At 53.6% G+C, this 67,030-nt stretch overlaps 5 protein-coding genes and 1 non-coding gene across 12 annotated transcripts; 1 reads left to right on the top strand and 5 right to left on the bottom strand.

Moving 5' to 3' along the window:
* Nucleotides 1–2,645: 2,645 nt before the first annotated feature.
* On the bottom strand, nt 2,646–2,752 carry LOC118590462. The gene has a single exon (XR_004945764.1). It is a non-coding gene; the product is annotated as a U6 spliceosomal RNA (small nuclear RNA).
* Nucleotides 2,753–9,334: 6,582 nt separating this feature from the next.
* Nucleotides 9,335–20,548, top strand: Pgap3 (post-GPI attachment to proteins phospholipase 3). 4 transcript variants are annotated; one of them, XM_036194526.1, is made up of 9 exons: nt 9,535–9,586; nt 9,941–10,059; nt 10,401–10,822; nt 11,690–11,842; nt 18,007–18,069; nt 18,610–18,671; nt 18,935–19,071; nt 19,246–19,450; nt 19,627–20,548. In XM_036194526.1, exons 3-9 carry the CDS (start codon nt 10,574–10,576, stop codon nt 19,688–19,690), a joined length of 933 nt encoding a protein of 310 aa, XP_036050419.1. In that variant the 5' UTR covers nt 9,535–9,586; nt 9,941–10,059; nt 10,401–10,573; the 3' UTR covers nt 19,691–20,548. The 4 variants fall into 4 exon arrangements, with proteins under 4 accessions (XP_036050416.1, XP_036050420.1, XP_036050417.1 ...); XM_036194523.1 differs by lacking the exon at nt 9,941–10,059 and having other exon boundaries at nt 9,335–9,586; nt 10,725–10,822; XM_036194524.1 differs by lacking the exon at nt 9,941–10,059 and having other exon boundaries at nt 9,525–9,586.
* Nucleotides 20,549–22,713: 2,165 nt separating this feature from the next.
* Nucleotides 22,714–24,343, bottom strand: Pnmt (phenylethanolamine N-methyltransferase). The gene is made up of 3 exons (XM_036194579.1): nt 24,139–24,343; nt 23,327–23,534; nt 22,714–23,235 (listed from the first exon to the last, which is right to left on the bottom strand). The coding sequence occupies exons 1-3, from the start codon at nt 24,341–24,343 to the stop codon at nt 22,791–22,793; spliced, it is 858 nt and encodes a 285-aa protein (XP_036050472.1). The 3' UTR covers nt 22,714–22,790.
* Nucleotides 24,344–26,044: 1,701 nt separating this feature from the next.
* On the bottom strand, nt 26,045–28,947 carry LOC118589418 (titin-cap). The gene is made up of 2 exons (XM_036196693.1): nt 27,023–28,947; nt 26,045–26,853 (listed from the first exon to the last, which is right to left on the bottom strand). Exons 1-2 carry the CDS (start codon nt 27,130–27,132, stop codon nt 26,460–26,462), a joined length of 504 nt encoding a protein of 167 aa, XP_036052586.1. The 5' UTR covers nt 27,133–28,947; the 3' UTR covers nt 26,045–26,459.
* Nucleotides 28,948–29,020: 73 nt separating this feature from the next.
* On the bottom strand, nt 29,021–52,154 carry Stard3 (StAR related lipid transfer domain containing 3). 3 transcript variants are annotated; one of them, XM_036196690.1, is made up of 15 exons: nt 52,028–52,154; nt 38,351–38,623; nt 35,431–35,508; nt 35,016–35,093; nt 34,841–34,894; nt 33,793–33,910; nt 33,499–33,597; nt 33,188–33,243; nt 32,731–32,823; nt 31,999–32,061; nt 31,791–31,886; nt 31,396–31,475; nt 31,202–31,306; nt 30,063–30,156; nt 29,021–29,651 (listed from the first exon to the last, which is right to left on the bottom strand). In XM_036196690.1, exons 2-15 carry the CDS (start codon nt 38,570–38,572, stop codon nt 29,547–29,549), a joined length of 1,341 nt encoding a protein of 446 aa, XP_036052583.1. In that variant the 5' UTR covers nt 38,573–38,623; nt 52,028–52,154; the 3' UTR covers nt 29,021–29,546. The 3 variants fall into 3 exon arrangements, with proteins under 3 accessions (XP_036052583.1, XP_036052584.1, XP_036052585.1); XM_036196691.1 differs by lacking the exon at nt 52,028–52,154 and adding an exon at nt 38,847–38,915; XM_036196692.1 differs by lacking the exon at nt 52,028–52,154 and adding an exon at nt 38,697–38,822.
* Nucleotides 52,155–52,751: 597 nt separating this feature from the next.
* Ppp1r1b (protein phosphatase 1 regulatory inhibitor subunit 1B) lies at nt 52,752–62,187 on the bottom strand. 2 transcript variants are annotated; one of them, XM_036197758.1, is made up of 7 exons: nt 61,685–62,187; nt 60,333–60,393; nt 60,071–60,093; nt 59,657–59,732; nt 55,334–55,537; nt 53,582–53,704; nt 52,752–53,496 (listed from the first exon to the last, which is right to left on the bottom strand). In XM_036197758.1, exons 1-7 carry the CDS (start codon nt 61,763–61,765, stop codon nt 53,459–53,461), a joined length of 606 nt encoding a protein of 201 aa, XP_036053651.1. In that variant the 5' UTR covers nt 61,766–62,187; the 3' UTR covers nt 52,752–53,458. The 2 variants fall into 2 exon arrangements, with proteins under 2 accessions (XP_036053651.1, XP_036053652.1); XM_036197759.1 differs by lacking the exon at nt 61,685–62,187 and adding an exon at nt 60,742–60,882.
* Nucleotides 62,188–67,030: the final 4,843 nt, after the last annotated feature.

The following is a 67,030-nucleotide window of genomic DNA, read 5'->3' as shown; positions in this document are numbered from 1 at the left end:
CAGCCAGGAGTACATGGAAACACCCTGTCTAGGAAGAACAAAGGAAAAAGAAAAGAGATGGCTCTTTTGTTTGTTTGTTTGTTTGTTTTTTCAAGACAAGAGTCGCACTATGTAGCTCTGGTTGTCCTGGAACTCTCTATGTAGACCAAGCTGGTCTTGAACTCAGAGATATCTGTCTGTTGAGTGCTGGGATCAAAGGCATGTGTGACACTATGCCCAACAAGATGGTCTTTTTTGAATAGGGGTAGTCTAACCAAAACTGATCCTTAGCCTAGACTTAGCCCCAGTCTCAAGGACAGTGCCTACTTTCCGGCTGAACTGACCCCAGGTCGGCAAGTACCTCCTTAGCCTCTCTCAGCTACATTCAGGAATGCAGACCCAAGGTCCAGGAATTCCTCTGATCTTTCAAAGCTGCTTCAGAACAAAAATGAACCCCTGACAGTGAGGCCGTGTCTAAAATAAAACACCAAATCTCTGTGTGAGGGCTCACCAGAGTTTTATGCATATATTAGGTAGCATGTGGAACAGCCATCCTGACCCATGTATGCAAGGCTGTGTGGGCACTGGTCTCCTCTGGGGGAAGGGCTATTGTACATGCATCCTTAACTCATCTAGAGTCCTTCCTCAGCCATTTAGCTTGTGATCTTGAATGAGGTTTTACTTCACATCTGAAGTATGAGGGACTTGCACAGAATCTTCCAGAACCTTCCTGTTTCTGTGGCTGTGGAGATAAGATTTTGATATGTCACCCAATCTGGTCTTGAACCCCCAGCAGACTCAGGCCACACTACTATCTCCAGGTAGCTGGCAACTGCAGCCATGCCTGGTTCTCAACGGTATTTTAGGATTTGGTATGAAGATGCCCATGTTTGGAGGATTTAGCTCAGTGGTAGAGCGCTTGCCTAGCAAGTGCAAGGCCCTGGGTTTGGTCCTCAGCTCCAGAAAAAAAAAAAAAAAGTTTCTTTGCCTGGTGGTGGTGGCGGCGGCAGGGGCGGCGCATGCTTGTAATCCCAGCACTCGGGAGGCAGTCAGGTGGATCTCTGTGAGTTCGAGGCCAGCCTGGGCTACAGAGTGAGTTCCAAGAAAGAAGCAAAACTACACAGAGAAACCCTGTCTCGAAAAAACAACAACAACAACAAAAAAAAAAAACAACAAAAAAAGCCCGTGTCTGTCTGCAGGGAGCTCCACTGAGGCATCTCTCTCGGGTCCAGGAGTCCTTGTTTCAGGAGCTGGGGTGTGTGTGTCCCCTACTCCACCTACCACTTAGTCCTTTGAGGCCCTAACTTCACCTCCCCAGCCACTAGAGTACAGAACACGGGGTGTCAATGAGGACTCTGCCTCTGGCTTTGGAAATCGAGAGCTGGGAAGTTTCCAGAGCATATGGCAATCGTGAAGTCCTGCTTTGGTGTTCTAGTTTCAGATTGCTGTCTGAACCCACCTCGATTGGGTTCTTTATCTTTACCCTTTACATTCATTCATTCTTCCCATTCCTTCAGTTCTGAGGATCAAACCCAGGGCCTCACACATGGTAGTCAAAGACTCTACCATTGAGCTATATCCCCACTCTCTTTCTACTTGTATTTTGAGACAGAATCTCACAAATTCACCTAGGACAGCCTTGAATGCACTCTATAATCCAGGCATGCCTTGAATGTGTGATCGCCCTGCCACAGGCTCCAGAGTCACTGGGCTCAGTCTTAAGTTAAAACAGAAAAAACAAAATGTAAATCACATTTTCCTGTATGGGTGAATGTTGGGTAGAAAATAATTAGATAATGTAATAGAGACCTAGCTGGGAGGGTAGGGGCTGGGCAGGTAGAGATGCCTACTTTGGAATCTGGTAGAGAACACCTTGTTGGGGGGGGTGGGTGAAAACCTGTCTAACCAACTCCTAGGGGGCAGATAGTTCTAGACTGAGGAGCAGTGAGTACAAAGGCCTCAAGGCAAGAGAGCAAGTTTAGCATCTCAGCAAAGCAATCAGGCTGCCTAGGAGACAGGCAGCTGGGGGGATTGAGGCAAAGACAACCAGAGGTCGGCCTTTGGGGTCTTGTGGGTCTGGTGAGGGCTTTAGGCAACGGGTGAACCCATGATCTGATTTCTGCTTAAGAACAACTATTTGGTTTTGTAGCAAAAGAAAAAGGATTGTAGGAGGCAGGAGGCTGGTAAAAACAGCCCAGAGGAGCAAGGATAAGGGTTCAGGCCAGCTGATGATAGACAAGGAAAAGGTGCCAAGGTAAAGAGAAATTGAAAGTTGTTCAGTCCTGGTTGGGGTGGGGGAGGAGAAAAGGAAGTAAGAGTTTAATCCAATTCAGATCTCTTAGACAATCTTCTATCTGATACAGGGATGAATTAAATATCCTCATTTTTTTTAAGTAGTTGGTGCCTTATTATAAAGAAGGGAGCAGCAGGGGCTGGAGAGGTGGCTTAGCAGTTAAGAGCACTGACTGCTCTTCCAGAGGACCCGGGTTCAATTCCCAGCACCCACATGGCAGCTCACAACCATCTGTAACTCTAAGATCTGACACCCTCACATAGACATGCAGGCAAAACACCAATGCACGTAAAATAAATAATTTTCAAAAAGAAGGGAGCAGTAAATCCAGATCCAAAGCACACAGCCGTCATAGCCGGCATCTGCCCCCTGTGGAAACATGGAATGCGTCACGAATCTGTGTGTCATCCCTGAGCAGGGGCCGAGCTAGTCTTCTCTGTATCCTTCCAATTTTAGTATATGTGCTGCCAAAGACAGAACTGTTTTTGTTTTGAGACAGGGTTCCTTTTTTTCTTTTTTTCTTTTTTTGGTTTTGTTTTCTGTTTTGTTTTGTTTTGATTTTTCGAAACAGGGTTTCTCTGTGTAGTTTTGGTGCCTATCCTGGATCTCTCTCTGTAGACTAGGCTGGCCTCAAACTCACAGAGATCCGCCTGGCTCTGCCTCCCGAATGCTGGGATTAAAAGTGTGCATCACCCCATCACCCCCAGCTGAGACAGTTCTTTATGTAGCCCTGGCTGTCCCGGAACTTGCTCTGTAGACCAGGCTGGCCCCAAGCTCACAGAGATCCAGCTGCCTCTGCTTCCTGAGTGCTGGAATTAAAGGCGTGTGTCACCACCACCCAGCTCAATTAATTTAGTTTTTTGAGATAGTTTCACTATGTAGCTATGGCTGTATGTAAACCAGGTTTAATCTGAATATACTTCTACCCTCCTCCTTGAACCCCCACCACACCTGGCCAGATAGACTTGTTAAAATAACAACCATAATAGGTGCTCTTCTTCTATACACAGGTGTGTGTGTGTGTGTGTGTGTGTGTGTGTGTGTGTGTGCATTTTGCATTTTTCACTTAACGAAACTTCTGTGGAGATTTTTTGTATGTCAGTACACAACACCTATTGTCCATTGCTATGAATCTCTAGTTCACATTCCATTTTAGAGATCACTTCAATTGACGGAATTCATTGTCTATTGACAGATATTCGGTTCTTCCTTTTTTTTTTTTTTTTTTTTCTTTCCTTTTGAGACAAGATCTCACTATGTAGCTCTGGCCAGATGGTCTGGAACCTGCTAATGTAGACCAGGCTGGTCTTGAACTTACAGAGGTCTGCCTGCCTCTGCCTCCCTCCGGAGTCCTGGGATTAAAGGTGTGCACCAGCACGCCTAACCTTATACCACGTTACACTTGGACGGGTATACATGAATGGAAAGGCTTGGTTAGAGGGTATGTGTGCACTCCAGTCAAATTATTCTACAGAGCAGTTGCACAGCATACCATTAACCCAGCAGCAAAGTTACCTTAGTGTTTAGTTTGACGTTTGTTTACTTGTCCCCCTTCTCTGACCGCAAACACCGTGCCTTGCTCAACCCGCTGTTCCTTGTGCACCATAAAGCGCCCGTACTGTGGACTGTCTCCCAGTGTTTGCTCTAAGAATCCAGCCTGGAGCCCTCTCTACACTGTACAGCTGTCTTTCTTCTCCCTGGACTCAGAACAGTTCTTTCTGAGGGCAAAGGGAAGTGCTGGGGATTGAACATAAGACCTTGAGTGAGTGCTGGAAACCTGACTAGGGTGATGAGGGATGAAGAAAGGACAGACACACAGACACACTTACAGAAAAGCTGGGATCAGGTGAGCTGTGCTTGCTCTGGTGGTGGGCATGAACTACACAAACCCCAAGAAGCTCCATGTGTCTATTATGCACTGGAGAAGGAGGACTTAGTCTCCCCAGAGGGCCTAGGTAGGGAGCAGTCTCAGGTCACAGGCTTCTCTGAGGAGGGAAGCCACAGTTGCTAGCTTTTGCACACACTGCTCAATCATTTGCAGACACCAGAGGAAAGCTTGGCCATTCTTCTGAGCCTCCTGGGGAGGAAGGCTTTGCCAATTTCCACGGGTCTGAGGCATTGTTGTGCCTTGCCAACACTGCAGGTTCACTCTGAACTTCCTTGGCTCCGTCCACTCCTTACACGTTGACTCGGGGCTTACTCTGCTCCCCACAATGAACCGCTTCCACCCATCACCTCCCCTCCTCTCGCTGATGCAATGGCTGCCACACGGTAGGGCTCAGTAAGCTCAAGCTGAAGGAACGAGTCCGTGAGTTCCCAGCCGGTGGCTCACCCAGCAAACCAAATGTGAGTTCGAAAACAGGGTAAGCTAATGGTGGGGATTTAGCTCAGTGGTAGAGTGCTTGCCTAGCAAGTGCAAGGCCCTGGGGTAGATCCTCAGCTCCGGGGGAGGCGGGGGGAGAAAGAAAGAAAAAGAAAAGGGGCTCCAGACTGAAAACCTGAGAAAGGGGGCAACAGGTAAGACTTACCGGGGAAAATGTTCCAATGGACAACACCCTGCCAACAGACAAAAAATCCCAGGGAGAGATGTCTCAGTGGGTAAAGGGACCTACTGCCAAGACTGACCAACTGAGTTTGACCCCTGGCACCCACCTGGTTGAAGGAGGGAAGTCCCACACATTGTCCTTTGATCTCAACATACCATAGCATGTGCACCTCCAAGACAAAATAACAACAAAGCCACTCAGATCTAACGTGCTTTCCTTCGTGATTCATAGACTGCCCCCATTCCATAACTAGAATGCAGCCTCATACCTGTAGTAGCAGAACACAGTGGAAACAGAGAAATAGAACAAAGCGGGAAACACTGACCAGAAAGTGGGCACCAGGAAATACAACAAGAGAAAATACGTATTAAGTCACTTCTCCTTAGACCTAGTCCTAGGGTTGACCCCAGCGCCTGGGGCACGCCAAGCAAGAGCCCTTTGACTCACCTACACTCCCTGCCCACTTCTGCTTCCTTTACATGAGGCTCAAAGCAGACAGAGAATTCTTTAGTACGATGACTCAAACAGACCAGGACCCTCTGTTGTAGTAGCAGCTGGTCCACCTCTGTCTGCTTCTCTAAATACTCGGTTTGGTGTTATGCAGCATTTAGCACAAGAGACTCCATGTTGCCCTGCTCTGGTTTCTCAGAGCCTTATGAGGTACTCAGTCCAAACAACAGCCTGCCAAGTGGATAAAGATCAGAAGTCCCCACTGGAATTGTTTTTTCCCACCAGGCACATAGGCATAGGTGTTTAGGGTCCTGCAAAAATGTTCACTGAGCTCCAAAATATGAACGTAAATTTTATTTGTTTTGGTTTTTTTCTCTTTAATTTTTTTTTACAAGTATTTATTTATTTGGCTGTAGTGTTTTGTTTTGTTTTTTCCTCTTTGGGGCCCTGCCATCCAGCTCCCAAATAAATACATGGAGACTTATTCTTACTCATGAATGCCCAGCCTTAGCTTGGCTTGTTTCTATCCAGCTTTTCTTACTTAATTTATCCCATTTCTCTTTAACTATGTTTTGCCTCTGGGCTTTTTACCTTTCTTTATTCTGTATATCTTTCTTTCCTCGTTTCCATGGCTGGCTATGTGGCTGGGTAGCCCGCCCCTTGGCGTCCTCCTCTCCTTCTTTTCTCGCTCCTCCCTCTTCCCTAGATTTCTCTTCCTATTTATTCTCTCTGCCTGCCAGCCCTGCCTATCCTTTCTTGGCCTAGCTATTGGCCGTTCAGTTCTTTATTAGACCATCAGATGTTTTAGACAGGCAGAGTAACACAGCTTCACAGAGTTAAACAAATGCAACATAAAAGAATGCAACACATCTTTCCATCATTAAACAAATATTCCACAGCATAAACGAATGTAACACATCTTAAGCTAACATTCCACAGCATTCTGCGTGTGTGGTGAGGGCACCTGTGTAGAGGCCAGAGGACAACTTGTGGAGTTGATTCTTACTTTCCTCCAAGTAGACTCCAGGGATGGAACTCAAGCCATCCATCAGGTTTGGTGGCAAGAACCCTCACCCACTCAATCATCTTGCTGGCCCTGTTTTTGTTTTTTGTTTTTTAAATCTTCATTTCTAGCTTTACTTGCAGGTTCTGGGAATCAACTGTGAGTCCTCATAACCTCTGAGCTATCTCTCCAGCCCCTTGTCTTTGTTTTTTGAGACGGGGTCTTATATAACCCAGGCTTGCCCTCAACTTATGATCCTCCTGTCTCCACCTCCCAAGTGCTAGAATTATAGGCATGGACCACTGCAGGTACTAAATGATAATATTTTATTAAATGAATATAAATATAGCAATATTTCAGTTATTAAGAGCAACTCAACTATATTATTTATAAATTATATACTTAATGTGGAATTTCCCACATTTTAATGTCTTGTATAGAACAGGAACCTAGGAAGCAAGAAATGTAGTTCATTAGTACAATGACTGCCTAGTAGACTTTAAGTTCATTAAAAACAAAAGTCTCATTTAGCCCAGGCTAGCCCTGACCTATGTAGTTAAGGCAGGCATTGAACTTCTTACAAAACCTCCTATATCCCCATTCCCTGGTGCTGGAACTGTAGGTGTGTGCTACCACATGAGCTGCAAACTCTATATTCTAATCCCAGAACAGGAAAAAATAAATAAATGGAAACTAAAAAGTTGTTTGTTTTGAGACAAGGTCTCCCCAACTAACCCTGGCTGGCCTGCAACTCAAAGAGATCCACCTGCCTCTGCTCTTTGAGTGCTGGGATTTCAGGTGTGTGTGACCAACCCTGGCTTCCTTTCTATTTCAGTTCCCAGAGTGAACTGAGGTGGCACAAGCCTATACTCCCAGCATTTAGGAGTCAGAGGCAGGAAGATTCCAATTTGGAGGCCACCCTGAGCTATACATAAAAGACCTCATCTCCACAAAAGTAATAATTTCCTTATCCCTACCAAACTGGATGGTCAACTTCAAGGACACTATGTTATATTTAAATGGAAGAAATGTTATTCATAGAAAATATGGGGTGAATGATGCACTCCTGAGCTGCTTGCTGGATGAATGAAGGTAATCCCATGATACTTCTTGTGAATTTCACATTTCACTTTCATAACCTTTAAATCCTACCCTCCAACCCCAGTCCCTTTCCAGGGTACAGAGGGAAAAAGACCATGAATGAAAAGGATGGGGATGGGGGTCTTCAGTCACATGACTTCAACACTGCAGTGAGATCTGGATGCTGTTGGTTGGGCAGAGCGACGGGGGTCACAAAAGCAAGCCTCCAACTCCCAAGTGTCTGATTCAGAGTATGTGCATATAAGTGCAGTGCCGAGGCCAGAAAAGGTCATCAGATCCTCTGGAGCTAGAGTTACAAGTGGTGTGAGCTGCCACATGTGGATGCTGGGAACTGAGCCCTGGTCCTCGGCAAGAGTAATACTCATTGTTAACTTTTGAGCCATCTCTCCAGTCCCTGAGAAATTTTTTATTATTGTTGTGCATGTGTGTGCATAGTGTGTGTGTGTGTGTGTGTGTGTGTGTGTGTGTGAGGACAACTTTGTGGAGCTGGTTCTCTACTCCCACCTTTATGTAAGTTCTGAGGATCCAACCCAGGTTACCAAGATTGTGAATCAAATTCCTTTACTCACTGAGCCAGCCACTTGGCTGGCCCATCCAGACAGATTTTTGTTTTGTTTTTGTTTTTTGGCCAGACAGTTTTAAGTTGTTCATTCACTTAAAAAAAGGAAAAGGGGGCCTGGCAGTGGAGGTGCATGCCTTTAACCCCAGCACTCAGGAGGCAGAGGCAGGTAGATCTCTATGAGTTCGAGGCCAGCCTGGGCTACAGAGTGAGTTCCAGGAAAGGCTCCAAAGCTATACAGAGAAACCCTGTCTCATACAAAACAAAACAAAACAAAACAAAAAAAACAAGGAAAATGTTCTTGAAGTGTCTCACATTGAAGCCAACGTTCACTTTAGTATCAAAGGTGAACAGGACAGGAAAGGTCTCCATGCCTTACAGGAAAAACATATTATCTTGCCCATGTCAACAATCATCCTCAAAAGGTGGCCTTTAATTGATAACAGAAAAACAAGCAAGCAAAAGGACCAATGACATGATATAAACCAGACAAGAGCAGGAGGCTCTGGAGACACAGACCTTTGGAGTTGATTGGAGCAATGGGGTAGAGACCAGCAGGTCAGGTCATGCAGGGTTGAGAAGTTAGTAGAGCATTTTAAGAAAGTGATAGAGGTCAAATTTGAATTTTAGAAAATGGAGCTGTGATTAGTTTTTTTGAGTTGTCTGTTTGTTTTGTCTTGGTCAGCTTGACACAAGTAGGGTCATCTGGGAAAAGGGAACCCCAGTTGAGAAAATAAATGCCTCCATCAGATTGGCCTGTAGGCAGCCTTTGGGGGACACTCTCTTGATTAATAATTGATATGGAAGGGCCCATGCCACTGTGGGCGGTGCCAACCCTGGGCAAGTGGTACTGAGTGCTACAAGGGACTATGCAAGCTAGAAAACAGCACTCCTTCGTGGCCTCCACTTCAGTTCTTACCTCCAGGTTCCTGCCCTGGCTTCCCTCAATGATGGGCTGTGAGACAAATAATCCCTTTCCTTCCCAAGTTGCTTTTGGTCATGGTCTTTATCGCAGTAACAGGAAATTAACTAGGACAGAAATGTCTACTGGAGAGGACCAAAGTAGGGACAAGGACACCTATTAAGAAGTTCTGCAGCTACTTTAACAGCAGTGCCTTTAATCAGGGTGATGGCACAAGAAACAGAAGTGGAGAGCCCAGAACTTTTGGAAACTGGGATCCAAGAGGGCTAGTGACAGAAGGGGCCCGCTTGAAACAAAGAGACGGTGGAGATAGAAGACAGAAAAATACACTAGTTTGCTCCCGAATACACCCTTTCCCGTGAATGCTGTGTTAAAAGTAGATAGCAGATTAGAGGCGTGGCTCCCCGCCCACTAAAATCCGGGAACTTTTATTTAAAGTGGGCGGTCGTCAGCGGAGGGTGCAACGATGAACACAGGTACTTCCGGTTGTTACGGAAGTAGGACTTTGCACTCTCCCAAGCTCCTCCCTCGGCGGCCGGGCAGAGTGACAGGATGGCCGAGCAGACGGCGCGGCTGCTGCTGCTAACCGTGGCAGTGGGGCTTGCGTGGGGCTCCCAGGGCGACCGCGAGCCGGTGTATCGGGACTGCGTGCTCCGGTGCGAGGAACGGAACTGTTCGGGGGACGCACTGAAGCACTTCCGCTCCCTCCAGCCAATCTACATGAGCCTAGCTGGTAAGCCCCGCCCATTGGTTTTAGCCCCGCCCATTGTGCCCTTCTGCTTTGGAATCTCAGAACCTCAGTTTCCCCATGAGTTCTCTCAGGAGTGTTTACTCTCTCTTGAGTGTGTGTGTGTGTGTGTGTGTGTGTGTGTGTGTGGTGTCTTATCAGCCTGTCCCAGCTTTCCAGAGGCTTCATTATGTTTTATTCAAGCCACTACTTGTTAAACAGGGTGTACAAGACCTGAAATAACACAGGAGGCCTTGGGTTTATATTCCCCCCAAGCTGGTGAATAGTATCCTTCACAAAGACAGAATGGTTTGAGCCCCAATAGACCCATACATTAAGCACTATATGCATTTGGAACAGGAAAGAATGACGTCTGCTTCAAGGGGTGGAGGCAGGAGTCACCATGGAACAATTTAAAGAGGAGGGAGTTAATATGAACCAACATATTGAGCCCCCACACTGGACAGGCCTCACGGCAGGTCAGTTGATTTCCACCACAACCCTTTCGGATAGTGTCCCTAATCTATTTTACAGATGGGAACACTCGAGAGAGATTAAATACCTTGGCCAAGGTCACACAGTCTATAAAGTGGTGAAGCAGAATTTCTAGTTCTGACTGACCAACAGCTCATCCTCATTACTACCCTTTCTGTTCCAGGAAGAGGGAATAGGGAGCATGATGCCCTGGGAAGATCTGGGTACACCAAGCAGCTTGGTGTACCCACAGAGCAGGGAGCATGAGGAGTAGTGGTAATGAGGGAATAAAGACAACTTGGAACCTGAGGAGTCGGGGTCAAGGGTCTGCGCTTTATTTTCACAGGAGGAGGGAAGACACCACAGACACCTCCCTAGATTCAGAATGGAGAAGTATAAACCCAGTCCATAGAGGGGCCTCTCCGATGCCAAGAGCTCTATTGTTCGTAAAAGGAAAAGAAACTATTTGCTCTGCTCCCACTGCTAAAATCCCCTCCTCCCTCCTTCCCCTTTGTGTGTATGCCCGTCCTCTCTTCTCTGTCAAATGGGAAGGAAGATTTTGAGATTTCCTCTGGTTCCCTCCAGCCTTCAGGTCCTCATGCCTGGCCTGCACCAGGCTGCGTATGCCTCCCTGAGCTAAGACATCTGCAGTCCTGTCTGTCTGTTGCAGGCTGGACTTGTCGGGATGACTGCAAGTATGAATGCATGTGGTTCACTGTTGGCCTCTACCTTCAGGAGGGTCACAGAGTGCCTCAGTTCCACGGCAAGGTGAGTCAGAGAGTCAGAGCCAGCCCCCAATGGGCCCAGCAGTCTGAGGTGGGGAGTCACAGGGAGGGATGGAGGGGGGGAGGGAGGGGGGAGGGAACAGGCGCTTGTGCTCAGAATTGCTTCTCCAATGGTGCCAGTGTATCCTGCTTCTGAATTTGGAGTAACGATGCCTGAGTCTCAAGCCAAGTGTGATGGTGCACACCTTTGATACCAGCACTTAGGAGACAGAGGCAGATGGATCTTTAGAATTTGAGGCCCGCCTAGTCTATGTAGCCTTGGCTATGGGACCCTCTCTCCAAAACAAAAAACCAAACACAAAAAAAAAGGTCTGTGTCGCCTCATAGTAGTGCTGAGCTTCTCAGGGCTGCCTGAGACATCCATTGATCCTGAACAAGGTGTTTTTCCCATAGCTTCTCCAGTAGGAGTCTAGATCATCAGAAATCCCCTTAGATGGGCCAGCTTCTCTGTGCCCTTTGACCCAATGTTATCTCATTTGACCTGTTGGCAGGAGTTACTCTTCCCAGTTTAGCACAAAGTAATCCGGCATTCAGAGGACTGTAGGAAGTAGTTGAGGAGAGATGGCACCCAGATCTGGATGGCAGGTCTGTGTGGTTTCACCTGGCCTGTCTGCTGTCTCCAAGAGTCAGGCTCCCCTTGCAATGCCTGCTGACCGGGGAGAGACTGTCATCTTAGCCAGGGACTTCTGGAGCGATTCTCATTGACTTGAGAGAATGTAAGGCTTTGGCCAAAATCCCGAGCTGAGGAACCAGCTGGAGACTTGTTGGTGCAGCTGTCAAGGAAAGGTTGACCAGGCAGGTAGGGCTGCCTCCCCTCAGGCCTCCCTATGCTCCTATGCTCCTTTTTCAGTGGCCCTTCTCCCGGTTCCTGTTCATCCAAGAGCCAGCTTCTGCCGTGGCCTCGCTCCTCAATGGCCTAGCCAGCCTGGTGATGCTCTGCCGCTACCGCGCCTCTGTGCCAGCCTCCTCCCCCATGTACCATACCTGCATGGCCTTCGCTTGGGTAGGTAGCCTGGCAGAACACTCTACACACACTGTTCCAAACAGAGGAGCTCTTCCATCCCCAACAATGGGCTTCTAGCGACAAGCTGCTCTCTTTCCCAGGGCTAACGTGTGTGGTAGTCAGGCACAGTGGAGATGGAAGGTGTGACACCTTCCTTCTTACCAGGCCAGTCTTCTTGGGAAGAAAGGAGGACACACACTCTTGTCCTAAGTGAGGAGACTACAAAAGACTCACTCAGTCAGTTTACTGACATGGATGGGAAGTGGGTTGTAGGGAACGTGCTGGAACTGCTGCTCTTTCCAAGACCTCTCTGGAGCATTGATGTGTCTTTTGTTCTGACCCAGAGGTCTTATTAGAACTCAGCCTAGTACTGGTCTGTCCCCGGAAACTCAGGTGGATCCATCTGAGTAGTATGGATATGGCTGGTCTGAGGAACTAGGATCGGAGCCTGGGATCATTGGAGAATTGCAGACCTGGGTACAGAGGGCACTGGGTACAGTAAGAAGGTGCAATGGATGTCTGTGGGGCACAGCTTCTCTGACAGATCTTAAGGGGAAAATCCCACTCAACTCACCTCCATGCTGTGACAGCCTCACTTTGTGTCCATTGCACACCCGCTGCATGCCAAGTACTTGACTGGGTGCTGGAGGCCCCACAACATTGAAAACACACAGGTCTTGCCCTCCTGTGCTGGTCTCAAGTCACACAAAGGGTGTCAACGCACAGCCTTGAAGAAACACAGAACGGAGAGGAGCTGGGGGGCATGTGATGGGGCTGCGCCCCACAGGGCAGCAAGGAAGGCGTCCCAGGATATGAGACAGACAGGAGGTTGGAGGTTGGGGAAACATGAGGAGGCCAGGCGACTCTTCTAGACAGAAGACAGACAGTGTAAAGACAGCAAAGGGCGAGGGCCATCTGTAGGCCAGAAGAGCCGGGAGTCACAAGGCAGGGCGAGCAGAGGGTAGCTCCGGGATCTAGTGGCTGGGGGACTCTGACCATAGCTGAAAGCACAGGTGTGCTGAGATGCACAGGCCGAGCCTGCCATGGTGGGGAGACGGGCGTGGAGGGGGGAGGTAGGCCCAGTATCTCCCTTCAGTGGCGATATCAATTGTTAAGGGCTGTGGAACAGCAGTGAGTGAGTCAGAGACAGAGACAGAGACACACAGAGAGAGACAGAGAGGCAGAGACAGAGAGACACGGAGACAGAGAGACACAGAGAGAGACAGACACACACACACACACACACACACACACACACACAGAGAGAGAGAGAGAGAGAGAGAGAGAGAGAGAGAGAGAGAGAGAGAGAGAGTTAGTTAAGAGTTTGGGACAGTTGGGCAGAGTGACCACGCCTGTAATCCCAGTACTCAGGAGTCTGAATCAGGACTTTGAGTTTGATGTCATCATACACTGCATATTTGAGATCCTATCTTATTATTATTTTTTTTTTTGCAGGATATGGTGACCCCTAGTCCTAGCCTTTAACCCCAACACTCAGGAGGCAGAGGCAGGCAGATCTCTTGAGTTCCAGGCCAGCCTGGTCTACAGAGCGAGTTCCAGGACAGCCAGAGCTACACAGAGAAACCCTGTCTTGAAAAACAAAAAGAAAGCAAAGTAATTTTTTAAAATTGAAAACAGTAGTTGTAGCTGTATGCAACGTGACTCCAGGGCTATCCTGAACTACACAGTGAGCTCTAGAACAGCAAGGACTGTGGAGGAAGACCGCGTGCATGTGGTCCTGGTCTTGTCCCCAGCATTTGACCAATGTTTCCTCCTGGGGTCCTTGTCATGTGCCTGTGTTCTCTGAGTAAGATCAGGCACACAGGGCATTGGCCTCAGATAACAGCTAACAAGTCAGCAAATAGAGAAGACAAGGCTAGCCTTTGGCACCGCACCAATGGGCTCCAGGGTCTGAGTGCTCGCTGGAATCAACGCTGGCTAAGCAAGGGCCAGGTTTTGCATTTGTGTGGCCAGGACTCCAGAGCCAAGCCTGGGCCTAGGCCCAGTCAGCCTGGAAAGCAGGACTAGATGTACTCAAGAGAGCTCAGCAGGACCTAAGAGCTGGACAGCAGGGCGCAGGTCCTCTGGTAGGGGACAGATGCCAAGGTTGTTGGAACCCCGTCTTGCCTTTACGAGATCTTTCAGGGACACAGGGTCTATTCTGGTTGGATGATTTAGTTTTTGCTTTGCTGAGACAGGGTCTCACTGTGTAGCCCAGGTTGGCCTTCAGCACTCATTCTTCGGGCCTCGAACGTCTGGTGTCACTGTGGTAGGCAGGCACCACCACACTTTGTCTCGTTTGGAGTTCACACTTGCCTCTGAGTCTGTGCTTCTGCCTGGAGGGTGTGGCAGCAGACTTTGTCCTGGGCCAGGTCTTCTGGAACAAGTGTGGCCCTCATTTGTGCTGGGGTGAGGATGGGAGGGCCCTTTGCCAGCTCCAGGTCCTGACATGGGCCGGGGGTGTCTTTTCTCTGGTAACCCTGTCCCTCAGTGGAACCCGAGAAACGTCAGCACAAGAAGGTGGCCCCTACCTTGCCATTTAGACCCAGGTGCAGCCTGGGCAGGAACTGGGGAGGGCTGGGGAACCTGCCAGCGCTCTGTATGCTCTAGCCCTTTGACTCCATGGAGTGGGGGGCCTGGCCCTCTGCCAAAGCTAGGAGGCCAAACCAATTCCCCACCTTTATCTAGCAGGGAAAGGTCCTCAGGTGTAGCTGTGAGATGAAATGGCGGGAACTGATTGTAGCGTCTCTATTGAGGAAACAGCAAGAGAAGAGACAGGCTGAAACTAGCGGAATGGTGGTTCCAGTTCAGAAAGCACTTTCCAACTGACAAAAGCCAGTGAAACAGACAATGTTGAGAAATGCAAAAAAACCACGCCGGGAGGGGGTGGCACACGCCTTTAACCCCAGCACTCGGGAGGCAGAGCCAGGCAGATCTCTGTGAGTTCGAGGCCAGCCTGGTCTACAGAGTGAGATCCAGGACAGGCACCAAAACTACAGAGAAACCCTGTCTCGAAAAGCAAAAAAAAGAAAGAAAGAAAGAAAAAAAACCTTTTAAAAGTACTTATTTATTTGTGTGCCTGGGCATGCAAATACACAAGCTATGGCTTGATGTGGAGGTCAGGCAGCAACTCAGGGGAATTGATGCTTTGCCACTCTGTGGGTCCTGGGATTTGAACTCTGGTCATGAGGCTTAGCACAGGTGCCTTCATCCAAACCATCTCACCAGCTCAGGAATCCTTCTCTGATGATGGAAAAAAGCCCCACCTCCCTCAAGAGTGAACCTGAGGCAGTCTTGCCCTGCTGGACTGTGGCCCCAGGGAGGGGGCAGGAGACATCATATTTAACATTCTGCCTCCCCCACTTCTGAGACACCAAGCTATTTAAAGATCCACTTGTCCCCACCATGATGGTGTCAATGACAGCCCCGAGCACTGGGGCTTAACACCGGGGTCAAATTCCTGACAGATCTGGCTCTCTTGGCATCCAACCAGTTTCATGGCTGATATTTTTGTCTGTTTTAGTATTTGTCAGCAGACTGAAACAGCCTCCCGCCTCCCTCCACCCTTCCTGTCCTGCCATCCCTGCCACTACTGCCCCCCCCCCAGCCCGGAGTCCCCCAGGCTCAGTGTTTACACAAAATTCTCACCTATCCCGCTGGCCCCTCCCACCACGCTGAGTGTAACCAAGGAGTGCAGAACAGTTGTGGGGGGAGGGTGGGGAGGGTGTCTGTGTCTTCCCCTCCCTGCCTGCCCATCTGTCCTCTGCTTGTGTCTCACTCCAAGCTCTGAAGAGAAACAGCACCTGCTGGGACCCTCCTGATGGGACAGTGGGACCATACTCCTGGGTCAGTGCCTTGGGAACACAAAGAGGGGCTTTTCCCATAGCCGAACTGTCTGCACCCTGGGAGCCAGGGCCCCTGGAGCCCCGTGTTTGATGTTGAACTTGGTGTCCCTTGAGGAGAGAGAAGTTAGAGGTCAACAAAGGGAAGTGGTGAGGTCAGCCTGGTGGACGTGATGACAGAAACCAAGGGTCATGGGACACCTGTGTACCAAGTATTGGCAGGAGAATCCGTGTGTAGTGGGAAACTGAGACAGAGAGGGTGAATAACTTGCCTGAGACCACACAGGAAATGCTGCCTGCGGTAAAGGCCCTAGATTTGGCTCCAGGGCCTACATTCTACTGCCTTGGAGTTTGAGAAAAGGATCTGAAAGACCCCACCCTTCATGGGACACTCTTTAAGAGATCCCGGGACGCAGAGTCCAGGCTTCAGACAGGACTCAGTAAGTAGATGGCCTCTGGAAGGCAGCTGATGAAGAGCCCAGCAGCCCCCCCACCTGTGTGTGGGGCTTAAGGGCTGGCCCAATGCACCTCTACCCTCTGCTTCCATAGTTCCAACTGCCGCTTAGATCAGCCCCCTTGTCACCTCCCCCTTCCTGCTATGGGTGACAAGGAGGCCTGGCTGGCTGCCAGTGTCTGCTGCCTTCCCCTCCCCCCTCCCACGCTGGTTCAGGGCCACCTCCTCCCTAAGATGTCCCTGCACCTGGCCTGCCTGGTCCCTGTGATTGCTTGGGTCCTATCTCCCGCCGGGGGTCACTCCTCTCCCCACACTGACCCAGCTCACCGTAGGCCTTGTGGGGGAGGCGATGAGGGCCACTCATGCCTGCCCCATCTGAGGAGAGAGGGACTTGTTCTGAACTTGAAGTTCACAACCTGTGGCCCAAGCCAGGGTTGGCTACCATCCTCAGTAAGCCAATCTGAAAAGCCAGGTGAAGAGTGGAAAGCAGAAAACGGAGGTGTATTCAGGGGGCCACACTGGGAAGTCAGCTTATTGAGGACGAGTGTCTGAACGTGGCTTAGGACACAGGCTATGACCACCCCTCTCAGGTTCCATAGCAGGCTGAGGCACAGCCAGGTACCCACAGTAAAGCTGCCTCCCAAGTCTGAGGAAAGGGCCAGAAGAGGAGGCCTACCTACCATGAGACACACCTCAGAGCCTTGTCAAGATTCCTTAGGTGGCCCTCTGTAAGTAGAAGGCATTGTACGGGACTGGCTGGCAGAGAAAGCTGGGTTCAACCTGGAGGCAGGGAGAGGGCTCCCAGGCCAGATCCCAGCACCAAGAGCCCCCGCCTACTCTAAGCCCTGCCTTGTCTCCACTCTGCCCGCCCTCTCTGTCACCCTCAGCTCCTAGTATGTGCAGGAACTCAGCTATGTCTGGCCCTCTTGCTGTGGGACCCTACAGACTGGCTTCTTGACCTGCTCCTGGATCTCCTGACTGGCCATTTATTGTGGTACCTAAGTGGGTAGCTCCTACAGGCATCTGCCCCGCAAGCATCTCTGTCAACCTTCCCGGTATGGCAGGCCAGGCCCTGCTCTTCCTTTTGTGACAAGCTGCCACTGATTTCTCAGCCTCTGTCTCCACCGTAGCCTGCCCTTCTCTCAGTAACTTGGGCCTCTGCTGTGGACACAGGCCTTGAAGAAAGCGCCAACACTGACGCCCACGAGATGGTGTATTTGCAAGTCTGTCTCTGCTGTGTTCCAGGAAGAGGCCCCCAGCATTCCCCTGGGCCATTCCGCTGCTGCCTCTTCAATCCTGCCCCTTCTCCTCCCTAGACTCCAGAGCAGCTACTGGCCCAGCGGGTTAGGCTGGCCCAGCCAGGAGAAAGCTCGGCTGGGTTAGCCCCAGTCTTCCTCAGAGGCTGGGTTCCAGTGGGATCTGCATCTCCCTCCCTGGATTGCTGCTCCTCCTGACACACCCCAAGCTAGCTCAAGCCCCCACCCACCCACCTCATCCCCGCCCCCAGAAGCTGAGGTCACAGGCTCCCATGGACTGGGGCGAGGTTGTCATCACCTGGCAGTGGGGGAGAAGGCAGGGCCCTGGGGGCTGTTGTCTTAGAGATTGGGTAATTTGGGAACGTGTTCTACCAGGACTGGTTCCCTGGCCAGGCCAGAACCTGTGGAAGCTGCAGCTCTTTTGGCCTGGGGGGTTTGGGTGGCAATTTACAGTGGTGGGAAATCCTGTGGGGACTGGCTAGGTGGGGAGAGTAAAGCCTGGATTTGTACAGAGGGCTCTCGGGGCACAGGAAACACATTTTCCCCCAACAGAGCCTACAGGTCTCCTCCACCTTGGGTAGCATGCTGACTGACCTCTCCTTCCTTCCTCAGGTGTCCCTCAATGCTTGGTTCTGGTCCACAATCTTCCATACCAGGGACACTGACCTCACAGAGGTGAGCGCCTCCCAGCCCCCTGCATGAGACAGTCCCAGAGGAGCCCAGGAGAGGGCAGAGCAGGCTCCCTAGAGTGAAGGCAGCTCCATCTGCAGAGCTCACATGTCCACCTGGCACCCCAAGTGTGGCAGCACATGGAGCCTTACCTGGATCTTGCCAGGAGACTTTTGTCATTGGCTTCCTGATCTATAAGGCCGCTGAGCCTGGGAGAGATGAAGTCATTTTCCCAGGGTCACCCAGCTAATGTAGTCAGGATTGGAGTCCATGTCTATCACACCCCAAGTGACATTTTGAATTCCACGGTGTGCCCTCATAGTGAGGCCCTTCTGCCTTCCATGACGTCTCACTGCTGAGGCACTCTGAAACGTTTTATAATGTGGACACAGTGAAACAGCCAGAAGTGGAGGGAATGCAGGTTGGGGCTCCTGCAAGCCTAGACCCCACCCCTCCCTGCCTCATCCCCGTGGCTCCTCTGCGGGCCCTGCCCTGTGCCATGCTCTGCTCCTCTCACCTGGCCCTCCTGGGCTCTCCCACCCCCAGAAGATGGACTACTTCTGCGCCTCTGCTGTCATCCTGTACTCTGTTTACCTGTGCTGTGTAAGGTGAGTCCCTGGGGCTGTGGGCAGAGAGGGAACTGCCCAGAGCTTTCTTCCTTGGCTATAACGCATTTCTACAGGGCTGTCTTGGGTGGGGGGTGCTAGGGTTAGGGGGGCTTCTCCAGGAGTTGTGGCCCTTGGTCTGTGGGAAACAGTTGGTGTGGTGGGGCAGGGAGAGGACAGTGTCTTCAGCAAGCCCCCGCCCCTGTGGGTGAGGAGGTAGTTGAAGGAACACGGCTCTGTCTGAGTTGCTCTGGGTGGTTGGACAGGACCGTGGGACTGCGGTACCCATCAGTGGCCAGTGCCTTTGGAGCCCTGCTGCTGCTGCTGCTGACTGTTCACATCTCTTACCTGAGCCTCATCCGCTTCGACTACGGCTACAACATGATGGTCAATGTGGCTATAGGTGAGGCCCTTTGCGGAGCTGTGGGGGGATTCTTGGGGGAGGGGGTATCCTGGAGAGACTCTGGAGAGCAGGGAGGAGTTGAGATGGGGGGCAGGGGGTGGGTGGAGGCGGGGCAAGGCAGCTAGAGTCAAGGAGGACATTGAGTGAGTGGACGTCTCTGTCCCTGGCCCCCAGGCCTGGTGAACCTGGTATGGTGGCTGGCCTGGTGCCTACGGAACCAGCGGCACCTGCCTCACACGCGCAGGTGTATGGTAGTGGTACTGCTGCTGCAGGGGCTGTCCCTGCTGGAGCTGCTCGACTTCCCACCCCTCTTCTGGGTCCTGGACGCCCATGCCATCTGGCACATCAGCACCATTCCTGTGCACATCCTCTTTTTCAGGTTAGTGCCACCCCCAGCCTCAGGATTTCCTCTCCTGTGCCCTTCTTGCATGCTCCTAGGGCAGACTGGGGCCCCCTGTGCCCATTGGTCTCCCCATTTGCCTTCTTGTCACCCCACTGTCTGGGGGTTCTCAGGACTGGGTGACTGCCTCAGTGGGGTCCTCTCTACACCCACAGATTTCTGGAAGATGACAGCCTGTACCTACTGAAGGAATCTGAAGCCAAGTTCAAGCTGGCCTAAAGACCCTGGGAGGAGTCGATCTGCCTCGCTCCTGATGCTGCTCCCTGCTCCCCCTTGAGATGATTGTTTTTCTCCTTCTAGCTTCTTGAACTTGAACATGTGGGGGATGGGCTTGGAATCCTAGCCACCTGCCCCTGGCTGGCTCTCACAGAGCAAGACCCCTGTCTTGGGGGTGGCCTCCTCAGGTCTGGGGCAGGGAACAGGTGGTCCTCCTGTGCCTGAGGCTGAACTGGGAGCAAGCTTTGAAGTTTTACAGGGAGGAGCGATGCTTCTGTCTCCTTAGCCTTTTCCCTTTTCCACGTCACTCACCCCATAGTACCACCCCAAGCCACTTACCCCAGAGTACCATACCCACAGGCCTTTGGGGTACACTGGGGTCTCTTTCTGTCAGGGAGCCACTAGGTGGCACTGGAGGCCTGCTCTTCAGCTGCTCAAGTTTCTTTGTGGGTCTGAGGAACCCAGCTGCTTGGGCTGGTACCAAAGAGGAGTTTCCACCCTGCCTCCTGCACCAGCCATTCTTGTCTCCAGGGCCAGGGCCCCAGGGGCTTCCGGATTAGAACCCTGGCTGCTGTTCTGGTTGGGAGTGGACACACTGACACATAGAGGGATAGGACTGAGCCAAGAGCAGAGATGACCAGATAGTCAGTGAGCTGGGTTTGACAGTACTGGGGCATTATGGGCCTTAACTTACAGTGTAGAGAGGGTGTGTGTTCGTGGGCAGGTGGGTGAGGGTAGTTTTGGGAAGGCATGTATGTGAGATGAACATGCCTGGGCTACACTGGTAGGAGGCTGGAGTGGAATGGGGAAATCAAGTCATCACCAGCAGTCATTTGAGCTCCAAGTCTGCTCAAGACCCCAAGTCCACCGGTAGATTCGGAATGGTTTCGGAAATCTGAGAAGCAGGCTCCAGTGCCCCTAGTGCTCCCTGAAAGAAAGAGACCCCAGTGGTACCCCAAGGCCTGTGGGTTATGGTACTCTGGGGTCAGTGGCTTGGGGTGGTACTATGGGGTGATGACGTGGAAAAGGGAAAAGGCTAAGGAGACAGAAGCGATCGCTCACTCCCTGTAAACCTTCAAAAAGGGGCTTGCCTCCCAGTTCAGCCTCAGGCACACAGGAAGGGAACCACCTGTTCCCTGCCCAGACCTGAGGAGGCCACCCCAAGACAGGGGTCTTGCTCTGTGAAGCCAGCCAGGGCAGGTGGCTAGGTTCCAAAGCCCATCCCACATGTTCAAGTTTCAAGCAAGCTAAGAAGGAGAAAAACAATCTCTCAAGGGGGAGCAGGGAAGCAGCATCAGGAGGCCGGGCGATGACTCCTCCCAAGGGTCTTTAGGCCAGGCTTGAACTTGGCTTAAGATTTCCATTCAGTCTGCTAGTGTGTGCATATGACCTGATGGGGGCTGTGAGTGTGGCTACCTGTCCAATGCCCCTTTGCACTCCACTCTAAATCACAGGCCCATCCCCACCCCGCCCACATGTCTTGAGAGCACTCTGCAGAACTAGCCCCTGGAGGGCAGAGAGGGGAAGGGGGAAAGCACCCCTTGCCTCCTATCTCTTTACCTTGACATGGTGTGCCTCCGACTCCAGTTCCCCGCTGTAGCCCCTGGTCACAACTGGACTTCGGGGGCATCAGGCAAAGGGGGAGGAGGATGTGGAGCTTGTGTTTGATCGTGGTCTCTGCCCTCCATGGAGGAGCTTGCTCTCCGAGGGCAATCCCAGGGCAAGCAGGACCCATACAGTCTGTATCCTGAACAGTCCATCGGGAAGGCAGTCTGCAGCTGGACCCTGCCTCTGTCCCCTGCCTGCTATTTTTTTTCCTTTTTTTGGTTTTTCGAGACAGGGTTTCTCTGTGTAGCTTTGCACCTGTCCTGGAACTTGCTTTGGAGACCAGGCTGGCCTCAAACTCACAGAGATCCGTCTGACTCTGCCTCCTGAGTGCTGGGATTAAAGGCGTGCGCCACCACCGCCCGGCAGCCCCCTGCCCTCTTTTTGTGGGGAGAGTAGCTATGCCAGGGCTCCAGCTCAGGTACTTGGGCAGCCTATTAGGATTTTTTGATACTAAGAACAATTTTAAGGCCAGAGGCAGTAAAGGACATGCTTAATAAACCAGTTCCTGGCCTCACTCACCCTGGTTCTGCTCCTCTGTGTGTACAAAGGCTGGAGGGAAGGAGACATTGCTGGCCAGTGGCAGATCTCTACCTGGGTACATGGGAGTGAGGGTGGCATGGATCCCAGCAGAGCCTGAGGGGTGTGTGTGTGTGTGTGTGTGTGTGTGTGTGTGTGTGTGTGTGTGTGTGTGTGTGTGTGTGTGTGTGTATGTGTGTGTGTGTGTGGTGTGTGTGTGTATGTGTGTGTGTGTGTGGTGTGTGTGTGTGTGTGGTGTGTGTGTGTGTGGTGTATGTGTGTGTGTGTGTGTGTGTGTGTGTGGTGTATGTGTGTGTGTGTGGTGTGTGTGTGTGTGTGTGTGTGTATGTGTGTGTGTGGTGTGTGTGTGGTGTGTGTGTGTGTGGGTGTGTGTGTGTGTGTGTGTGTGTGTGTGTGTGTGTGTGGTGGTGGTGGTGGTGTGTGTGTGTGTGTGTGTGGTGGTGGTGAGCTAGTACCACCGGCTCTTACCTTCATGTTTCTCAACCTGTATTTGTGTCTGGATCTGGCATATGGGGCCCTCACACCTGCACCCCCATCTTCTGAGCCCAGGCAAAGATGCCCTTGACGTCATCTGCACCCGTGCAGAGGTGGGCACTTCAGGCTCTCTGAGCTTCGCCTGGAGACAAGCTGGCAGGCCCCGCTACTGAACTGAGGCAAACTGGCCACTAGAACCACATAAGTGCCTGGCATGTAGCAGGTGCCGCTTGGACCCTCCTGAACTTGGCCTTCCTGGGGTGGAGAGAATGGGTGGTACAGAAAACAACCTTCAGGGAGGCTTCTAGGGGGAAAAGCAGAGCTGGGATCTGTCCCTCCTAAACTTCAGAGGCCTCTGCACATTCTTTGCTTCTAGGAGAGCCACAAACCACACCACCGACACAGCAGGGACTGTTGCTTTATTGGGTGCCTCTTCAGATAACAAGGAATTTCAGAGGTACAGGACCCCTGGCATATGGGGCCCTCACACCCGCACCCCCCTCTTCTGAGCCCAGGCAAAGAAGATGCCCTTGACATCATCTACACCTGTGCGAAGGTGGGCAGGCATGATGTAGGTACGAAGGTCTCGTACCTCATAACCGCCAAGGACCAGGGCCTCCCTCACCTCCTCCTCTGACAGTGGTACCACAGAGAGCCTGGCTTCCCCAGCGAGGTACCATGACTCCTCCAGGGCCCCAATGAGGAGGAGATGACCCCCAGGCCTCAGCAGTGTGGTGATGTGGTGCAAAGCCCGCTGGAAACTGGCGAGATCTGGGCTCACAGCCTCCAGGCAGAAGGCGGAGACCAGGGCATCGGCAGGCAGGGGTGCCAGGTTTGAAGTACCCAGGGGCTGGGGCTGGTGCACATCAATGGGCAGGACCCGCTTCACCCTCGCTCTCAGCTGGCGTTCCTTCCCCTGCCAGGACTCCCTGTACAGAGGGGGCAGGGCTCAGGATCTCTCCAGGCCCTGCACCACCCACCCACTCACCACGCCACAGAAGCTTCCTGCCCAGCTCTCACCCCTTGCCCTCAATGAGGCAAGCGTGCTGGCTGTACACGCTCCAGTCGAAGGCTCCCGGGTCGTCTCGAAGCCAGAGTCCCAGCTCCTGTCGATTGACCTCCAAGAAATCCGTCATGGTGATGTCCTCAAAGTGGGCACAGGCACTGAGCAGCTGGTATATGGTGGGGCCTGAACCAATGTCTATGAGGGCCTGTCCAGACACCTCACCTGGTGAAGCAGAGAATGGGAGTTCCAGGTAGTCCCTGCCTCTGCCACCCTGCTCTCCCTGCTATTCCGGGTAGTGTGAGTGCCTGGAGCATGTGCGCCCGCCGACATGGAAATCAGGTTCTCCTGGGGACAACCTGGGCTACCTACATTGGAGAGAAGCTTGGCTCCTCTAGCTTAGGTTCCACCACTCAGAAACTAGCTTCAGTGAAGATCAAATGGGGAGATTCTAAGACACTTAGCCTTTCCCTCTGGAGTCTCCAACCTCTGCCTCAGCCTTGATCTCAGTCTCTCTCCTGTACCCCACCCTGCCTGTCTCTCAACCCTAAGCACCCTCCGCTCCAAAGCAAAGGAGTCTAAGTTGTCTAGTCAGGCCTCCAATTCCGGGGCTCAAGCGGTCCTGCAGCCTCAGCTTCCCTAGTATCTAGATCTAGAGGCCGGCACCAGCACCAAGCCTGGCTGACTTGCTTGCTCTTGAATGCACAAGCTAGCCTCCTATATTTCTGCTTCTTGGTCCCCATCTAGTGTGCATTCTTGTTTCTCTCCCTCCCTTTTATTTTTTTCCCCATGACTTCTGCTCTCTCATGCCTCAGTTTCCCGTGCTCACCGGTGGCGAAGGTTTGCGCCATGCAGCGCAGCTTCCAAGGCCCAACGCCATCAGGGCTGCTCAGGTCCCCACGAGGAGGAGCGTAGTTGTTGCGGAGGTAGGCGCGGGGCTCGAAGCGCTGGTAAGCCAAGGCGACAGCTGCCTGGCCAGGGTCCGAGTCAGAGGCCATCCCTGCAGCGTGGTTCAGATCTGTGCCACTGCTCATGCTTCTGTTGGGGCCTCCTACCCCCCAGCTAGCCTCACCATCCCTTTATCTACCACTGTCCCCCACCCCAGCCCCCGCCGCCCTGACTCCCTCCTTCGTGAGGGCGGAGGCGGTAGCTGAGAGATGAGGCGCCTGGGGCCACTACATCTCTGTCACCCCATCCATCTCTGTTAGTGTCCGGAGCAACGGATGCACGGGGGAGGGGGGAGTGTATGGGGGGGCACCCTCTAGAACATAGCTTCTGCTCCACCCTGGCTCTGCACTTGAGCTGACAACCCTCCACCCATACACACCTTCCCCTGCTCACCCCTTCCAGTGCTACCCTGCACCCCCAAACTCAGTTCCAGGTCCCCTGCCAGGCGCCCTAGCTCCTCTCCAGCCTCCCACAGACACTTTTGCCCAGCATTGCATCCCTTTTCTTTCCCAAGGTTTGGATAGCCCAGGTTCCCAGTCCCAGCGTCCTCCCCCAGACCCCCTCCCCTCTCTTGGGGCACCCCTTACAAACCCTCCTTCTTAATAATGCCATCCCTTCCTCTAGGCCTGGATCCCAACTCTCTCCTCCAGAAAGGACACTCTGTTCTGGCCTGTCTTGGTGGCCCCGGGGGAGCCCGAGCAGGTACTTTGCTGCCCTGAGCATCCGATGGTAGCAGAGATAGAAGAGGTGAGCGAGACTAATGCTTTTAGCAAGCAGAACATCCAGGCATCCCCTGTGGGTCTCTGGGGCTGTGGTTGCTTATCTGGGAGCCAACAAGCACAGCCGGTTCAGGACGTTCCTAGCACACCAGGACACCAGACTCAGGTAAGAACAGAAGGAAGAGTACTGAGCACAGGCTTGGTACTGCCATGGCCACTAGAGGGGTTCATGGCACACTTTTGGCATTCAAAGGGTGCAGGTCCCCGATGATTCTCCCCCAGTCATCACCCCTGGCCCTACTGGGGAGTTGGCAGGGCCTGGCCTCAGGTTTTGCTTGGTGCTCCGGGTACCTGGCACACAAGCTTCTTCTCTTCCCTCCCATCTGCTCAAAATGGCAAACCACCCTGCCAACAGCATCTCCAGTCTTCCCAAAGCAGAATCCTCTGAATGAAGCCTGTGCCCTCTGGGGTGGGTAGGGTACCAGTCTCTGCTAAGATAGTCCTGGTCTCTTTTGATCCAGTCCTCCTCTGTGCCCCTTCCTTATTCCAAGGGGACAGTCTCCTTGTTAGGCCAGACACCTAGGTTGGGACATGAATCATTGTAATAGCTGCTGGGGTCACATACAGGAACCTGACCCTGCCCTCCCACCCAGGCCAGGGAGGGTGGAACACCTGATGCCAGCCAAGGATTGATTCCGTCTGGATCTACAACCGACAGGCCTTTGGGTCATTGACCCCATCCACACCCCAAGGCACAGCCAAGGACAGCCCTTGTGCCAGCCCCTTCCATATCCTCCACAGTAGCATTTAAACAACCCCCGATGCCAGCTGGCCTGCTAAGTGCTCTCCAGTGCCAGGGAGTGGACATGGAAGCCAGGACTGGGCAGTGACACAGGAAGGGGGACCAGACAGTTACCCTGTTTACAGCTCTTCCCCGTACCCCACCCCTAAGCATGGAGCATACCCTCTGTCTGTGCCATATTTAGCTCAAATGCACGGCTGTTCCCAGAAGTGCATGGGAGACATTAGTGCTCATCCCCAACCACAAGGAAAGAGAGAGGCCTGGGACATGGTTGAGCATATTTATTGCAGTGCTAACAGAGGGTGCTGGGGGCCTGCCCTGCTGCTGCCCTCTCCCCATGCCCCTCCTTCCAGTCTTCAAGCTTCCTTCCCAGACATTCCAGATCCCTTCCATGCCCTCCTCCATCTCTGTAACCGAACAGGTCACCGTTTCCAGGGGCCTCATGGCCTCACCAGTATCTCTTGTCCCTTCTTCTGGGGCTGAGGGTGCTCCGCTCTCCACCTCAGCCCACCATCCTTGATGCCCTCCCTTTGGGTATCATCCTGACCTCTGGCTCCCTCCTCCCATAGCCCCCACCTCTGGGCAAACTACAAAGCGGCCCGGCCAGCAGCTCTCCTCCATGGTCCTAGCCAGGAAGGGCCCAGCCCAAGGCAGACACAGTGGAGCCTGACACAGTCCATCTCAGCCTCTCTGAGCTTCCTGAGACATGGATCTAGACAGGCTACGCCGCAGGGTCCCGGGCTTGCTGACAGGCACCACAGGGGGAAGCTGCTTGGTGATCTCAGCCACGTCCTGGCGCTCCGCGCACTGGCCGCCCAGAGCAGTCTCCAGTGCCAGCAGCTCCCGCAGCTGGACGGGGGTCTCCTCGCGGTCCTCCTTGGCAGCTCCCACCTTGGTGGGGGTGAAGATGGGCAGTGGCAGTACCCGCTGGTATGGCAGCTGGTATTCCTGCAGCCCGCGGCCGAGGATGCCCAGGCGCATCACCAGCCAGGGCGAGCGCTGCACCACCGCCTGACACTGTCCCTGCCTGTGGTAGGTCTCATGCCTCTGTGTATCCTCCTCGTGCAGGGAACATCTGAAAGCAGAGAAAAGGTGATGAACTCCTGAGAGATGCTGTTCTCTGGTCTCAGGCTAAGTGGGGTCTCCCGGGACAGCCAGGACCCTGGGGTAGGCGTTTGCACTTTGGTGTGGAGAGGGTACTCTGGGGAAGCAGGGGCAGAACCTCCAGCGGACCCATCACTCACCCCTCTTCCGGCCGGGTGGACAGGGTCAGATCTTTCCACTCAGCCCAGAAGGCTTCCCGGCGTTCCTGGTTCTCCTCGGACACTTGGCAGCTCAGCTCTGAAGTGGCCATGATCCCTTCCTGCTCCCTCTGCTGTGCCTGGCTCCTCTGGAGCCCTTTAAATAGCCCCTGCTCCTCTCCTCCAGGGGCTATTTTCAGCCCCTCTGGCGTCAGATGCTATAAGCAGAGCCAAGACTCACTGGTGGTGGTGGGGCTCTGAGTCCAGGGTGGGGGTTGGGGTCCCTAGATTCTGGCTGCTCACAGGTCAGAGGTCAGCTTCTAAAGCAACCAAGATGCTCCAGTGGGACCTGGGGTCCTCAGGCTGGTACCACCAGGTATCTGGCATTCTGTAAACGCCATCTCAGACCAGGCACATGCCCAGCCTCGTGCCACCTTGGCACCGTCCTCTGCCCTGCCTGCTCCCCCTTGTCCAGGGAGGAAAGCAGCTTGTCTGTAAACAGAACAGGAGAAGCAGGAACGGATGCCCCCCTCACTCTGCCCATGGCTGCAGTCTCCCCTTCCTGAGCTCAAGGGCACATACCTTAGTAAGGCCCCTTGACTTAAGAAGGATCATGTAACCATGTCCTCAGGCGTCTACACAAAGTCTGGTTCCTAACCTGCAACATACCAGCAAAGGAGGGGGCACTATTGCCACCCCTGAGACCTCTGGGTATGAATTTCTGTGCTTTTATTGCCCAGGGCCAGTGGTTAGAGTAGTCTCCGTAAGGGCCACAGGTCAGGGTGAAGGAGGCAGGTGTGGGAGGTGGCAGTCACCCCGAGGCCTACGTGGAGAGAAATGGGGTGAGCTAGAAACTCTAGAGGGTCCATTCAGCAGCAGCCAGGAGACCCAGTGCTCGTCTCAAGCGGGCTGGCTTATGTAACCAGGGAGCACAGTCCCTGCCTCTTAAGTCTCGTGCTCCATGTTTTTCTGGCCACAACGGAATGACACGGAGAATTCATGGACTTGGCAGCTCCATGGTTTACCTGGGAGGGGATTAGCTCTCTCGCATGAAGCAGGGGAACCCAATGTCATGAGAACACCCAAGCACCCAGGGAGCAGTTCATGGTGCAAGCTGGTGAACAAGGAGGTGGGCTAGGGAAGAGGGGCAGGGGAGAGGGAGGAGGGCATTGCTAGGGAGTAAGCAAAGGGCACCAGAAGAAGCGGCAGAGGCTGAGGACTCCTGGGGACAGCGGAGAGAGCACCCAGCTGCTATCAGATGCAGAACAGCACCTTGCTGATTGCCGCGGCCTCTGCCCACTCAATACACCATCCATTTCACAACCCTATGGACTGGTCCCTTCTGTTCGACCAAGTAGGAAATGGAGGCCCAGGGAAGGTTTGCTCAGGGTCTTGGACCCAGCCAGAACCAAGAAAAGTCCACCGGGCTCCAAGCTAATAGACTCCTTTAGAAGCCCGTACAGAGGAAGGAAGGGGGAGAGGGGATAGCCGGGCCTGGAACCCAGGCTCCAGGCTGTCCTTGGTGTGAGAGCAGTGGGACACAGTGACAAGTTTGAGCCTTGTAGACCCAGGGTCTGTGTCTGGGGTGCCACAGGTACCTCAGTAACCCTGAAGCCATTGCCACTGTGGCTTGGCCTGTTATGGCTCTGTGGCATCTCCCCAGCCTCCAGCACTGGGCCTGTGACCATCTCAGTAGAACCTTTCAGGAAAAGAGAACCTAGAAACTGCTCACCCTGGTGCTGGGGAGGCACTGGGTGGTATTTTTTTCAAGCGCTTCCAGGCTCAGCTCGGCAGTGAGGATTAGGCCAAGGCCCCACAGCAGGCAAAGCTTTTGTTTATTTGCTTTCTAAACATTATTTTATTTTTGTGGGAACAGGTCTATCTGTGTAGTCCTGGCCATCCTGGAGTTTTCCACGTAGACCAAGCCGCTCTCAGATTCAAGAGATCTACATGCCTTAGCCTCTCAGGTGCTGGGATTAAAGGCATGCATCACTACAACCAGCATTTTGATTTTTTAATCGGCTCAAGTTATTACAAAAGTCCTCCAGGAGGCCTTGGGGGTAGGCCATGGAGAGGCAGAGATGGAGTGCCACCCCATCACCTGCCCTTACACACCGCAGTGTGTACGGAAAAGGGTCACAGACCCTTCCACTAACGGCACAAAACCATCCTAGCAGCTGGAATGGAAAGCTCCCTCACCTTCACCCTGGGCAAGCCCAGGTCCTCTGTGACCAAGTGAGATTCCTTGGGAAGCATGGGGAGCAGTCTCCTCCTCCAGAAGGCAGGGGCTTTGTGTCAATATCGGGAGACCAGTCCTGGCTCCTCCAGTCTGGGGCACCCCAGAGTCCATGTGCTCAACCCCACAACTGCTCAGGACCATGTTCCCCGGCTTAGTGGGAGGGAGATGCACCTGCTGCTTAGCAGAGTCCTTCATGAGCAGCAGGAGGTCCAAACAGGCCCTCCAGCCGGCTCCGGAGGATATGGCGACAGAACCCTGGCCCGCAGGGTGGCTGGCGAGGGAACACATTCAGGCTCGGGCCCCCAGCTCTCCAATGCGCTGCCGCAGGTGAAAGGCAAATTCAAACATGGTGGCTGCGAGGCTCTGGTGGATAAGGTACCGAGGCAGGCGGCCCTAGGCAAGGGAGGAAGAAGTCATGCCACAGCTAGCCTTCAACGGGGTCTCCCATTAGCAGCAGCCCACACTGGTAAGGGTATCCTGGGCCAGAGAGGGGCTCCCCCTCCCCCCTTACTCGTAGAGGGAGGAACATGTTGTACTCAGGTCTTGGCACTAGCCACACAAACAGACCCAGGTGGGGGTGGGCTGGCAGCCAGCCATCCTTGATGGGGACTCGGGTCAGGAGTAAAAAAAGGGCATCACGTGTCTCTCATGACTCGGGACTGGAAGGCCATCTGGACCCTGCCACCAATCCAGTAGAGAAGACTAAAAGTGGGGTCCCCGAGAACGGCAGGCAAGGAGGCGCTAAGGTCACACAGTGACCAGGACCCCACAGGGCCTGCCTCCTGCTCCCTGCCGTGACCTCACCTTGAGATCGGTGTTAAGAATCCAGATGAAAGTGCAGACTCGGGGGTTGCTGGCTGACTTGAGCACAATGAAGCCTCCAGGACCGTTCTCCCCCCTGAGGAGGAAGTACCACAGGTGAGGGCGGCTGCACAAAGCACGTCCCCCGGCCACCCCTGCCCCCATTCCTGGCCCAGCTGAGCTGTGGAGGAAAGGGGGGCACAGATGACAACCTAGGAACTACCTCCCTGCCTCAGTATGGCTCAGAGCCGGTGTCAGGGGCAGCAGGACCTGCCCTCCACCCACACCTGCCCTCTGGCACTCAAGTCCGCCTACCTCGGCCTGCTGATGCCTACTCTCACCCCACAGTGGCAGGGAGCTCACACTTTCCCAATCTTATCACTCTGGACAGACTCAGAACTTAAGCTGTAGCTGGGAGAGAGTGGCCGAGGGTGGCACTTTTCACCTTCCCCATCCCACCCTGGGTGGTATGGCCTCCAGAAGAGGGCGCCTTCTCAGGAGGGAGCCGGCCCACAGTTCACCTCCTGTGGCCTTTCTGCCGAGCACGCATAAGCTGCTGCCACAGATGGAGTCACCCAGAGGACGCGGCCTGCCTATCCCCTGGCAAGGCCGCCGCAAGACCCACACAGAGCCCTAACCCCAAGTTCTTCAAGAGTGCTCTGCTACAGCCCCCTCTTGGGGGGCCTAAGGTCTACCTGGCACCCCGGGAGTCTCTGGATCAGCCATGTGGGTGGGGAGGAGATGCTAGGGTAGCCCTCCCACCTCCGGCAGCAAAAAAGCCTGAACTCCACCCCCCCTCCACACAGAGGAGGCCGTGAGGACAGGGTGGAGAGGGGGCTTCAGCTGATGCGGAAAGGTGAAACCCAGAACCCAGAACTCAGTGCCACCTCCCAGCCCCTCGGCCCATTCCTAGGACTATCTCAGCCAGCTGCCCACTGCACATACACCCCCCTCCAGCCTCGGTGGTGGTGGCGGCATGGTTCCAGGCAGCAAGATTAGCAGGATTAGGGATGGGATGGGCAAGGCTGGTAGGCAGGGAACAGAACAGGGCTTCGGGCTCAGACATGGAGGGGGGGGGGGTGTTCCAGATGCACACACACTGTACCCTGTGTTGTTCACAGTTTGGGGGAGGCCAGACTCACCTGACGTATTTGTGTGTGGGGGGTTTGGCGCAGTGTGTGGTGGCAATCCCAGATGACAGGTAGCGGTCTCTGCGCCGCTCAATACGCCGGACATTCACAAAGTCCCTGAGGAGAGGCGGGGGTGGAGGCAGGTTAGAACAGAGGTCCCAAGTGGGCGGGAGGCTTGGCTGAGAGGAGAGGACCTGGGTGCTCACCTGGGGGACACAACGCCACCTGCAGCCCCTGAGGACACATCGTAGGAGATGAGGGTGCTGTCCTCCACCCGTTGCAGGATCTAAAGGCCAAACAGGTAGATCTGAGGTACAGCGGAAGCCCCGGCATTGCCCCAGCACCTCAGGAACTCCAGACCGGCCTCCTCCCTGCCAGGGACACTGTATGTACTAAGAGCCACTATGACCGACAGGCCCAGGGCTGGGTGTAAGATAAGCACACTGAGCCTTCCTGCCTCTTGGCCTTCTCCAAAGGAACCGCAGCAGCACCCACTTTATGGAGAGAAGCTAGGTCCCCTGGCAGAAAACGGCTGTGAGAAGACGTGCCTGCGCCCTGATCCATGTCATCAGAGGTGGCAAGCAGGACTCAGGTGGCTTACCTGGCAGGCGGTCACTGTCTTGTTCCAGAGCACCATCCTCTCGGGCTGCAGGATCACTTCCTGGTACACCAGCTCAGCGGGACAGGGCAGGAAGGTCTGCAGGAGTGGGGGTCAGGGCTGGGTGGTGCCAGGGAAGCGACCCCCTCTCATTGGGAGACTTGGCAGCAGCACCCCAGACAGAGCAGGTGTTCTGGAACTCTCTACTCACCTTCAAGATGAAGGTCTTGCCGTGGAAGGGAACCTCAATGGTGTACACAGTGTCCCCATACTCCTGTGGCAAGGACAGAGTGGCGGGGGGGGGAGGGTGTAAGAGGGCACCAGGGGGGAAGGGAACTTGTGACCCAGGAATGGTTAACAGGCCAAGGTAGGTTTCCAACAGCCTGAGGTGGAAACTCCGGGGATCTGGGGACATCTGGGCAGACTTCAGAACACGGCGGTTCTGGTGAGCAGGACCACGTGCAGAGATCTGCACTCACGTTGAAAGGCAGGAGCTCAGCTGTGACCGCAGCCGTGACACACCAGAACCACGGCTCCAAGCTGCCAAGGGCTGCCAGGGGAACTGGCCAGCAAGGACCAGGGCAATGTTTCCCTGTTTCCCCAGCTCTCGGCAATCTTTTCAGATAATGTTCTTTTGATCATGAAACAAAACACCGCACACGGGACGCAGTTGGCTTCCCCTCAAAACCTGAATCCCAGGAAACCAAACATCAGGGACACGAGGCCTGGGCTGTGGGGGACTTGGAGACAGAGCCCAGTCCAGCTTGGCCTCCTACTGAATGTCTGACCCCAGGCTGTGGCTAGCTCCAACTCTATCTATCCACCACCTCCCTGGGGCAGATTCCAGTTTACTCAGCCCTCAGGTTCACTTCCCGGGTCTCAGAAAAAGGGGTGAAGACTGCTACCACCTGCAGATCGGCCAGGCGGGGCGGGGGCTCCTTACATTACTCCTCTCAAACTTCCAGTTCTCTTCCTGGGCCAAGATCTGGTCCACCACTGCAGTGGCTTCCCGCCCCTGGCGGATGTACTCTCGCTCCTGGGGGGGGGGGGGGAAGAGATGGGACACACAGAGGGGTCAGCTGGGGGCTGTGCCCTCCCTGCTCCAAGCCCGCTCCTTCTCTACACATTCCACAACCCTTCCAGAGAGCAGCCCAGCTGGATGTGGTGTCCCCAACCCTGCATGCTGTCTGTGGTCTGCAGGACCGGCTGCTGTTCCTGTGCCCTCGGGCATGGGGCAGGCCAAAGGGCCTGACCAGTCAGGGATGGGGCAGATACTCCAAGAGATGGGCGCTAACTGGCACTCAGGCGGAGGACTTTCCTCTACAGGGAACAATGTCCAGCCTGGCAGAGCACAGCACTGACCCATTGCCAGGGTCGGGTGGAGGTGGGCAGCGAAATACCTGGGCAGAGAAACTTTTCTTCCCAGGGATGTCCTCCTCCGATTCATTGTCAGACCCTGTGGGGAACAGGAGCAGAGACAGTGGCGGGGGGTGAGGGTGAGGGGTGGGGGGGGGGGAGCGAGAGTAGGAGGTGGCGGCGAGGGGTGGGGTTCAGCGATGAGTGCATGAACGTGGGGGCGAAAGCGTGTGGGAGAGGGTTGCTGGCTTTCCCCAGGGAGCCTGAGCCAAGGAACAGAAAGAACAGACCCTGCCTACCTGGCTCCCCACACAGCCTCTCCCTGGAGGCAGCTTCCCAACCCAGCAGCTCTCACCTGCAAAGGATTCTGGGGGAGAGTAGAACTGGCCCTCAGACAAAGCACTGGAGAACAACAGAGGTCCACGGGCAACCGCAGCCTGGGCAGCAAGATACCCTACACAAGGAGACCTGGGTAGCCATCATCCCAGACCGAGGGTCCCCAACTTCAGACCAATCCCTCCTTGGACTCAGAGAGCCTGATGAAGTGGTAAATGGCTCGGACTGACTAAGGCAGGCAACTCCCCTCTGTCGGAGCCGAGAGAACCTTCTGGGAACCCAGCCCGCCCAGGCCCTGACCCCTAGCTCTTACATCTCTCCTCTTCGGCCTCCTGGGGTAGGACTTTGAAATCAAGGAACCAGGTCTCCAGCCAGGCCAGGACAAAAGAGACAATGGGAAGTAGGTAGCCGAATGCCCCTTTGCTGAGCAGCTGAGACAGAAAGAGAATGCTGAGTTCCATGGCAGAAGGGTACCCCCAGCCTAGAGGCCCCTCCTGAGGCCACCAGCTCTGTCTAACCAGACGAGTATATGCCCTATGTCTGGTGCTGGCCATTTAGGGACAGGCTATGGCACATGCCTCTAAGATGAGTTATATGCATGTCAGGAAAAACTGATTCTGGCTAGAGGGTGTATCTCGGGTAGTAGAATACTTGCCCAGTGTGTACAGAGCTCTGGGTTCCATCCCCAGCACTTTATAAATCAGAGAGGTGGCACATGCTTGCAATCCCAAACTGGGGTGGTAGAGGCAGGAGGATCATAAGCTCATGGTTACCGCTATATGAAATCTTGTTTTAACGAAAAAGAGAGCGTGTGTGGTGGTGCACTGGGGAGGCAGGGGCAGGAAGAGCACTGTCAGCTGGAGGCCAGCCTGGTCTACATAGTGAGTTCTAGGCCAGCCAAGGGCTACATAATGAGTCCCTGTCTCAAAAACCAAAGAAAATAAACAAGATGGGTGGTGGTGGCACATGCCTTTAATCCCAGCACTTGGGAGGCAGAGGCAGGTGGATCTCTGAGTTGGAGACCAGCCTGGGCTAGAGAGTGAGTTCCAGGACAGCCAGGGCTACACAGAGAAACCCTGTCTCAAAAAAACCAAAGCCAAAAAACAAACAAACAAACAAGGTAGGGGTGTGTGTGTGTGTGTGTGTGTGTGTGTGTGTGTGTGTGTGTATAGAGAGAGAGACAGAATGATGGAACCTTGGGTGGCAGGAGTGTAAGGAAGCCAGTAAGGACAATGCCTTGCAAATAATGAAGAAGATTCCCTTCTCCCCAATATAGCAGAAGCAGATCCCTAAATGTCCAGAAGAGAAGCCCACCCTCAGGCTAGAGGCCTACCAGAGCCTCTAGAGCCTGAGCCACTGACCTCGGAGAGGATGACCTTGACAATGAGGAATGCACTGGACACCAGTGTGGTGACCTGCCGGGCAAACAGTGGGGCAAGAGCGAAGGCGGAGGCTGGGGAGTGAGTCCCCTCCATGCAGCCCTCACACCAGCCCCGACCAGGGAAGGCCTCAGAGTTGCCACAGAAGGCATCTTACCGCAATCACCCACCAGTGCCGGAGCCGCAGCACAGCATAGCCCAGGAGCAGGCCAGAGAAGCGGAAGAAAGCCAGAACCTGGTGTGGAGATGGGAGGCATCGCAACATGAGAGCCTGGCTGGCTTCCACAGCTCTGCTGCAGGGTACCCGTCTACTGCTGCCCCTGCAGACCCCAACAGGAGTGCCCTCGCCTCAGGTGAGAACAGTGGCCCAGTGTTTCCTTGGCATAAACTGCATGTAAACTTCCTACTCCAAGCCTTGTCTCTCTGAAGGTGAGAGCCCACTTGGGAGCTTTGTGAAGACTCTGGGCTGCCAGAGTTCCATCTAGAGCTGACCCTCCCCAACCGGGCTAGATGTGGCATGTAGAAGGAGAACCCAGGCAAACTGCACTGTCTTGGAGCCTGAGGTCACTCACAAAGATGTCGAAGAATGAACTCTGAAAGCTGTAGTGGATGATCTCCTGCTCCAGGTTTTTCCGGATGCCGGTGTTAGTCTAGAGAGGAAGACAGAAGGGCTCTGAGGGCAGAATGGAGCTCAAGACTGCCCCTTCTCAGAGAATGGCCAGGAGCCCATGCCAAGGGGATCTGGAGGAGATGGTAGGCCACCACCCAAGAGGGCCCCAGAAGCAAAGAGAGCTGAGCCAGCAGCCCAAGACCCCAGGCACCAGTTTGGTCCCTCAAGGATCCAGGCAGCCCACACAGGCCAAACTGAGTTCTAGCACACCACCCAGGAAGGTACAGGCCTGGAGGCCTGGAGGCCTGTGGGCTGTGCAGGGGAGGGGGTAGGCCCACGCAAAAGCTAGTATTATGGGTCCTGGAGACTGCCTCTTCTATAATTTCATTTCCTTCCCAGCACTCTGGTTCTCCATCTTGTCAGCCTCCACCCATGCGGGATGAGGGGGGCTGGGGTGGGTAGTGGTGTCAGACAGAGCCCCAGGTGGCAGATCAATCCATTAGGCTTGGACTTAATGGATGAGCTCTGTCACAAGGTGCTGCTGCCTCAGGAGCTTGAGAAACCACACGGAGAGTCAGCCCACTAGAGCTTGATCCTGTCCCTGCCCAGGCCACCACGGATTTCCACCAAGACCCTTAACACCTTGGCTCAGACCCCAATGTCTGGGGATCTGGGAGATGAGGGAATCTGGAAAGCTTCCAAATGCCAGACTCTATCCCAACTCCTCAGAGGAGATGGAGATGTCAGACCCTGGGGAGAAGGTCGGATTTTGGTAATGGAACCCAAAAGGACTCTTAATGATCAGCTAGACTGGAGGCTTCCTACTCTGGCGGGTCATCTAAATTTTGGAGTGATTTCTTCGGGGAGTTTTTTGATACAGGGCCCTGTTTGGTCCAGGGTGGCTTCCAGCTCACTATGCAGGTAAGGATGACTTTAAAATCCTAGTCTTTCCAGGTGGTCTATGAGCCAGGCAGCGGTGGCACACGCCTTTAATCCCAGCACTCGGGAGACAGAGCCAGGTGGATCTCTGTGAGTTAGAGGCCAGCCTGGTCTACAGAGTGAGTTCTAGGAAAGGCTCCAAAGCCACATAGAGAAACCCTGTCTCAACAAACTAAAAAAAGGGGTTGGAGAGATTTAGCTCAGTGGTAGGGCACTTGCCTAGTAAGCGCAAGGCCCTGGGTTCAGGTCCTCAGCTCCAGAAAGGAGGAAAAAAAAAAACCTAGTCATCCTGCCTCTGTCTCCCAAGTACTAGGATTACAGGTGTGTGTCACACCCAGTTTGGGGACACTTGTTAAAAGCTCAGTCCACTGAGTTTGGGTCTTGGGTTAAGCCAATATTAGGAACCTTCCAACATTTAGAAATCTCCCAAGTGGGGCCAGCGAGATAGCTCAGTTAGTAAAGGTGTTTGCTGCGCGATGATGCAGGCCTGACTGTCTAGGTCTGGCCCCCAATGCACGTGAAGATGGGAGAGGAGAACTGACTCCACAAGGCATGTGCTCCCCAACTTACTCCCCCCACCCTTCAAAATAAGAAAAAAACAACCCTGGAAATTAATAACACTTCAGCCCCGAGGCTGAGGCAAGAGAATCACTGAGTTCAAAGCCAGCCTGGGCTACATACCTCTTCTCTCCCTCTGTCAAGTGAGCTTTCGCACTGACTCTAAGAGTTAAACCCAGTATGCTGAAACGTTTCGTTCCATGTGAAGGCCGTTGGTTTGTGGGTTAGAGTCTAACACTTCGCAGGAATTCTCAAAGCTGCATGATGACTGCTGAGCAATCTCGGCTGTCAGCAGAACTGCAAACTTATCAACATCCCCCCGCCCCCCGCTCTTCTCTGGTTATAAAATATGTACTGAATGAGGGTGTGGGTGAGCTGTAGGGATGCTTGGATGCTGGCGGGGACCTTCAAAAGGAAGATGCCTACAACCTCAGCAGCTCAGCCCTTTACCAGGAAGATAACCCGATGCCCTCTTCAGTGGCGCCTGTGGCATCCCAAGGGCACAGCCCCTCTTGGATACACAAGACAGTCACCCACCCGCAGAGCCCTGCCTTACCCTTCCAGCTCAACATCTTGCTGCTAACTAACCCCTTTCCCAAACTCTTCACTTATATCAAGAAAGGCAAGCGTGAGAGAGACCTGGAGAAAAGATGTTTGCCAACTATAACTTGGACTGTGAGCTCACACTTCACACGAGGACCTGGGGACTGAGGTCACAGGTTAACAGAGAAGAAACTGAGCGGGACCAGGCCTGGGACACCCTGCTCCAGGGCCCCTGACTTTGTGTATGCTGAGGTTCAGTCAGATCAGGCCCAAGGGTGGGCTAAGCACTGTGGAGGTGTGGACACTGTACTCTGAGACAGTTCCATCTCCAGATCACCAGGTGGCAGCCCCCAAAACTAGGGCCACTAACCCAGGAACTGAGAGTTTTCACCCCACTGTATTCTCTGCTTCTAGCACAGCACTTGGGACACCTCGGGGCCTCTGTGCATGTTTGATGAACAAATGGATGTACTTGAGCCAGAGAGTAAAGTAAGAAGGAAAGGCAACAATGTCCTCAGCTCAGCTAGACTCAGCTAGAGGTGCATCTCCTGTTCGCGGAGTCCCCACTAGGGGGCAGCAAGGTGCAGAGGCTAAGTGCACAGCTCTGGAGCTAGAGGTCTGTTCAGTTCTTGCTGGGGAGCCTAGGACAAACGCCTCTGGTCCCCTCTGGTCTCCCTACCCTCCAGGTCCCGTTCTCTCTCTATGTGGAAGTTAACTATTCTTATTTCCTGGTCTCCACTTAACGCAGATCAACTCCAGGGGTGAGGCAACCCTCCCATGGTGCAAGTGGGTGAACTAGGAACCGGGGGACTCCCCTCCCCCACAACATGGCCCCCACTCACATTGAGCTCGATGATCCACAGGAGGGAGATGAAGAGCAGGTCAAAGGTTACAAAGAGACAGAAGGTGCGGCGGACGTCAGAGATGGCCTTGCGTTTCTCCAGAGGTGGTGGGATGAGGTGTGATGAAAGGCTCTGGCTGTGAGACAGCGAAGTGCCCAGGGAGGCCAGGGCTGGCAGACTGCGCTCCAAGTCACAGGCCAGCTCACCATGCGGCTTGCTCATCCTGGTGGGCCCCCACGTTGACGTGGGGACAATGTGGCCTCAGCGGCAGGGCTGGGGGAAGAGGTAAGCAGCTGTCAGGGTCCCAGTGAGCCCAGGAATAGCAACCCCCAGGGACCCTATTTACTTGACAACATATCGGTGCTCTCCTGTCCCACACCAAGGCCCATAGCTCTGCTCAAATCCCTTCGTGAACCGGGCTCCACAGGATGACGATACTTGAGCGTCCCCTTTGCTCTGTCCTGCAGGTTCTGGGGTCCCCCAGCGGGGCACTTACTGGCCTCTGAATCTTGGGGGTATAGTCTGTCCCCGCACAGACCGAAGCTCAGCCTCAGGTCCTGTCCACAGCCTTTGGCCTGCCCCTGCCCCCACCCCCAGGCTCTGTTCTTTGTTTTCACAGCACAAAAGGCACATTCCCTCCCCGCCTGGCCCCTCCACCCCAATCCATGGCAACTGGGAGGGACTCTGGAGCAGTCCCTCAGCGAGTCTGGACAGCAGACACCTCGGTCCCTTCTCTGTAGCTCTAACACCCCACCCCAGGCCCAACTTCGTCAGCTCTTCACCCTCAACACCTCTCCTGCACAAGGCAGCCGGGGGAGTGTTCAAAGCAGAAACCTGCCATTCTCCCACCTCCGCCCTCCCTCAGCTCCCCAAGCCCTGGCAGAAGGGGGAGGTAGGGTGGGCACTGTGCCCACCTCTTCTCACTAGGCAGCACCCTCATCTCCTGACCTGTCACAGCTACTTGGGCCTTTGGTCAAGCCCCTCCATGTGGTAGCCCTGTCCGTCTGTGGCCCTTGGACCTGGCCTTCCATTTTTTGGAAGGCTCTTCCCCAGTCCCAGCTCTCTGCCCATGCAGTGGCCCTTCCCGCCCCCTCACCCCCCTACAGTAAGCACCTCCCACCACTTTCCTTTCTTCCGGGAGCTCAGGGAGCTCAGTCTTCGAGCTCCACCCTTCCCACCAGACGGTGACATCCAAGAGCAGGCACAGTGGTCTTGGTCACGGCTGTCTCCCGTGAGCCTGGCACTACGCTTGGCAGACAGCAGGTGCTTCATAACTGATGGAAAAATGAACACTCCAGAAGCACTCCTGGCCCTCAGATCCATGATGCACAACCAATCTAATCTAGTGTGGTTGCCCAGAGTCCATGTGGCTGTGGCCATGGCCGTGCCCCAGCGGGACAGGATGGATCTTTGTATAGGTCAGACAGCCAAGGCTCTGGGGCAAGTGGACTTACCTAGCCCTGAATAGTCTACGCAACGACCGGACTCTAGTGAACTCAAAAGACAAATGAGTCTGAGTTCTTTGGTACCATGGAGGCCCCGTGCCAAGGGTCCCTGCTACACCGATCTGCTGAGCTACAGGAGGCACTGGGTGAGAGACAGGAAGGCCTATGGGGAGGCAGAGAGCAGCTAACTCTAACAGGAATCAACACAGCAGCTGGGGGGGGGGGTAGTGGAGGGGGAGTCCTGGAGATCTGGCCCCATTCACAAAGGCAGGTTGGAGCCACCTCCTTTGTGATCCGCTGGTGTTCTCTCTTAAACTTCTTCCCCTATACTCCCTACTGGGTCCAAAGAGGACCCAATCTGTAGCCAGCAAAAGGTCCATCCCTCTGCCTCTGAGCAAACCCCACAAACAGAGGCAGACTGTTCTCAGCAGAGATCCCAAAGCTACCCAAAGGACCCAAAGACATCCCTGTACATGATCACCTAGAGAGTGCTGGGGGAGGCTGGGCTCAGCTCCAGAAGAAAGCTGGAAGATGTGACAGGCCCAGGGCAATGGGGCTCCTCCCCAGCATCCATCATGGGCTTGATGCCAAGCGGTGGCCTCAGCACACCCCTCATTGTGCCCCAGCTCCAGGGCTAGTGACATTTCCTTATGTGCTCCCCGACTGTCTCCCTTCCTCTCTGGCTTCATCTCCTCCTGGCTCTTCCACAAAGTGACTTCCCACCTGTAAGTCTGCTGTGGTGACAGAGTACGCTGTAAGCAGAGCGGCCTAGAATCCAGTGTCGTTTCTCTCTCTGTCTGTCTCTCTCTCTGTCTCTGTCTCTGTCTCTCTCTCTCCCTCCCTCCCTCTCTCTCTCTCCCTCTCCCTCTCCTTCTGTTTTGTTTTTTCCAGACAGGGTTTCTCTGGGTACCCTTGGGGGTCCAGGAACTCGCTCTGGAGACCAGGCTGGCCTCGAACTCAGAGATTCACCTGCCTGTGTCTGACTAAAGCCAAGTGCCCCCACCCAGCTATTTTTCTCTTTCTTTTCTTCTTTCTCCTAGATGTTTGTTAGCTTGTTTGTTTGAAGGACAGGGTCTCAGGTAGCGTAGGCCTATGGAGCCAAGGACAGCCTTGAACTTCTGACCCTCATGCTACTACCTTCTGAGTGCTGGGAACAAGGTATGCACCACTATGCTGGTTTGTGCTGGGGACTGAACCCAGGGTTTGGTTCATAGTGCACACAAATACTCCTCCAGCTGAGCTATACTCTCAGCCCAGCTTGTACAAGAGAGAAATCTGAGCTGTGTAGAGTGATGCATGCCTATAGTCCAACTGAAAAGAGAGGGCACTCAAGACCAGCCTGGGATACACAGTGAGACTCAAACTCCCCCTCATGTGCCGCACAAAAGCCCAGACCCAAAATGAACTCCATAGGAATTTGGGGTGAGGGCATAGCCCAGAAACAGAACCCCTGGCTAGCAAGTGCAAGAAGCCCAGAGTTCAACCCCCAGTATAACAAAGAAGGAAAGAAAAAGAAAACAAAACAAAACAATTTTTTTTGAGCTGAGGACCGAACCCAGGGCCTTGCGCTTGCTAGGCAAGCGCTCTACCACTGAGCTAAATCCCCAACCCAAAACAAAACAATTTTAAAATAAAGAAATATCACATGCGCCCTGCCCAGCTCTGAGTCTAGAAGTCTAAAATCATGAGACCAGCAGAGCTGCCTAGGTGTTCGGCTCCCCTGCTTCTGGTGGTACGTGGCAAACTGGCACTCCCTGGCTGGAGCTATCCAGCTCCACACTCTCCCCGTGTCTCACTCACAAGGACACTAGTCACACAGGGCCACTTGTTGGATTAGGGGCCACTTGCTCCTAGGTGACTGTGTCTTATCTACGATGGCCCCATTTCCAGATAAGGTCACATCCTGAAGTACAGGGGTGTCAAGACTTCAACACATCCCTTTTTAGGGATACAATACAATCCATAACTCTACCTTATCTTCAAAATTATTATTCCAATGTGTGTGTCTGTGTCTCACATACATGTCTGGTGACTGTGGAGGCCAAAAGAGAATGAGAGCCTTTGGAACTGAGGTTGTGGGCAGCATGCTCGCGTGCGTGTGCGCGCACACACACCCCCCCCCCACAGCATGCATGCAGAGGTCAGAGGGTAACTAGTGGGAGTCGGTTCTTTCTTTCTACCATGTGGGGACCCCAGGTATTGAACTCGGGTCATCGGGCTTGACAGCAAGCATCTTTAACAACTGAGCCACCTCAGGGGCCCCATTTTGTTGTTTCAAGATGGGGTTCAAGCATCCAAGGTTTCCCTTGAACCCTGTGTGTAGCTATCGATGCCTTTCTGATCCCTCCCTCTTCACCTGTAAGACTAGTGGTGTGCACCGCCGCCATACTGTATATGTGGTGATGGGCTGAATGCAGTTTTATAAAAGACCTCATTTGTTTATAAAACTGATCTTTTTTTTTTTTTTTTTTTAAGACTAGGTCTCCTTACCTAGGCCAGGCTGACCTCCAACTCAAAATCCACCCCTGCCTCCTGAGAGCTGGGATTAACAGTCAAGTCACCACATGAGCCTCAGTACTCTATTTATACACCCTTTTTCCACCCTGCACTGGGGAATCGAATGCGAGGCTGTACGCGTGCTTGGCAAGCGCTGTGCTGCTGAACTATATTCCCAGCCCTCGTAACTGCAGTTGACAGATGAAGTACATCTTCCTGAATCCATGTCCTATGAACAAACAGTTATATTTGTAATTAGCAGAAACACTGCATTGAGTTACGTGGTATGTGTACATTTTCACGTTGCCGGGAGTGTATCTTCCAGATAAGAATTCCCTAGAAGCAGTATTGCTGGGTCATCCTGCATGCGTGGTTTTGTTAGGCACTGCCAAATTCTCTTGGCAGTTGGCATGCCTAGCGTAATGTATGAGAACGCCTGTTTGCCCACAGCCCACAGGAAACACTGTCACCCATGTCTGTCTGGGCCTTCATCTCCATTTCTCTCCCATTCAGGAGCCTCTCTCTGCACCCCCAAACATCTCTGGGCCTCTCCCATCTCTGATCTCTCCATCCCCCTTTTTGCCTATCTCACTTCTGATGCTGTGGCCTCCCCACTCACGGTCCTCTCCTCCGTCTGACTGTCCCTGGCTCTCCCGGCCCTCCCTGGGCACAGGACTTGGGTGTGAGACGCACTTGGAGCAGCAACCACCCTGAAACTCACACCCAGACATCCTTGTGGAGGCGAGAGACTCAGATGGAGCTGAGAACAGAGGTACTGGGGTGCCTGGGAGAGCTGAAGATGCCAGTGTGGGGGAGCCATGGGGGGGGGGCTAGCCAGGAGCCACCCTCCTCACAAAAGCAGCTCCACGTCCCCAGAGGAGACCACAGCAGACTCTGAGCCACTGTGACAAAGTCTATTTACAAACTTCTAAGCAAGAGAAACTTAAAAATAAATAAATGAATGAAACATTATCTGAATCCTTGGTAGATAAAAAAGACAAAGATCAGATTTCCGGTCCCCAGGTGTAGCTCAGGGGTAGAGGACACACTTAGCATGCACAGGGACCTATCCTCAACCTTCAAAAACAAACTCCAGTCTGCTGTGGGTAGTGGCTGTGATAGACCGACACATCAGCTTTCCTCCAGTCCCAGCACCATCCTGGAGACCTCCTGGGACGTGGCATGAAGCTCAGTTCACCAGGTGACTTCAAAAGGCCTTCGGTAGGGCTGGAGAGATGGCTCAGGGACCCGGGTTCAATCCCCAGAACCCACATGGCAGCTCACAACTGTCTGTAACTCCAGTTCGAGGGGATCAGACACCTTCACACCAATGCACATAAAATAAAGTTAAATTAATTATAGTTACGGCCTTTGGTAGACGGATCACCCGAGGGCTCACAGTCAAAACCACCCTGACCTGGATCTGCGCTAAAAGTCCTCCAAGCACTTGTTCAGCCCAGAACACAGAGGCTGCCGGCCACCAGAACAGCCTGCTGGAGACAGAAAGGAGGCCCTGAAGGCGGCACCCCACCCCCAAGCCCACTGCCCGCTGTCACCGGCCCCTCCCAAGCACCTTCAGAGGTGTCAGGAGGGGAACGGCACATGTGATATGAAGATGCAGTCCGCCTGCCCAGGATGGCTGCAGACTTGACTGACACCTGTGTGCTGGTGGAAGCTGAGCTGTGAAGACTTGGGAGAGCGGCAGGGAAGCAGAGAGCAGGGTGGGAGGGGACCAGAAGTTCTGCTACCTACCCTGGGTCGGAAGAGGAAGGAGTGGGGGATGGCCGTGGCAGGTCTATGAGCACAGTGGATGGAGTTCTGCAGCTTCCCAGGCGAGGAAAGCGTCACCGCAGCCTCACCTGCTGCCCAAGCCTTCTCTAACTGGCTCCCAGGACACATGGTAGAAGCCCAATGTGCAGAGGGCTGCTGAGCTGGGCAGCAGACTCTGGAGGTGGTACAAGGAATGGATGCAGGATGCAGTACAGTGGAAAAGCACAACTGCCCAGTACACACAGACCTGGCTTGAAAACCCGGCACCGTGGCTAAAATAATTAACAAGAAGAATGGAACAGAGCCCGGCTGGCCCCTCCCCAGCCCTGCGGCCCGGGCAAAGCAGAACCTTTCTGAAACTCTGTCTCCTCGGTGTCGTTTCCATTTTTTCTCAGTACTGGAGAGGGAACCCAGAGTCGTACATGTGGAGCAAGGGCTGCACTGAGAAACAGTAGCCAAGAATGACAATGAACTTCTGATCCTCCTGCCTTTACCTCCCCAGTGCAGGGGTGACAGGTAAGTGCCACCCACCTCCACAGTGCTGGGGACTGAACGCCGTGCCAACAGTCCATAACTGAGCTGAGCTGGATCCCTAGCCCTAAGTTGGGTTTTTGGTTTTTTTATTTTTGATTTATTTTATGTATGCGGGTGTTTTGCCTGCACATATGTCTGTGCACCGCGTGTGTCTGGTGCTCTTAGAGGCCAGGAGAGGGCATTGGATCTCCTGGAACTGGAGTTACTGATGGTTGTGATCCTCCACGCAGGTGCTAGGACTTGAACTCAGTCCTCTGAAGAGCAGCAAGAGCTCTTGACCACTGAGCCATCTCTCCAGCCCCTCCTAAGTTGTATTTTTTAAATCATTTTTTTTATTATTTATTTATGCGTATGTCTTTGTGAATGTATACACTTGCATATAGGTACCCTTGAAGGCCAGAAGAGGATGTGGGCTCCCCAGATCTGGAGTTACAGGCGGTTTTGAGTATATCAGTCCTAGGAACTGAATGAACTCCAGGCCTCTGCAAGAGCAGCAAATGCTGTTAACTGCTGAGCCATCTCTCCAGCTCGCAAGCTATAAATATACACATATATTTAAAGCCACAACACACTTAGCGCACCTGGACTACACACTTACAAGTGTTAAAACTGGTAAACTGGTTACATATTTTATCACACATACCGATTCCTCTCTCTCCTGCCCACCGGCTCCTCCCCATACCCACCCCAAGTTTTACAGCTTAGCTTCTACAAACACTGGGGGAATTAAATTCCCTACCTCCCAGGGATGCTATTTGTCTAAGTGTCAGAGGGAGGGAGGCCAGGGCTGGTCAGAGGCTGAGGTGCATGTGTAGCTGAGAAAAGGGAACAGCTTAGTCACTTGTGTGTAGAGTCTAATGTTCACTACCGGAGCAGATGGTAAGAGCCACTCTGAAAGGCCTGGGTTCAAAGCTGAGCTCTACAATCAACCTGCTGGGTGGCACAGAGCAAGCTCCTCAGCTCCGCATTCTGGTGCCCTGGTCATACAGAGGGCCAGGTTATTCCATCTCCCGGCAAAGGTCGATTCCCAGGCTAGGGTAGGGGCAGAAGTTGGGGTCTGTCCTGGCTCCCTGTAGAGGGCCTTAGGGTGTGTGCCAGGATGGCTCTTTAGCACTGCCATTCCTGTCACCCTTCCATGCAGATGGGGGAAGCAGATAGGAAGACCCCAACTGTCAAAATTAGGCACTTAGGTGAAAGGGGTATGTATGGACAAGGTTCTTATGGCGCTCTTCCCCAGGCTGGCCAGAGGCTGCAGCCACCTGCCTGCACCTGCCCACAGTCCCACATCCTGGGACTCCAGCTTCCAGTGGACACTTCCTACCCAGGGTAAGTGTGTGCCATGACTCCTGTGTCTTATTGGCTACTGTACCTGCACACTGGGGACAGTGTTGGCCTTGACTGCCTGGAGGTCCAAGGAACAGTGGAGTCTACAAATAAATTCCAAATACTTCCTGAGGACAGACAGGCAGTCCACCCCAGGAGGCTCGTATGTTCCCCAAGAAATGTGAGCCTCTGGGTTTGATATGGGGGACTCTAACTTGGTACAAACGGGAGTCAGGGGAGCCAGATGAGAAATGGGCTCCAAGCTGAGAAAAGGCTCAAACACTGACATCTCATCTTCTGAGCCCTTCCCTCCCTCTTCTGTAGACTGGGAGGGACAAGCATCAGTACCTCCCCAGCATGGCAGAGTTGGCTCAAGGAGGGAGGGACCCATGTGCTACAATAATGGCTTACAACATTCCTGACACGTCTGCCTCTTCTACAGAGAAAGAATCCATGAGTCTTTGGATCAGAACTGAGTGAAGAAGGCACAGGATGCCCAGGTTAAAAGTGAGCAGCAGCTGGGGCTGGAGCCGGGCTTTGGGTATGAAAGAGAGTAGTCCTGGCCTGAGTCCTGCTGTTAGCAAACACAGATGGTAGTGGCCCTGGGGCCGTCCTGTACACACGGCCTTCCTCACTCACCACACCAACAGGAGAGGTAAGGATAACCCCCTGGGAAGGAGGAGAGTGAGTTCCCAGACCTGCCCCTTATGGAAGAGTGCAGCTGACCCACCCCGGGGGCCTCTCCACTGAGCCGAGACCTAGTTCATGGGAGGCTTTGCTAGCCCCCAACAAGCCATTCAGCCTCCTCAGCACATCCAGCAAAATCAGGCTCATCCTTCCAAATCCAGCCAGTATCCACCTTCTTTTCAGTGACTGCCATGTCACCCTGCCTGAGGCATCTCTCACGGATCACACCTAACCCCTTTCTTCCTCCTTGTACTGGACCACAGTCTCCTCTTAACCCAGCAACCCCAGGAACCCCGTTAGGTCAGATAGCATCTCCCAAATGCCCAATCCTTAGTGGCTTCCAGCTCAAGCAGAATGAAGGCCAAAGTCCCACTGTGGCTCACAGCACACACACCCTGCTTTTGTCTCTTCCCCTCTGAACTCTCCACGTCACCCACATTGGTCCCTTGCTGTCACATCAACCCGTGTTCCAACTCCTAGACGCTTGCCCAGCCTTCCCCTCACTCCACTCTGGTTTCTATGGAAACATCCTGGTAGAGAGGACCGTCCCAAGCCCCCTGTTTAAGCTTCCCCCCTCCCCCTGCTTTCCTCTTGGTCAGAGCACCTGTTGCCTAACATTGTTGTCTTCTCTGTTTCCTGCATTTTCTCACACTGGAAGTTAAACTCCACAGGAACACTGGGGTCCCTGGCCTTGCCCACTGCTGCATGCCCAGAGAAGCACCCAGGAAATGTGCGGACGAGTCCTTCCTCACAGGCTTCTCTCCCGACGTGTGCTGGGATGTACAGGGTCACTCATGCCCAGCCCTCAAAGCAACCTTCCTGAAACTGGATCTTGCCCGTCTGGCATCTCCTCCACAACCATCAAGGGGCTCACTTCCCAGGCACAGGTAGGCAGGGTGGTTGCCTATGGCAGTGCAAGGAGAAGGCTCCGGGGGAGGTAAATCCCTCCAACAAGGAACCGTGGGAGGGAGGGAGGACCCCTGCATTTTTCTCTAGACGTGGGGTTTAATACCTGACCCCACATGACTGTGGGCTGCTCCCAAACACAGCACAGCAAGCTCCCCACTTCCTCATTCCAGAACAGCCTCCTCCACCACCAGAGAACTTCTACCCTTCAGAGAGCAGTTCAAATGTCACCTCCTAGGCAAAGATTTCCTCTATCACCTAGGTTCCTCTGACCTCAGGACTCCAGGTCAGCACCATCCCTATCTTACAGCTAGACTTGAGCTCTGGCTGCCCAGGTCACAGTGGCAAGCCACAGGCTATCTATGAAGTAAGCTGCTCTATGGAGCTGCAGAGGAAGCAGGTCTGGGGTCAGCATAGGACCTGAAATACTGTGTGTCCTTGACCAAGTCACTGAGTCTCAGCCACAGTTTCCTTCTCTATAAATAGACAACCGAGAGTACTTTTTCCCCTCAAGACAGGGTTTCTCTGGGTAGCCCTGGCTGTCTTGGAACTCTCTGTAGACAGGCTGGCCTGGAACTCACAGAGATCTGCCTGCCTCTGCCTCCCAAGTGCTGGGACTAAAGACATGTGCCACCACTGCCCGGCTCAGAGTACCTACTTAACAGGGCTTGAAGGAATGAGAAATTCCACCTGCATGGTGTCTGTGCCTAATTAATGAGCGCTCCCCTACTATGTCCTACCACACAAAGCAGCAGGGTACTGTGCCCAAACTAAAGGTCCACCTGACTACTGGACAGGAGGACTCTGCCTCAGGAAGCTTATCGGGAATGGTTCTGTTCGGTGACTCCTGCCCTCAGCCTAAGAATAACTGACCTCCTGCTCCCTAAGCACACACCCACAGAGGGCTAGGGAAGTCCCCTGGCCCTGAGGAAGTGGAAGTTTAAGAACAGAGCATACACACACACACACAGTGAGATACACGACTGCAAACCCAGAGTGGGGTCCATTTCCCCTTTCCTCCGGGGTAAGTAGGAAGAAGCGTCAGGCTAACATGGGAATGGCCACTCCTTCCTAGACATGGTTTCTGACCACACGGTACCTGGAAAGTCCAACCACATGACAGGTTTGCTCAACTCCCTCCCCCATCCTGCCCCACCAGAATGCCCCTAGCTCAGTGACTCTGTGACCTCTGACCCGCACGGGCTGGTGAGTCAGAGTCCACTCCATTCTTTAGGGATACTGGGTAAAAACTGAGGCTGAGGAGGCCAAGTGCCCAAAGTCAGTCTGGAAAGGGCCAGTGTCCCGAATAGGGCTCTCGGCTCTCTCAAAGAAAGGCCTGCCTCCCGGGCCCAGCTCTGACCAGACAAACGCCTCCATTTGCCTCACTCCAGACAGAAAGCTTTCAGAGGGACACACAACTGACAAGATGGCACACTCTCCATTGTCCTCTGTCCCACTGACGTACCAGCTGCTCTCTCAGATGCTGGGACAGGGGCAGTGCCTGGGACATTGCTACGCATTGAAATTAAGGTAAAGTCTTTAAATCTCTACTGAGTGGCCTTGAACCAACCTCCCCCCACCCCCAAAGGCTCAGCTTCCTCCTCTGGAGAATGGAAGCAACCAGCACTCCCATCCAATGGAACAAGCATGATACCTACACTGCAGTCCTCCAGCGAGCCTAGGCGTGTGAGAACCCAACTAACAGCATGCCAGGACGCAGGAGAGCTGCAGTGTGTCAGTGTGCCCGCCACTGGCTCAGTCTGTCAGGGTCACCAGGTCCACTGAAGAAGGCTGACAGAGAAATCTCTGCTGGCCTGATGTGACGAGAGTTTTCAGAAATGAACAAACAAGGACCCAAGTCTCCTAGAGAAGGAAGCCTCTGCCCGGGGCTGCTGAGAGGTCCCCGGAAAGCCACAAGGAGGAGGGACTACCTGAGGCCAAGAGGAATCTGCCTCAGGAGGAGGGAGGGGGATGGGCATCCCTGAAGGCAAAGGAACAACAGAGTGGAGGGATGTTCACTGGTCCAGAGCACTTATTCTTGCAGAGGACCCAGGACCCACGGTGCCAGTTCCAGACAACCCAACACTCTTCTGAGCTCCAAGGGCCCGTGGCATACTCATGGTGTACAGACATACATGCAAACAAAACACTCATACACATACAATACAATTTTAAAGATCTTTAAAAAAAAAAAAAAGAAAGAAAGAAAGAAAAGAAAAGCTGGGTTTGACTGCACACGCCTTTAATCCCAGCACTTTGGAGGCAGAGGCATGAGGATCTGAGTTCAAGGCCAGCCTAGTCTACAGAGCAAGTTCCAGGACAGCCAGGGTCACACGGAAAAACTTGTTTCAAAAAACCAAATCAAACAAAAAAAAAAAATTCTTTAAAAAAAAAAAAGAGCAATAAAGGCCTAGACATTGGTCTAAGGTAGGGCCTGGCCCTAACACATCCAAAATGGCCCAAAATACCAACATTTTAAGACATCCTCATGGTATCATACCTTCCCGCTCCTAAGTCAAGGGGACAGTTCTCATAGCCAATCATGGAAAGGAATCACTCCATAGAGGAGGGCCCAGCTCTCCTTTCTCTTGAGTCCATTATGGTCTCTGTGCCTCTACATCTTTTCACCCCTGAATCTTTACTTAGTAAATCCAGATCCTGTTCCCAGTACCTTCCAGTCCAAGACTTCATTTAGGACCCAGGAACAGAATGATAAGTAAGCCTCGTCAATCATTCTCAAGCAATGTATGAAATTAAAAGTCATAACCGGTGAACTAGTGTGTTCTTATACGCCACATTAACTAATGTGTGCATATTGGGCACTCACAGGCCTCAGTTTTTTGTTTGCTTCGTTTTTCAAGACAGGGTTTCTCAGTATATCTCTGACTGTCCTAGAACTGACTCTGTAGACCAGGCTGGCCTTGAATTCACAGAGATCCGCCTGCCTCTGTCTTCCTGAGTGCTGGGGTTAAAGGCGTGCACCATCACAGCCCGGAGACCTGGTAGTTTTATGTTCTATGCATATACTGTTTCATTTATCCTCACAACTCTACAAGGTAGACACATTTATTATTTCCATCTTTCCAAACGAGGAAAGTGAGGTATTGACTTCATCAAAATCTCAAAACAATATCAGAACCCAGCAGTCTGGTGCTGGGGTCTATATCCTCAGCCATGATGCTAACAGGGGACACAAAGGGGCATCCAACCTTTGGGGTAGAGGTGGGTGTTGTGGAGATGGTGCTGTCTGAACAGGACATTGTCGTACAAGTTAGAAGGAAGCCCAGCAGATCCCAGAGGAAAGAGGTGCTGATGTGTACAGAAGCATGGAGACAAGAAGAACCCTTTGTGAGCAAGGCGCGTCCTACAGAACCATATTGTTGAGAATTACAGCGAACAACACAATCACAGTGCACCTTCCTCACTCATTCTAGGGATTCAGGCTTTCCCCACCAGCAATGGGAAGCAAGCAATGGGCCCTAAGGAAGGAAATGACACAATCAGACTTGTGATCTAAGTGTTTGCAAGAGCCTGAGTTTGGAGACTGGGCCGCAAGTGGTTAGGATCTCAAGCTGCTGGGGACTGGTTAGAAGGATGGTAACAGAGAAGGCTCGGGAGTTAGCTATACTGGCAGCTCTGAGCAAACGGATTTGTAAAGGATGTAAGGCAATTCTGTAGCTTGTCTTTGGGATAAGGCAAAAGCGGAAGAATGAACTGACAGAGAAAAGATCAGCTCGGGTTTGAAACATGCGAGCTCTATCTGAAGTGGAAGTACCCACAAGCAGCTGGACAGCTAGGACACTTTGGAGACCCTGGAAAGGGATGTGCTGGCATTGTCAATCTGGATAGTCGGTGGACGTGGACCTGAAGCTACCACAGGGGATGAAGCCATCCAAGATGAGTGCAGAGAGGCCGGCTGGGCCACAGAGAAGGTGAAGCGGTACTTCTGACCTCTTGTCAGAGAGGTAGGAAGAAAAAATCAGGAAATATAGGAGGAGTGTCAAAGGGTGAGAGAGCATGTCAGGAATGAGAAGCAATGGTAATAGGCACTTCTGAGGAATCAAGAAAAGTTTAAAGAACCTTTCTGATATCATTAGCAAGTTATTCGTGAATGTTTCCAACCGAAGTTGGAGAAAACAGCAGAGGGCAGAGGTACAGACTATTGCAAAGTATGTTTTTCTCCTGATTCTGACCCCTTCCCACACCCAGCCGTTTCCCCATAATACTCAGATACCGACCCCTCGCCTCTCCTCTCGCTATCAAGAGGAATGCTTAGGAAAGCGACCACAGACGTCTCCCAAGCCCTCTGGGGTGGGTAAGGGCGAAAACACCTCTCCTCGACCCCGCTCGCGCAGCAAGCAGCTGGCAGAGAGAAAGGGGGCGGAACCCGGAGCGCGAGGGGCGTGGGAAGGGTCGGACGGAACCACAGACGGACACCGGGCAGGGAAGCGGATTCTGTTGGCTAGGGACAGCTCTTGTACCATCACCCGGTTCCAGCGACCGCTGCAAGACCCACCTGCTTCATGTCACCACGGCCCCCACTCTTCCTGCCTCAGCTGCAGCCCCGCTCCGCGGCCCAGGAAACTCCTCCGAGCGGAAGGAGATCTGCTACCGGCGCAACTTCCGCCGCTGAGCCCGCCCCCAAAAGCAACCCGGGAATCGTGTGGATCTGCAGCTCCGCCCCAGTCCCGCCCCTCCCCCCCCCCCCCCGACCCCCCGGAGCCTCAGAGACAAGAGCCGGAAGTCGGGCGGCTGCCAAAGTTAGGCTATAAGGGCGTGGAGGAATGGCAAAGAACTCTAGGGTGTCGTGGTTATTGGACCATACAGGCCTGGCACTGTGGAGTAAAGGGGAATTGCGTGAGGGGCGATCTGTGGGCACAGATCCCTTGGAGAAATAACATTTTTTGTTTTTGCGACAGAGTTTCAAGTTGGCCTCGAACTCAGAATCCTCTTTCCTTGCCTCAGCCTTCAAGTGCTGGGATCACAGACGTGCACCACCACGTCCATCACACACTTTTAAAGGACTTTTGTTCCTCCTCGGCTTTTATCCATCTCCCTCAAGAGCTAGTGTGCTTAATGCTCGTGCTTAATGCCTGTTATATGCAGGAAAAAGCTCCTGGGGAGGACTGGACACCAGGGTCAAGATCCTGACCCTTGGATAACCACCGATTTCCCTGTCAGGGAAAACATGCCATTACTTCCCCGTCTCTCCTCCCTCCCCTAAAAGAGGAGTCTCAGGACAGTTATTTACAAAGATTTATTACAGCATAGGAGGAGTTCAGGCCTGGAGTCAGGGAAGAAGGGGGAAGAGAGCCAAGCAGCTGGAGGACAAGGAGAACCAAGCTCCCCGCACTGTGTGGCCCCTCTAAGGACATATACTAAGTGGCATTCCTGGCACCAAAGCACAAACGAAACGCAACAAGCAGCCTCTGCCAGTCCAACTTGCAGGCACCCAGGGGAAGACATTCAAAGTGTTGAGGCTGTGGAGAAGAATGTCTGAGACCTGGACCCCTGGTGAGAGGGGTCCGGACTCAAAGCTCCCCCATAGGAAAATGGGACAGAGGAGATTTCAGGGCACTTGCAGGCTCTCGGTACCTCCTTTCCCCAGACCTTAGAGTCCTGCCCTGTGGGTCTCCTGTGCCCAGCAGAATGGATCTAGAGAGGAGAATTGTGAAGAGGAAATATTTGTTTCTGGTCTTGTGAATTTTCCAGTGTGGGCTCTCTCCCCCTCCCCCTCCCACCGGGTAAATAGAAGCATGACTGGCAGGGAGAGGCATTGGGGACTCTGGGCTTCAGCCAAAGCAAACAGATCAGCCTTAGTCTTCTGGAAGTCAGAAGCCGCAGCCCTAGCAGGTGAAAGAAAGGGGACAAAGTAGGGTGGGGACAGAGTGGGTTTCTGGGGAGCACTTCCTCCTGGAGATGCAGGACTCTGAGCTTATGTATTAGCTCATGGGGGGGTAGGGCGCTGAGGCTCCTCCCCGGGCTCTGAAAGACAAGTAGAGAGGACTCAAGGCCTGGCTTAGTCGAAGAGGTTTCCATCCACCTCCCCACCCCACACTCCAAAGCTCACCACTTAATGCTGCTGTGCTTTCCACTTGGTCCTCAGAGTTTCCATCTCTCTGGGGCTCGTCCAGAGGAGGCGGACGCTCCCAGGGCCCCTCCAGACCCTGGCCACAAGTTAGCTTCTGCCCCACTGGAAAAGAGGGCATACAAACATAGAGACTGAGTGCCCATTTGGTGCCCTGCAGCGTGAGTGGTGACTGGTGGCTTGTAGCCAAGCTTCTGAGGCGTCATTGAATAATAGGTCGAACACCAGACTGGACAACTCTCTCTATGACTGGCCATGTGACTTAAATCATAGGCACTTTTCTGAAGGAAATATTATATAAGAAGATAGGTGTTGATTACCTTAGATAAGATTATACCTGCTGGGAAGCTGGGTGTGGAAACTTATGCCAGTCGTGCCAGCAGTCAGGAGCTGAAGCAGGAGGATGGCTTTGAGTTCAAGGTCAGCCTGAGATACACAGTTAAGATTCAGGCGAACCTGGATTGCAGAATGAGACCCTACCTCAAACAAACAAGGAAACCAAAAAACCCTCTCGAGCAGCCCAGAACTGGTGGTACCCTGGAGTCACTCAGGAGTGCTGGATATTGATGTTGCTCCTTGGTGGTCCAGTCGTGAGACCCAGGGACTTCTTCCCCTTCCTAAGAAAGCATCTCCCATCAGTTTCCCACCTGTTGGGGGGGGGGGTCTCAGAGGGAGCTCATGCAGCCTTTGCAACCCTCTCACACCCTCACAGCCAGAGATGCAGACAGGAGGCCCAAGTCATCTTGTCCGCGCCCAAGGGCTGGACGTTGTAAATGGGAGACTGCTTGTCATTCCCATCAATAACGGATCCAAGTCAAGTGGTGACACACACCTTTAATCCCCGCACTCGGGAGGCAGAGACAGGCAGATCTCTATGAGTTCAAGGCCAGCCTGGTCTATAGAGCGAGTTCTAGGACAGCCAGAGCTTTTGCATAGAGAAACCCTGTCCCAGTGAGGAAAAAAACAAAAAAGAAAAAGAAAGAAAGGTCCAAAAAGTTTGATATTTGCACCAGGCGAGCTAGACGCTGCATAGCCTCCTGTGGCCAGGCCTGGAAGCTACAACCATGAGAGGGGGTGAGGTCTTTCTTTCTTTCTTCCTTCCTTCCTTCCTTCCTTTCTTTTCCAGAGCTGAGGACCGAACCCAGGGCCTTGCGCTTGCTAGGCGAGCACTCTACCACTGAGCTAAATCCCCAGCTCCAAGGTCTTTCTGCCCAGTCTCAGTGTCGGTGTCTTCTGTGGGTTTTCTGGCTCTGCAGCCTTCTGTGTAGACATTAGGCACCCTATCTCTAGGCTCCAGAGGTTAGAGAGTAAGGGATGCCGACAAGATTGGTTCTTAAATCCTTGATTCTATATCTGGACACTAGAGGGCACTCTCCCAACCCATACTAGGAAGGAAAAAGTCTCAAGGGTCCTGGAGAAGGCAAACCAACCAGCCTCCCGAAGCAGAGCAGGGGATTCAGAAATGCAGGAAAGGGAATACTGGGCTCTCTCTTTATACCTGATAGGATAGGAAGTTCTTTTTTGGGGTCTAGCTGCAACTGTCTGTGCCTTGCCTTAATTTTTAGAAAGAGATGAACAGTGGGAAACAACCTAGTCAGGGGAAGGATTAACCAAAGCCAGGAAGTGCCAGGTCTCCCCGAATCTGGCCATAGAAGGACATCACGGGATACTTCTGGAAGAGCCATGCCTGACCCACGGTAGTGGGAACCACAGACCACAGGGCCTTCAGCTTACCAGTTCCCCTGCTGACTTTCAGGACTTCTGCCTGGCTATCTTCCTCTTCATCTTCCTCTTCATCCTCATCCTCATCTTCTTCTTCATCCTCTCTTGGGTACCCCAGCTCCCGAAGCTCCCCTAACTCATCCTCCTCCTCCGAGGCCTGGTTCTCGTTCAAGTTGCTGATGGTCTGCAGGTGGGACTCAGCGATGCGCTGCACAGCTGGTGAGGGAGGGACCCAGGGAGGCCAGGGTCAGCCAAGCTGCAGGAGCTGCCCAGGCATGCAACTGAAGCAGAGACAATGCCCTAGGGGGCCCAAGGTCAAGGGTAAAGGGCCACAGTTCACTTCACTGGGGGATCAAACTAAGGTGGGAGGGGGGGGGACATTTGATCTTATTGGCTCTTAAGCTGTTCCTAGATGCTGCCCCACCCCACCCCCCCCCCCACCCCCGAAACCGGCACCAGAAAACTCCCCTACACCACAGGACACCTGGCTGGGCAAGACCAGGCCAGCCGGCATGGCAGCAGCTTAACATTCTCCAGCCGGGTACCGAGTACTGGAGAGTGTCTACCAGGCCTAACCCCAGACAGAAGGTGGCAGGCCTATGGGCCAGAGCCATTTCCCCTGACACTGTTCACAAAGATCCACCTTGCTGGGCTTCCCTGCCCAATACTGCCGGCATTAGATACCAAACTGCACCTCTCCCCTAGGCTTCCAAAACAGGAACAATCCTGAGCCTGAGGTCACAGCACTCTGCAGCCAGTAAAGTCCTTACCGGGCAAATGGACCATTCAGGTGCAGCCCTCACAGTCTTGACCCATATCCCTAATCTCCCAGCTCCCTCTGCGGTGACCCAGAAAGCAGCACCCCACCACCACCACCACCACCAAGACCTGCTCAGATGCAACCTAGGAAAGGAACAGTGTGGGCGGCTTCCCCAAGATGGAAAGGGGGGGAGGGGGAGAAAGGGACGGGCTGGGGGTTCTGGGAACCGCAAGGTTTGAAGGAGCATTGTTAGGTTAAGACTGGGATGGAGGGAGCAGGGATGTAGATCAGTTAGACTACCTGCCTAGCACATACAGAGCTCTTAGCAGAGGCCTGCAATCGAAGCATCCATAAGGTAGAGGCAGGAGGATCAGGGGTTCAAATGCATCCTCAGCTACATTAGTGAGGTCTAATCTAGCCTGGGCTACATAAACAACCTCTTCAAACAAAACAAGACATTAGAGCAGAGTCAGCAAGGGACCAGGGGCTATCAGGATTTTAGAGCAGGTGAGTGGCAAGGTCCACAGCCCCCAGCCTAGACTCTTTGCAGTGGTCAGTGCTTCTTGGCTACCTAATCCAACAGTGGCCCCTCCCCTTAACAGCCCAGGGGGTAGGCTGGAAACCTCCGGTGCAGCAAGCAGGGCCCTGCACTCCTGCCAACTCAGGGACAGGCACAGAGGGCGCATTGTGTGTGCCCAGTGCCCCGCCCTGCCCCCAGCTCCAATCCTACCTCTTCCCGCTGGCTGTGGGCAAGCTACCCAGGCAATAAAATTGCAATAAATTGCCCTGCCCTGGCCTTGGGGACCCGGCAAAGTTTAACCTTGAGCCAACTGAGAGAGCTCTGACCTAGGAGCACCCTTTACACCCCCCAGCCCCCATCCCCCGCTCCCCTGAGGCTTAGTGCCGTCCACCCTTCCTGGAGGGCTCTTGAATCCTACCCTGCAAAACCCAAACCCTGCCAGACACTTGCCCTTACCCAGAAAGGGCTAAGCTTGCCAAACAGAACTATCTCAGTACAGAAGGGCCTCTGGGCTGGGGCAGAGGAGGTGGCAGGCAGTCGGGGGAGGAGAGTTGGTTCGTGATCCACCGTGATGATAGGTGTGTGCAGCACCCGTGCCCGCGCCCCGTGAGCAAGCTCCTGTTTGCCTTACTCAGTTTCTCAGGCCTTGCTGGGCCTTCTAAAATCTACTCTCCGTCTCCCTCTTCTCTTACCTCTCCATGTCTGGGACCCTAAAATCCCCTACCCCAAGTCTTCCTTTTCAAAATCCAAGAACCCCAATTCAGCCCTCTCCTGACTCCTCCTTTTCACATCCCTGCTCTCCCTACCCAGAAGCTGGGACAGGCATGTCTTTGGTCATCTTTTGGTACATAAGAAACTTCCTGGTCCTAAACTTCTACCTCAGCACACTCCCAAAGTGCATAGCCAAAGCCAGGGAGGACTGAACTGGGGGTGTGTGGCTCAGCGTTACAGTGTGGCTTAGTGTGTAAGACCCTGGCTTCCATCCCCAGCACCTCCTCTAAAGACTCGGGGTTGGGCTGCTTTCCTCCTCACATCCACCTGCAGACCAGGCAGATTATTTCATTTTAAGACAGAGTCTTACCTGGAGGAGGTGGCGCACGCCTTTAATCCCAGCACTCAGGAGGCAGAGGCAGACAGATCTCTGTGAGTTCGAGGCCAGCCTGGTCTACAGAGTGAGTTCCAGGACAGGCACCAAAACTACACAGAGAAACCCTGTCTCGAAAAAACAAAACAAAACAAAACAAAAAGACAGAGTCTCTTGCTGTATCCCAAGTTAATCTCAAACTCACTGAGCATGATCTCGAACTTCTGATCCTCCAACCTCTACCTCCCGAGTGCTAGGTTTACAGGCGTGTATGTTACCACACTTGGCTTATGCGGTGTTGGGTATCGAATCCAGGGCCTCCTCGTGTGTGCTATACAAGCACTCTCAGCCCCAGTCTCAAGGCCAAGTTCCTGTCCTCCGTCTTGGAAATGTACCACTTGTCTTCACGCCTGCTTTCAGTCCTTCTGGTCGTCCCTACAGGAAGTCCTTTCACCCTGCCACTCGCCGTTGCTTCCTCCCTTCATTTCCCTGTCCCCGAGAAGCAAAGCACCGGTACCGTTCTCTGGCCTCCTCTGTCCCCGGGGCTTGGCAGGCAGGCAGGGCTGCCAGGTGTCCCTATTGACCTTGGCTGGTGCTGGGAAACCATATTAAACCCCCACCCCGGGGGAGGTCTCAGCACACCTTGCCCCCACCCCCTCTGAGGAGAAGGGACAGGCTAGGCAAGAAGGCCTGCAGCAGGGGTGGTAGGCAACTGGCACCTAGTTAGGAAGAGGCCTTGGTATGCTCATTTGCACCTGCTCCTCCTTCAGGTACATCCCCACAGCTCCCTGGCCAGAAACAGAGTCTCCAGCTGTCCCTAAAATCCCAATTCACACCTCTCCACCTTTGCACACCTCCTTCCTCTGCCGGGTCTTTTCTGGCCCCTTGATTCCATGAGTCTTAGCCCACTCCTTCGGCACTCTCCCTGACCCTTAGAGGCGAGGGTCCCAGGACCAGGGGGCAAGTCCCTCCTTTTCACACACACCCCCCCCCAAGACAGGGTTTCTCTGTGCTGTGTAGCTTTGGAGCCTGTCCTGGATCTCATTCTGTAGACCAGGCTGGCCTCGAACTCACAGAGATCTGCCTGGCTCCGCCTCCCCTGGGATTAAAGGTGTGCACCACTGCCACCCGGCCATTTTTCACTTCTTTATGAGACATGGTCTTGCTGTGTTGTCCTAGCTGGCCTGGTGGTCACTGTGCAGCCCAGGCTGACCTCATGTCCATAGTAATTTTCCTGCCTCTGCCTCCTAAGTGCAAGGATTACGGGCATGAACCACCAAGTATGGTAGGGGATTTTATTTTTGAGTGGGTTTTTTTGTTTTGTTTCGTTTTTTGAGACAGGATCTCACTATGCAACTTTGGTGGGCCTGGCACTCTCTCTATAGACCAGGTTTGCCTTGAACTCACAGAAACCTGCCTGCCTCTCTGCCTCCAAAAGGCTGAGTTTACAGACCTGTGTGGCACCATACTGCCTTTAAATCAGTATAGAGCTGTAACCCGGGGCCCTCTGCATGTCAACCAGTGCTCTACCACTGAGCTACACTGTGAGCCTCCAAATTTTCCTCATCTTACTTTTCCCACCAATGAGTCCTGGTGTACGCGTCAGGAATGACATCTTTTCATCTCGACTGAAAAGCAGTCAAAGGGGAGTCTGGGACGCAGACCTGCACGTGGGAGTGGGACCTGAGGGGAGGCAGGGGTGAGAATAGCCAGCAGAGACATCTCCAGAGTGTCTCACTTCAGTGCTTCTTGTCCTGTGGGGCTGGCCAGCTCTCCCTTCCGCCCCCTCAACTTACTGGGAAGCCAATGGTGGCCCTTTCCCTGCCTCTAGGAGCCTAAGAAAAAACTAGTCTCCCAAGTCAGGCAGTGATTGACAGTGACACCCGCTTACATTTCCTCTTCCTCCCCTACATCAGCCCAGCTGCAGGACTCCAGGAGACCACAAAACAGATGGAGGGGTGAGGTTAGTACCTTTCAGCGAGGGGGGAGTGTAGGCACAGGGGTTGGGTCTCTTCGACTTCGGGTGGTACCCCTCTCCAGAGGTTCTCTACAGGGAAGAGGCGGTTGAAACAGGCTTCCCAGAGACCCTCTTCCCTCCCCGCTCCCTCCAATGGCACAACTCTAACAGAGACCAAGCATGGGACACCCCATCCCCATTGTCAGAGGCTTGACTCAGAGCAGGACCCAGAGTCATGGACACCCCACCCCACCCAACTCAGAGAAAGGGTGACACTCTGAGCGAACAGGATCTTTCCAGGGAAATGCAATTGATGTGCCAACATGTCCTGTGGTGGCCCCCAGTGGCTGGTTGGCTCAGCAGGCATCAGTCTACCCCACCCCAGAGGGCTCAGCTAAGTATCCTTCCACCTGCCCCAGGAAACTCACCTGGTGCGGAGAGGTCTCCTCCTCTGAGAGAAGTCACCAAGCATACACCAACCATAACGGAGGAGGAAAAGGAGGAAGAGAAAAAGAATCAGGTTACTTTGCCCAAAGCCTCAGTCTTTGGGGCAGGAGTGTGCCCTTTCCTCCTGGTGCCCACAGGTGTCAAGACAGTAAAGCAACCCAGCAGAGTTGGCCTTCTGGGTCTCCAGGCTCCAGCCTCTCCCCCTCTCATGAAAGGCACCAGAGAACTGGGAATGGACCCTACCTGGAGAAGAGTGCTCTGAGAGACGGAACAGCATGGCAGGGGTTGGTCTCCGACGCCGGATCTAGGGAGAGGGAAGACAGGATGAACACTGGATAGGCCCCCACCATCACTCCGAGCCAGCTGGAGGCAAGGCTTTGGAGTCCTCAGGGAGCCTGGGAATCAAAGGCAGCTACAGCTCACTCAACTCAGGCAGTCCCTTATTTTCCAGGGCTGAAAAGCATCCAGAGGCTCGGCAATGTGCTCAAGGTCACACAGCACACTGGGTCCAAAAGACTGGAGAAACCGTCCACTGACTTCTAGCCTACATGGTCCCACGGCACAACAGAGCCTTCTCTAGAAGCCAGAGCTGCTTACACTCCTGCGGCCAGCTTGAACACCCTCAGGAGGAGGTACCCATGGCTCTACCCACCAAAGCAGCTGGACTCAGCTGTAGGAATCTGAGCCCCAGACCCCCGGTGATCTGCTGGGGTCTTTGGAGGTTGGAGTCCGGGCCCCTGGCACAGTCCTTCTCAAGCTGTGGGATTCTTCACCCAGTTCCCAGGAAAAAATGTAAAATCGTTCTCCTTGCCCACCGCTAGCTAGCTTGGCAATCAGACCAACTGTCAGTTAATTAGGTCCCCTTGGAGCTCCAGGGAAATGCAGAAAGGACCAGGTAATTGAAGCCAAAACAGTGGCTGCCAAAAAAGCTACTTAGGCCCAAGCTTCAGCCCACCCCAACCAAACACCCCAAGAAGGGTTTTGCCCAATTCACACTGCCCTCTTCAGAGCCAGTGGCATCTCAGCAACAAGTGTCCTTGCTCGGTCGTGGAGTACAGACCTCTGCCTCCACCACCTCCCCCTCACGTCTTTGTAGATCTCCCAACCTCCAAGGACGGCAGTTCACCTCCCTGGGGTTGCGGCTTCTAGGTCCTGATAGCAAAAAGTAGTCAGAACAGGTTCTGGGGACCCCAGACCAGGCCTATAGTGTCAAACTGTGGTCAATTAGACCATGAAGTTGAAATGACAGCCCCAGACGCCTAACCTGTGTGCGTCTCCGGGGGGGGGGGGGTTTGCCACCACGGTAACTTGGTCCCCGTGGGAAAAGGTCTAGCCTAGCGGGACTATGTAAGGGCCAAAAGGGCAGTCCCACGAATGGACTGTCTTCGGACGCCCACTGCCAGAATCCTCCTGCCCAAGATAGGCTCAGAGGTCTGGGGAAAAGTTAGTTGCTTGGAGTCTCCAGAGAACTTCCCGCCCTGCGGGGTGCGGGGCCGCAACCCAGGCGCGGTCCAGCAGAACAGCTGGGCTGCGGGGTGGGGTGGGGTGGTGGTGCATGCTGAGGGCGCTTCGGGGATGGGGCGAGATCCCCTTACCATCTCCACCTGGCGGGGGTCGAGCTGACTAGGGGGCGCGGGCACCGAGAATTGGATCTTCTTGCGGTCCTTGGGGTCCATGGCAGGCTGATCCCTGCTCCGCTGTCGGGAGCTGCCGGGGGCGCGAGCTGTGCGGAGGAGAAGGAGCGCTGTCCCCGCACCCAGGAAAATCTCCGCGACCCGCGAGGGAAGCGCTCTAGGGCCAGGAGGGCTGGACCACGGGGCTCGCCTGCGGCGCCCGGCTCGGCGTCCCCTGCCTCGGGCTCGCGGTCCCCGCGCCTCGGTTGCGCGCAACGCGGCTGGGGCTCGGGGTTCCGGCTCCTGGCCTGCGCTCCCCACGGGTCTCAGTGGGCTGCCCTCGGCCTCTCTCCACCAGCTCCTATCTACCTTCCCTCTGCCTTCTTCCTCTCCGCGCCTCTGCCTCTGCTGGCTGCACCCTACAGGTCCCAACCCTGGGGTCCCAGTCCGTCCCCTCCGCCAGGGACTGGCGCCTAGGCGCTCGGAGGGAGGGCTTAGGAGAAAGCGGCCAATGAGCAACGAGAAGCGTGTTCTCCCGGGGATGGGAGGAGGGTGCAGAGAGCGAGCCAGGGCCGGGGGAGCGGCCTGGGGGCCCCCTGCCGTCTCCCCAGAACTCGGCTTTGCATTATTGATGGAGTCCAGCCGCGAGGCTTAGGGGAAGGGCAGGGGCAGCTGGAGCTGGGACTCTGGCCTTAACCACTTGCGGGGTGCGGGGTGGGGGCGCTGGGACGTGGAGTTTCAAGGGAGGCCTGTGAGGTCGAGAAGAGAGTGCCAGCATGTCACGCTGTGAATGGGGGTGTCCTGGAAAGCGAGTGTGAGAGAGGTGTGCGGGGGAGGACACCTGTCAGTCATCGTGGTAGGGAGTATGTGCAAGGGAGTGCCAGAGGCCTGGAGTGCTAGAGCTGGGAGGGTGGGGGTCGGTGTGGTGTGAGTGTGTGAGTCTACGTAAGTGTGTCAGAGTGTCAAAGATGCGGGTGTGAGTGGCAGCGTGTGGGAGGACTGCGTGTGTGCGGGGGGAGGGTGTGGGTGTGGAGGAGGATGTTAGAGGCTGTCAAGGTGATGGGCAGGCGGGTGCCAGCTTGCGGGGGGCCTGTGCAGGAGAGGGGCTTGAGGCTGAGAGTGTGAGAGCAAATTACCCAGGGGAGAGGGGAATGAGTCCCCGCCACCATGTACCCAGCATTCACGTGTCTCCTGCCTTTTCTCCCCATCTTCTGGGGGAGGGGACAGCACCAACCAACCAGGGGGCAGGGTTGGGGGGCTGCCTTAGCAGTACACGTGCCATCACGTGTGTGGGCTTGGTGCGTTGGGGAGCAGAGCTGGGGGAGAGAGGTGGGTGTGTTATCATTCTGAGGTGCCAGCCTCTTCTACAGAGGTGTGTGTGTGTGTGTGTGTGTGTGTGTGTGTGTGTGTGTGTGTTATGGAGGAGAGGGGCTGCTTTGTGGGTTTAGTGGCCCTGTTTATCTGCCCAAGCCCTCGAGTCTCTGCAGGAGCTGGCGCTCCCCTCTGTGGGGCAGGCAAGAAGGACTGAATGCCTCTCTGTAGCGCCCTGAGGGGATGTGTGTGGACCTGTGCCCGTGTGTGCCCTCCTGGGGCTCTGTTTGTGTTGGCTGTTCTCTCTCCTGGTCACTCTCAGACCAGAAACAGCAGGGGCCCTCCTCACCACACCCCTAACTCCACCAGCAACTTTTCCACTTCCAGCCCCGGCGCTGTGGCTCCGGGGAATGAGAGACCGTGGAGTCTTATGGAAATGAGGTCAGAGGCATGCTGTTCTGCCCCAGACTCAGTGCCCTCTGGGGGATGAGGGAGAGAAGGTGCCAGGGGCCAAACTTTGCTCTTGGGAATAGGGTGTCCTGGCGGCCAGGCCCCACGTCCTCCAGCCCAAGCCTGGCCACAGCTTGTTGACATATATTCTCTGGGAAACAGCCCATGCTAGGTTGCTGGCCCAGGACATGGGCATCTCTGCCAGTCCCTAGCTTGGCCCAGGACCCCTCTTCCAGATGGGGTGTGGTGCGGAATGACAAAGGCCAGTTGTCAGTGTGTTGGGAGGATAAAGAGGTACATGGCCAGACAGCAACCTGGGCAGCCTTTAGGCCAAAGTTGGAGTAAGAGACTGGAGCATACCCTGCTGGAGTACTGGAGGAAGGGTATGTGGTGAAGGGATGAGGCTCCCCCCCCCCCCAGTATAGCTCAGTGCCCACTGGAAACTTATGGAAGCACACTGGTTTGACCTAAACAGTTTGGAAGGGATCCCCTTCTAAAGGTGCCTGGGTAGGGACACAAGAGCACAACTTATTCCCAGAAGATGGGTCCTTGGGGACAGCGGTGGTCTTCGCCTCTTTGCCCAGCTGTGTCTGGATGTAATGCCTTTGGCTCCTCAATCCTGGAGCCATGAAAGGTAGGGAGATATATGCATGGGGGACAGGCAGAAGGGGAGGGTTGGGGAGGGGGTCGTGGAGAGAGTGAAAAGGAGAGAGGACCCATGTGAGACGGGAAGAGACAAAGGCAAGTGGCGAGGAGAAAGCCTCATGACAGAAGAGATGGAGTAAAAATAGCTCCGCATTAAGATAATTGCAGCTCACAGCTCTGCCCTCCGTTAGGAATTAAATGAGGTTTTATTACTTTGATTTTTCTCTCCTGGATCCTACGCGACTTCTCAGGAACTTGGGGAAAAGTTTTTCCGGTGGGCGGCCAGGTGGCGGAGGCTGCGTGGGTGACAGGGAGGAAGGGAACAGGGAACTGGGGAGGGACAGGGGCCAGGAGTGGGGACAGGGCGGTGGGGGTGGCGGAGCCCAGCAAGAGTTGGAGGAGGGGGCTAGACAAACAGGTGGGAGGGCTGAGAAGCCAGCGTGACTTCCATTCACTTCGTCTGGGAATTAATCATATGCAAATGAGATGTAAAAATAATATGTCACTCCTGGGTTATTATTCTTGAGTTGGAAGCACAGGCGGTTGGGTCCAAAGAACAATTTCAAGTCCTGGTTTGACTTCATTTCTGCTTGCTTGGACTAACAAGGTTGTTTAGTGGCGCGTCTGTTACCCCATCTCCGGTCTGAGCACACTGTCTGGAGGCAATGTTCTTTCTGATATTTGCTTTCTCTTCTTGACCCAGTCCCTGCCATGCAAGAGCCATTACACCCTCCTTCTCTGCAAGACGACTTTGGGAAGGTGCCATGAGGCCTTTGCTCTCATTTGAGGAGGTGAAAAAGGACAATCACCACCACCCCCTTTTTCCCTTCCTCAATCCAAGCATATAAATTCACATAGGGAAAAAAAAAAACCATAGTGGGACATCCCTGGATAGGAATCTCAGGTCCGAAGCTTATTGTGTGAACGTCGACGAGTTTCTCTGCGTCTCCTTGCACAGTGGATGTGGTGTTTCAACAGGATAAAAATCTAATCCCCAGCGCGAGTCTTCCACAGTTTGGTCTTCCCCCGCTGTCTTAGAGATGAAGTTCTGTCGATGACCAGCAGGTGGCGGAATCAGCCAGGGTTCGGGCCGCTGCACCGCTGGCGATGTGGGTCTGTAGTTGGGCATCCCACAGGTGACCTTGGCACCACTGAGCAGAGCTGGAACTGGAAAGAGTGGCATTTGGCAGCTGAAAGGGAGGAGGCCCCAGGAAGTCCTGGGACGCAGCTTTAGAGGAGCTGGGGAAAACTAGCCGGATACACAGGGGGTCATCTTTCCATGCTGCTGAGGGAAGCAGAGGAGGGAGCAATTCAAAAAAGAGGACAAGGGTATTCTTAGTCAAGAAGATGGTGGGCAAGCCGGGCGGTGGCGGTGCACGCCTTTAATCCTAGCACTCAGGAGGCAGAGGCAGGCGGATCTCTGAGTTCGAGGCCAGCCTGGTCTACCAAGTGAGTTCCAGGAAAGGCTCAAAGCTACACAGAGAAACCCTGTCTCGAAAAACAAAACAAACAAACAAACAAACAAAAAAGAAGATGGTGGGCAGTCATCTGAGACATTCGACTACATATTCATTCACCTTTTTATCCAGCACCTAGCTTTTCACCCTTAAATATATTCATATCTGTACTTATGTGCTTAAAAAAACAAAAACAAAAACAATCTGGGCATGGTGGTGCACACCTTTAATTCCAGCACTCGTTTGGGACTGCAGAGATAGGCAGATCTCTGAGTCTGAAGCCAGCCTGGTCTACAGAGCGGATGCCAGGACAGCCAAGGCTACACAGACAAACTTTGTATCAAAAATAAAACAACAACAAAAAAACCCCACAAAACAAAACAAAATTTATTAACAAACAAAAGACTGTAACAGTTGTGAACATTCATTTCAATGGAGTTTTGAATTATATTTAAAGGTTGTTTTCATTTATGTGTATGACTATTTTCCTGGCTTACGCACCACCTATATGCAGAGAAGGGCCACTGAACCCCTGGAGTTACAGTTGTGAGCTGCCATCTGGGTGCTGGGAACCAAATCCTGGTCCTCTGCAAGAACAGCAAGGAGGTTTTCATTGTTGTCTTGTGTGTTATGTTTTTCAAGACAGAGTTTCTCTGTGTAGCTCTGGATGTCCTGGAACTGCTGGAATTAAAGATGTGCACCACCACCCATCCCATGAATGGCAAATGTTTTTAACTTTTGAGCCATCTCTTTGCCCTTATTATTCTGAGACAGGGTGTCCCTGTATAACCCCAGTTGGCCTGGAACTCACTATGTAGCCAGGCTAGCCTTGAACTCACAGAGATGCTCTTGCCCTCTGCCTCCTGAGTGCTGGATTTTGTCATGAGCCACCATGCCCAGCTGAAAATTCTATATAGCATGTGACCAACACAAATATATATATATATCCCCCAATAAAGTTCTCTGGCCCCACCTGGTTCAGTTGCTTCCTGTACTACTGGTTTTATGTGAATCAAAACTCATATATTATATGAATATGTGTGTGTGTGTGTGTGTGTGTGTGTGTGTTGTGTAGCTGAAAGTTGAAAGTTTTCCTGTGTCCCGCCTGGTTCACAGCTGCTCAGACCCAAATAAACACAAAGAGATTATATTATTTTTAAACTATGGCCATGGCAAGCTTCTCAATAGCCAGCTCTTACATCTTAAATTAACCCATTTCTATAAATCTATACTTTGCTACGTGGTTCGTGGCTTACTGGTACTTTACATCTTGCTTCTCTTGGTGGCTGCTGGCAGTGTCTCCTCTGCTCTGTCTCTCTCCTTCCTCTCTCTCTAGTTAGAATGTTCTGTCTAACCTTACTTTGCCTCACCATTGACCAAACAGCTTTATTTATAACTAATCAGAGCAACACATATTCACAGCATACAGAACATTACCCATCATATATATTATATATACATATAA

Source organism: Onychomys torridus, chromosome 8 (assembly GCF_903995425.1).
Source record: "Onychomys torridus chromosome 8, mOncTor1.1, whole genome shotgun sequence".
In the NCBI taxonomy this organism is placed as follows: domain Eukaryota; kingdom Metazoa; phylum Chordata; class Mammalia; order Rodentia; family Cricetidae; genus Onychomys; species Onychomys torridus.
The sequence above is the reverse complement of the archived record's forward strand: the minus strand, read 5'-3'. Positions and strand labels throughout refer to the sequence as shown.

Coding starts and splice junctions, on each gene's coding strand:
- Ppp1r1b (XM_036197758.1), bottom strand. CDS start 61,765: ATGGACCCCAAGGACCGCAAGAAGATCCAATTCTCGGTGCCCGCGCCC. Junction 60,094..60,332: donor CTCAGAGCACTCTTCTCCAG/GTAGGGTCCATT, acceptor GACTTCTCTCAG/AGGAGGAGACCTCTCCGCAC. Junction 53,705..55,333: donor GAAAGTCAGCAGGGGAACTG/GTAAGCTGAAGG, acceptor CCTCTTTTCCAG/TGGGGCAGAAGCTAACTTGT.
- Stard3 (XM_036196690.1), bottom strand. CDS start 38,572: ATGAGCAAGCCGCATGGTGAGCTGGCCTGTGACTTGGAGCGCAGTCTG. Junction 32,824..33,187: donor AGAAAAGTTTCTCTGCCCAG/GTATTTCGCTGC, acceptor CCCCCCCCCCAG/GAGCGAGAGTACATCCGCCA. Junction 31,307..31,395: donor GGTGGCGTTGTGTCCCCCAG/GTGAGCACCCAG, acceptor GCCTCTCCTCAG/GGACTTTGTGAATGTCCGGC.
- LOC118589418 (XM_036196693.1), bottom strand. CDS start 27,132: ATGGCCACTTCAGAGCTGAGCTGCCAAGTGTCCGAGGAGAACCAGGAA. Junction 26,854..27,022: donor TCCACCCGGCCGGAAGAGGG/GTGAGTGATGGG, acceptor CTCTGCTTTCAG/ATGTTCCCTGCACGAGGAGG.
- Pnmt (XM_036194579.1), bottom strand. CDS start 24,343: ATGAGCAGTGGCACAGATCTGAACCACGCTGCAGGGATGGCCTCTGAC. Junction 23,535..24,138: donor GGCGCAAACCTTCGCCACCG/GTGAGCACGGGA, acceptor CTGCTTCACCAG/GTGAGGTGTCTGGACAGGCC. Junction 23,236..23,326: donor TGCCTCATTGAGGGCAAGGG/GTGAGAGCTGGG, acceptor CCCTCTGTACAG/GGAGTCCTGGCAGGGGAAGG.
- Pgap3 (XM_036194523.1), top strand. CDS start 9,406: ATGGCCGAGCAGACGGCGCGGCTGCTGCTGCTAACCGTGGCAGTGGGG. Junction 11,843..18,006: donor CCTGCATGGCCTTCGCTTGG/GTAGGTAGCCTG, acceptor TTCCTTCCTCAG/GTGTCCCTCAATGCTTGGTT. Junction 19,451..19,626: donor GTGCACATCCTCTTTTTCAG/GTTAGTGCCACC, acceptor CTACACCCACAG/ATTTCTGGAAGATGACAGCC.